Consider the following 55,989-nt stretch of genomic DNA (forward strand, 5'->3'; position numbering starts at 1 on the left):
TTGGCATGAAGTGGTTTTATTCTGAGCAGAGGTAAAGGGGAGCTCCAGCAGACCCGCCCTCTCAGCACCCACAAAGTCCCACCACCCACCCTGTTCCCCTGTGGCTGCACCACATTCCACTCCCTCAGTATTCAGCTCCTTGCCTCAGTTTCCCCACAGCTCCTGAACACAGTGTACCTGGCAGCGACTCCCCATCTTCCCCTTCACAGCTCTAGCTCGGGGCCTCAGCCAGGCCCCTCATCAGGAAGGCCTGACCCTCGGGAGCTATGTGTGTCTTCTTTAGGATCAGCAGCCTGGGGACGCTGCCAGCCCATTTTCTGGGTTGTGACACTGAGGTCTGGTGCAGGCAATGGGCTTGCCCAAGTCCTTTTTTTTTTTTTGAGATGGAGTCTCGCTCTGTCACCCAGGCTGGAGTGCAGTGGCGTGATCTCAGCTCACTGCAACCTCCGCCTCCTGGGTTCAAGCGATTCTCCCGTCTCAGCCTCCTAAGTAGCTGGGATTACAGGCGCCCGCCACCACACCCCGCTAATTTTTGTATTTAGTAGAGATGGGGTTTCACCATGTTGGTCAGGTTGGTCTTGAACTCCTGACCTCAGGTGATCCACATGCCTCAGCCTCCCAAAGTGCTGGGATTACAGGAGTGAGCCACCTCGCTCAGCCTTTCTTTTTCTTTTTTCTTTTCTTTTTTTTTTTTTTTTTTTAAGAGATGGCCTCTCACTGTGTTGCCCAGGCTGGAGTGCAAGGGCATGATCTTGGCTCACTGCTGCCTCCACCTCCTGAGCTCAAGCGATCCTCCCACCTCAGCCTCCTGCGTAGCTGGGACCACAGGCGTGCACCACCACGCCCAACCAATTTGTTTTTTTATTGTAGAGATGGGGTCTCACTATGTTGCCCAGGCTGGTCTCCAACTCCTGGCCTTAAGCAACCCTCCTACCTTAGCCTCCCAAAGTGCAGGGATTACAGGCATGAGCCACCACTCCCGGCCCAAGTTGCAGAACAAGTGACAAACATCCCTTCTGCTTGACAGACGCTGAGGCCAGAAGCCTTGTCCAAGGCAGGGCATCGAGGCAGGGGGCTCTGAGCCGACAGTTGTCCGGCACTGCTCCTTGGGTGGGCCAGCAGATTTGGCTTGGGCTCCTGTTCAGGGTTGCCCCCCAAGTCCTGCCCGGGGGGCCCAGTCTGATGGCCTGACGCCTCTGGGCTCTTGAAGTTTGAATGTAGCATCCCCACCGAACCGCCTTCGGGCTGGGGGCAGATAGCGGAGGCGGTGGGTGGGGGGCAGGGGCAGGGCACCGCCCCAGGGAGGTCGGGAGTCCACTTCCCCCCAGGGGCCTCCTCCAGTGCCCCGCTGCCTCATCAGAGCCTTGGCTGGAGTGTCCTTGGAGCCCCAGGATTTCTTGAGCTGTGGAGGGAAAGAGATGGAGTTGAGAGGAGGGGCGGGGTGGGGCCCTGGGGGCATCCCAGAGCCGGGGAAGGCAGGCGGTGAGGCAAGAGAAGCAGCGAAAGTGATAGAGGGTCAGGCGCGGTGGCTCACGCCTGTAATCCCAGCACTTTGGGAGGCTGATGCGGGTGGATCACCTGAGGTCAGGAGTTCAAGACCAGCCTGGCCAACATGGTGAAACCCCGTCTCTACTAAAAATACAAAAATTAGCCTGAGGTGGTGGTGGGTGCCTGTAATCCTAGCTACTCGGGAGGCTGAGGCAGGAGAATCGCTTGAACCCGGAAGGGAGAGATTGCAGTGAGCTGAGATAGCGCCACCGTACTCCAGCCTGGGCATCAGAACAAGACTCAGTCTCAAAAAAAAAGGAAGTGATAGAGGATTTGAGGGAGGTGGAAGGAGATGATGGAGGAGGGAAGGGAGAGAAGAGAGGAGAGAGGGAGGAGAGAGATGGAGGCCGGGCGCGGTGGCTCACACCTGTAATCCCAGCACTTTGGGAGGTGGGAGGATTGCTTGAGCTCAGGAGTTCGAGACCAACCTAGGCAACACAGTGAGACCTCATCTCTCCAAAAAATACAAAAATTAGCTGGGCATGGTGGCATGGGTCTGTAATCCTAGCTACTTGGAAGGCTGAGGTGGGAGGATCACTTAAGCTCAGGAGGTTGAGGCTGCAGTGAGCCAAGATCACGCCACTGTACTCCAGCCTGGGAGACAGAGCGAGACACTGTCTCAAAAAAAAAAAAAAAAATGGGTGGAGGAGGCAAAAGAAGAGGAAGGGGTAAGGGAGAAAGTGAGGGAGGAAAAAGAAGGAGAGGAGGGAAGAGGGGAGCCAGGAAGCAGAGAGAGGAGACAGAGGGGGTGAAAGGGGAAGGATGAGGTGAGGAAGAAGCAGGAAGGCAGCAGGAGGAGGAGGGACAGAAAGGAGAGGGATGCAGAGGAGGAGGCAGGCAAGGAGGACAGTGTGGGGAACCGGAGAGGGAAGGGGCGAAGTAAGAGGGCAAGCCTGGGACCCCCTAACTTACAGAGGGACAAGGAGCTGGGTCCCCACCTCTGCAGCTGGGGAGGAACCAGAAGCGCTGGCATCTGCCAGCCGGGAGCAAATATTTGCTAAGGGAGGGGATGCTGGGTGAGGGTGCTCAGGACCAGGTGAAGGTGAGGACCTTGCCCCTGCCCATCCCCCGTCTCCTCTCCAGCTAGGAGCGTTCCTTGCCTGGGACGGAGGGAGACGATTCCTGATTCCCAAGACATTGCAGAGCAAGACCCTATCTCAAAAAAAAAAAATATATATATATATGTATATATATATGTATATATATGTATATATATGTATATATGTATATATATGTATATATGTATGTGTATATATATATTTATATATATACGTATACACGTATATATTTATATATATACGTGTATACGTATATATTTATATATATACGTGTATACGTATATATTTATATATATACGTGTATACGTATATATTTATATATATACGTGTATACGTATATATTTATATATATACGTGTATACGTATATATTTATATATATACGTGTATACGTATATATTTATATATATACGTGTATATATGTATATACATGTTATATATATGTGTATATATGTGTATATACGTGTGTGTGTATATATGTGTATGTGTGTGTGTGTATATATATATATGTATATGTGTATATATATATATATAGCCTTCCTGGCCTGGGATGAGGATGTCACAAAATAAATAAATTCCACTTCAGGAATGTATTTATTTATTGTTGATTATTATTATTAGTATTATTATTATTTTGAGACAGTCTCGCTCTGTCACCCAGGCTAGAGTGCAGTGGAACGATCTCAGCTCACCGCAACCGCCGCCTCCCTGGCTCAAACGATTCTCCTGCCTAAGCTTCTGGAGTAGCTGGGACTACAGGTGTGCACCACCACACCCAGCTAATTTTTTTGTATTTTTATTTTTAGTAGAGGTAGGGATTCACCATGCTGGCCAGGCTGGTCTCGATCTCCCTGTTTCAGGAATGTATTGTTGTTATCATTACTACTCTATTTCATTTAGCCACGTGGATTCCTCCCCCAACCAAACTCAGAATGAGTGCCCTTCCTCCGCCGGTTCCTAGATGAGGATACTGAGGTTCAGAGAAGTCAAGTCCTCGGCTTCCCCCCACCTAGTCTGTCATGCCAGGATTTGCACCCAGGGCTCTCCTGTCTCTGCCCCATGCCACCCAGCGCCCACATGCCCAAAATGCAGCAGGCGTGCAGGAAATGAACAAACGATGCCATTATGAATTTAGGGGTGCAGGCCCTCAGGAAACGCCTCTTGCTCTGTGGCTGGGAGAAGGGCTCCTGGAGCCTGGCTTGCACCACCCTGGGCAAACGCCTTCCCCTTCCTGGGCTCCATGCTCTTCTGGCACCAGCCACAAGGTCTCACCTCGTTGTCCCCATCACTGGAGCCAGACAGCTGGGACAGGCGGCTTAGGTCCCACAGGGAGCGGCTGGGCCGGGCCGGGGGGCCGCTGGGGGTCCGGGCGCGCTGCACACTCCTTAGAATGTCACTGAGTGCCGGCCCCGGGGCGGCAGGGGAGACGCGGCAGGCGGCCAGGCGGTGGGCCAGCGGGCCGTCAGGCGGCGGAGGCGACGCGGGGGCCACGGAGCGGCGGCGGGACACGCGGTGCGGGCTGCGGCCCCGCTGCAGGCCACCTATGACCGAGGGTTCCTGGGGGGGCGCAGGTGGGAGCGGACAGGAGGCCGCGTACAGCGTCCGGAACTCAAGGCTGAAGGCGTCGACAATTTCACCAGTCAGCAGGGTCACCAGGCCTCGGTGCAGGCGTGCGTCACTCCACGTGAAGCTGGGGGTCGGGGAGTAGGGGGTCAGAGTCTCCAACCCTGAGGGCCCAGCCCGGCACCCATCCTCAGCCAAGTCCCAGGGGAGACCGTAGGACCTCAGGCGAGTCCTGACCTCTCCAGCCTTAGCTTCCCCGTCTGTAGAATGGGGCACAACTGAAGTCCCTACTTGGGAGAGGTGCAGTGAAGACAGCCCGAGTTAAGACACTTATATAATCAGGGCCAGGTGTGGTGACTCACGCTTTGGGAGGCTGAGGCAGGAGGGTTGCCTGAGCCCAGGAGTTTGAGACAAGCCTGGGCAACATAGCGAGACCCTGTCTCTACAAAAAATCAAAAAAACTAGCCAGGTGTGGTGGCGTACACCTGTACTCCCAGCCACTTGGGAGGCTGAGGTGGGAGGATCCCTTGAGCCTGGGAATTTTTTTTTTTTTTTTTTTTTTTGAGACGGAGTTTCGCTCTTGTTGCCCAGGCTGGAGTGCAGTGGCATGATCTCGGCTCACTGCAACCTCTGCCTCCTGGCTTCAAGCAATTCTCCTGCCTCAGCCTCCTGAGTAGTTGGGATTACAGGCACCTGTCACCATGCCCGGCTAATTTTTTGTATTTTTAGTAGAGATGGGGTTTCACCACATTGGCCAGGCTGGTCTTGAACCCCTGACCTCAGGTGATCCACCCGCCTTGGCCTCCCAAAGTGCTGGGATTATGGGTGTGAGCCACTGCGCCCGGCTGAGCCTGGGAAATTGAGGCTGTAGTGAGCTGTAATAATACCACTGCATTCCAGCCTGGGCAGCAGAGCAAGACCCTGTCCCAAAAAAAAAAAAGCCGGATGCGGTGGCTCTCGCCTGTAATCCCAGCACTTTGGGAGGCTGAGGCGGGCAGATCATGAGGTCAGGAGTTTGAGACCAGCCTGACCAACATGGTGAAACCCCATCTCTACTAAAAATACAGAAATTAGCTGGGTATGGTGGTGCATGCCTGTAATTCCAGCTACTCAGGAGGCTGAGGCAGGAGAATTGCTTGAACCCAGGAGGTGGAGGTTGCAGTGAGCCGAAATCACACCACTGCACTCCAACCTGGGCGACAGAGCGAGACTCTGACTCAAAAAAAAAAAACTTATCTGGAATCAGACTGGAGTTTAAACCCAGGCTCTACCTGGTCCCCACTTAGGAACACCTCAATGCCTCAGTTTTCCCCTTTGGAAAGAGAAGAATTCACTTCCGGACACTAACAGGGATTGTTTTAAGACCCAGCTGCTTCCTAGAATGACTGCCATTTAGTCAGCCCTGGCTGTGCACCAAGCTCTCCACGTTGCTGCTCCCTGCAGTGCTCATCTGCAATATGGAGCCAAAACCTAGGAAGGCCGTGTGTGGCGGCTTATGCCGTAATCCCAGCACTTTGGGAGGCCGAGGCAGGAGGATCACTTGAGGGTAGGAGTTTGAGACCAGCCTGGGCAACGTAGCAAGACCCTATCTCTACAAAAAATATTACAAAATTAGCCAGGCATGGTGGTGCACGCCTATAGTCCCAGCTACTCTGGAGGCTCAGGGAGGAGAATCACTTGAGCCTGGGAAGTTGAGGCTGCAGTGAGCCAAGATTGTGCCACTGCACTCCAGTCTAGGCAACAGAGCAAGATCCTTTTTTTTTTTTTTTTTTTTGAGACGGAGTCTTGCTCTGTTGCCTAGACTCAAGTGCAGTGGCACGATATTGGCTCACCGCAACCTCCACCTCCCAGGTTCAAGCAATTTTTTTTTTTATTATGCTTTAAGTTTTAGGGTACATGTGCACAATGTGCAGGTTAGTTACATATGTATACATGTGCCATGCTGGTGTGCTGCACCCATTAACTTGTCATTTAGCATTAGGTATATCTCCTAATGCTATCCCTCCCCCCGCCCAGGTTCAAGCAATTCTCCCTGCCTCAGCCTCCCAAGTAGCTGGGATTACAGGTGCTCGCCACCACGCTCAGCTAATTTTTGTATTTTTAGTAGAGACAGGGTTTCACCACGTTGGCCATGCTGGTCTTGAACTCCTGAGCTCAGGTGATCCACCCGCCTCAGCCTCCCAAAGTGCTGGGATTACAGGTGTGAGCCACTGCGCCCGGCCAATTTTTTAAAATAAAAAATAAAATTAAGAAATAAATACAACATAAGAAGATTCAAATGACTGAACATGGGTCAAGCCCGCTGCACGTAGCTGCCCCTGAGAGCCTGTGAGCTGTGGGGGCCAGTGCCCTAACAATTCCTGTCATTACAGTAGTTGTTATTGAAAGCACCAAGCACCAGGTGTGGTGTAGTGGCTCATGTCTGTAATCCCAGCACTTTGGGAGGTCGAGGTGGGCAGATCACTTGAGCTCAAGAGTTCGCGACCAGCCTGGCCTATGTGGTGAAACCCTGTCTCTACTAAAAATATAAAAATTAGCCAGATGTGGTTGCATGCGCCTGTAGTCCCAGCCACTCGGGAGGCTGAGTTACAAGAATTGCTTGAAGCTGGGAAGCAGAAGCTGCAGTGAGCTGAGATCACGCCACTGCACTCCAGCCTGGGTGAGAGTGAGACTCCGTCTCAAAAAAATAAAAGCAAGCAAGCACTGAGCGTGAATTCTGGCACACAGCAAGTGCTCAGTTAATACACCCTCTTCTTTCGCAGCCTCTTTGGAATTCAATGAACCTGGCTCTCATCCTGGCTCGGGGACCCTGGATGCATCACTTTCCTTTCCCTGGCCTCGGTTTGCCCATCTGGAATATGGGGTTACCATGGGAGATGTGAGGCTGAAGTCAAGCCCTTGGCGGGTGTACAGCACAGAGAATGTGGACAAGCTTGCGGCCAGTGTCCTCTGGGTTCAGGGCGTCTTCACCTTGGTGGGGGTGGCAGAGCCCTCTTGTGCCCCGGCAGGTTGGCGGGGCAGGCCACCCCTTGGATTGTGACACCCACTCCTCTCACCTATGACCTCATCCCCAGAGCGGCCAGTGGGAACCCTGAGGGATCTGTGAGATCACTCATTCCATTCACAGACTCTTGTCGGGCAGCAGCCACCCGCTTACCTCCATCCCCAGGACTTAGAGGGACACAGGGCATTGGGAACAGAGGACACTCCAGGCGCTGACCCTGGGAGGCCAGGACCAGGGCCAAAGTCCCGTGGGCAAGAGGAGTCCTCGGAGGTCCTTCATTCAGCGGTTCCAGGAGGTCTGGGAAGCCCACGGCCTGGCTGGGGCAGCGTCAACGCCACCAGGCCGCCATGGTCCTGAGCTGGCTGCTGCTTCTGGTGATGGTTCTGCCCCCAGGCACGACGGGCGTCAAGGAATGCGTCTTCTGTGAGCTCACCGACTCCACGCAGTGTCCCGGCACCTACATGCACTGTGGCGATGACGAGGACTGCTTCACAGGCCACGGGGTCGCCCCAGGCACCGGTCCGGTCATCAACAAAGGCTGCCTGCGAGCCACCAGCTGCGGCCGTGAGGAACCCGTCAGCTACAGGGGCGTCACCTACAGCCTCACCACCACCTGCTGCACCGGCCGCCTGTGTAACAGAGCCCCGGGCTCCTCAAGCAGCCAGATGGTGGGGGCTACCACCAGCCTGGCACTGGGGCTGGGTATGCTGCTTCCTCCACGTTTGCTGTGACCAGCTGGGAGGACAAGGCCTGGGACTGTTCTCCCAGATCCGCCACTCCCCATGTCCCCATCTCCTTCCCCCACTAAATGGCCAGAGAGGCCCTGGACAACCTCTTGCAGCCCTGGCTTCATCCCTTCTAAGGCTGTCCACCAGGAGCCCGGTGCTCGGGGAACCACCTCCAGGCCTGACTGAGCGGCAGGGGAGCACGGCCTGTGGGTTTGATTGTACTACTCTATTCCACCGGTTCTAAGACGCAGAGCTTCTCACGTTTCAATCAGGATGCTTCTCTCCATTGGTGGCACTTTAGAGTCCATGAAATATGGTAAAAATATATATATATATCATAATAAATGACAGCTGATGTTCATGGAGCATTATTTGTTTTCTTTTCTTTTCCTTTTTTTTTTCTTTTTGTAGAGATAAGGTCCAGCTATGTTGCCCAGGGTGGTCTCGGATTCCTGGGCTCAAGTGATCCTCCCACCTCAGCCTCCCAAAGTGCTGGGATTACAGGTATGAGCCACGGCACCTGGCCAAGCCTGTCTTATGTTACGTGCCACTGAATCCTCACACCAAGCTGGGAAGGTAAACACTCTTTCAAACATTTCAAACATCCTGGTCCCAACTCTAGTCGTTCTCAAAGCGTGGTCCCTGGACCAGAAACAGCAGGAGCAGCAAGTGGGAACTTCCTGAAAATGCAGATTCTCAGGCCCTGTTCCAGGCACGATGAATGGGAGTGGGGTCCAAAAGCTGTGTATTGTTTTCTCTTTTTCTTTTTGAAACGGTTTTGCTCTGCTGCCCAGGCTGGAGTGCAGTGGTGCAATCTTGGCTCATTGCAGCCTCTACCTCCCGGGCTCAAGTGATCCTCCCACCTCAGCCTCCTGAGTAGCTGGGACTACCAGCATGCTCCATCATGCCTGACTAATTTTTATTTTTTTTAATTTTTGTAGAGATGGGGTCCTGCTATGTTGCCCAGGCTGGTCTTGAAGTCCTGGGCTCAAGCGATCCTCCTGCCTCAGCCTCCCAAAGTGCTGGGACTACAGACATGAACCACCATGCCCGGCCTTTTTCCGTTTTCTTTTTCTTTTCCTTTTTTTTTTTTGAGACAGTCTCTCGCTCGGTCATCCCGGCTGGAGTGCAGTGGCGCGATCTTGGCTCACTGCAATCTCCACCTCCCAGGTTCAAGCGATTCTCCTGCCTCAGCCTCCCGAGTAGCTGGGACTAGAGGTGCATGCCACCATGCCCGGCTGATTTTTTGTATTTTTAGTAGAGATGGGGTTTCACCATGTTAATCAGGCTGGTCTGAAACTCCTGACCTCAGGTGATCCACCTGCCTTGGTTTCCCAAAGTGCTGGGATTACAGGTGTGAGCCACCACACCCGGCCCTTTTTCTTTTACCTTTTCCTGAATTATCTGCTAAAAAAACTGTTTTTGTTTTGTTTTGTTTTGTTTTCTGTGAGACAGAGTCTTGCTCTGTCTCCCAGGCTGGAGTGCTGTGATCTTGGCTCACTGCAACCTCTGCCTCCCAGGTTCAAGCGATTCTCTTGCCTCAGCCTCCTGAGCAGCTGGGATTATAGGCACTCACCATCATTCCGGCTAATTTTTGTATTTTTGTAGAGACAGGGTTTCATCATGTTGGCCAGGCTGGTCTTGAACTCCTGACCTTAGATGATCCACCCGCCTCAGCCTCCCAAAGTGCTGGGATTACAGGTGTGAGCCACCGCGCCCAGCCCAAAAGCTGTGTTTTAACAAGTGCTCCCAGGGATTCTGGTGCACGCACAGGGTTGAAAGCCACTGTTCCTGAGCAGTGTTGTCAGCTGGGCACCTGTGCTCCCCAGTGGGCATCTGCGCTGTCTGGAGAGGTTTTCAGTTCTCTAATTGGCAGGGAAAGTCGGGGGTATGGGGCGTGTGATGCTACTGACCTCTGCTGGGTGGAGGCTGAAGATGCTGAGGAGCCTCCCACAATGCACCCAACAGCTCCTGCAACAAAGACTCAGCCAGCCCAAGCGTGGGTGCCACCCCTGTTGAGAGACCTGGTTCTAGAGGCTCTAACCCTATCAGCCCGTGACATAGGGGGGAAACTGAGGCACAGAGAGGTGAAGTAAGTTGCCTGAAGTCACACAACGAGGAACTGACAGAGCTAGAATTTGAATCCAGGCCGTCTGGTCCCAGAGGCCACACCCCTCTCCTCCCTGGCTGTGCTGTGACCCTGTGAGGTAGGTGCTTTATTATTTGCAGGGTTTTTTGTTTTTGTTTTTTTGGTTTTTTTGCTTTTTTGAAATAGAGTCTTGCTCTGTCTCCCAGGCTGGAGTGCAACAGCGCGATCTCGGCTCACTGCAACGTCTCTCCTGGGTTCAAGCAATTCTCCTGCCTCAACCTCCCAAGTAGCTGGGAAGATGGGGTTTCACCATGTTGGCCAGACTGGTCTTGAACTCCTGACCTCAGCCGATCTGCCCGCCTCAGCCTCTCGAAGTGCTGGGATTACAGGCATGAGCCACCATGCTCGGGCATTTTCTTAGATGCTCAGAGAGGTGGAGTTATTTACCCGAGGCAGAGCTTAGATACCAATCCAGGTGCTCCTGATTTTGAACAAACCCCACCCCCAAACTGTTTGCCCAGTTTTCCAGATGAGAAAACACCAGGTCAAAGAGAAGCAGACTTACACAAGACCACTAAACAGGCCAGCACCAGGTCCGGCGATGGCACCCACCTCCTCCCCAGGGAAGAGTGTTTTGCCCCCATTACACAGATGAGAAAAGAGAGGCCTGGGCAAGGGGATGCCAGCTGTTCTCTGAGCACACTGAGGGAAAGTGGGGTATAGGATGCCGGGAGGTGGGGGGCGGGGCGGGGGCTACACCTGTAGGATCCTGAGATGACCCTCTCGCCGTCCAGCAGCACAAACTTCTCCCGCACGGTGCCGCTCACCTGCCGTCGCCAGCGGCTCTGGAAGCTGCAGCCCCGCACGACGCGGACATCCACGTTCTGTTGGTGTGGGGAGTGGAGGGCACACCCTTGCTGAGGCCCACTGCATGGATTCAGGCTCCCTCCAGACTGGTTCTAACTGGGGGACCCATGACTCCATAGAAGTATCTGTCCAAGGCCAGGCGTGGTGGCTCACACTTGTAATCCCAGCACTTTGGGAGGCTGAGGCGGGTGGATCACCTGAGGTCAGGAGTTCGAGACCAGCCTGGCCAACATGGTAAAACCCCGTCTCTACTAAAAATACAAAAGTTAGCCAGGCATGGTGACACGTGCCTGTAATCCCAGCTACTGGGGAGTCTGAGGCAGGAGAATTGTTTGAACCCAGGAGGCGGAGGTTGCAGTGAGCCGAGATCGCGCCACTGCACTCCAGCCTGGGCGACAGAGCAAGACTCCATCTCAAAAAAAAAAAAAAAGAAGAAGAAGTATCTGTCTCAGCTTCCTCAGAGCCACTGATGTCAACCCGCAGGCATTTCTTGGGGATACCCAGACTCAGTGATTCAAGATTCCTTGGGAATGCCCACCCCCACCTCCCCAGTGCCGTGGGCATCAGATCCCAGGGGACCATCCCTGCTAGCATCCATCTCAATGACCCGGAGCTCCATGGAAGGGTCTGCCCCCACTATCCCCATGCCAGGAGAATGGGGACTCACAGGTCCCCCTGGCCCGGCCCCTACCTCCGTGTTCCAGGGGTTCACCCCCAGCTGTTGGGCCAGCTCCAGGAAGGCAGGCAGCTGCTGGCGGTCCAGGAGCAGGTAGACAGGTACCCAGCGGCGCGTGGCAGCATCCACCAAGTCCAAAAGCAGGTCTGGGTCAGTGAAGACGTCCATGACCACAGCCACCAGCTGGGCGTGCGGAGAGGGGAGAGGGGAGGTGGATGTGTGAACGGAAGCTGGCTCGGGGGACACTCAGAGGGTGTGGGAAAACTGACATCTGGAATCTGGGAGTAAAGTGCTCTGGGGGCTGGGAGTTTAACATTCAGAGGGGCTAAAGGGGAGACCCCCAGACATACACTGCTGCTCAAACAGCACCTATGTGTGAATGAGTAAAACGCTGCCCCTCCGTGAGATCCCCAGCCCCTCCTCGAGATTCCCGGCCCCTAAATGCTGGAAAACAGTCATCACAAATCACATGTTTGCTTGTTTTTTTTTGTTTTTTTTTTGAGACAGAGTCTCGCTCTGTCTCCCAGGCTGCAGTGCAGGGGTGCAATCTCGGCTCACTGCAAACTCCACCTCCCGGGTTCAAGCAATTCTCCTGCCTCAGCCTCCCAAGTAGCTGGGACTACAGTCACCCGCCACCACGCCCGGCTAATTTTTTGTATTTTTAGTAGAGATGGGCTTTCACCGCGTTAGCCAGGATGGTCTCGATCTCCTGACCTCGTGATCCACCTGCTTCAGCCTCCCAAAGTGCTAGGAGTACAAGAGTGAGCCACCACGCCCGGCTTTTTTTTCTTTTTTTAAAGATGAAGTCTTGCTCTGTTGCCCAGGCTGGAGTGCAGGGTGCAATATCAGCTCACTGCAACTTTGGGCTCCGGGGCTCAAGCAATTCTCCTGCCTCAGCCTCCAGAGTAGCTGGGATTACAGGCACCCGCCACCACACCTGGCTAATTTTTGTATTTTTAGTAGAGACAGGGTTTGCCATCTTGGCCAGCCTGGTCTTGAACCCCTGACCTCAGGTGATCCCCCAGCCTCAGCCTCCCAAAGTGCTGGAATTACAGGCCATGAGCCACCGTGGCTGGCCTACAAATCACATGTTTATAACACAGAACAGCGTCCCCTGAGCTGCGACACTGTGGTGCCCAAATGTCCATGGCAGTTTGGCTCTAGGATCAGTGGTGGATGTCCCGTAGGGCACTGTGGGCAACTGCATTTCTGGGTCCTGCGGAATTTTCTGGGTGCTGGGTGCAGGATGGCTGACCTGCTAGGCCACCATGGCGAACTTGGGGGACACGGAGGTGCTGAAGGCCTGGATCTTGAGGCAGCATAAAGTAGTGGAAACCCTGACTCAGCAGCCAGACAGCCTGGGTTCAAATCCCCACTCGGCCACTTACAGGGAAGAGACCTAACTGCCCCCGTGCCTCCGTGGGCACAATAGTCCCTCTGGCGGTACCGGGTTCCGGGACGATGATGCACATTAGCCCCTGGGAAGCCCTTCACATGGGAGCTGGCGGACACTAAGGCTGTGAAGTACACAGCGGGCTTTCCAAGGGCTGCAGTGGGGACATCTGGGCCTTCCTTGGAGGGAGAGTGGAGACCCCTGGCTTGGTGATGAAGGGATGGGGGAATGACTGAGACTGGGGGTGTCATAATTAGGTTCAAGGGGCATCAATGCCTAAGGGCATCCAGGTCTTTGGGGGGGAGGTAGGAGCCCCCATTTCTTTCTTTCTTTTTTTTTTTTTTTTTTGAGATGGAGTCTCGCTCTGTCGCCCAGGCTGGAGTGCAGTGGCTCGATCTTGGCTCACCGCAACCTCCACCTCCCGGGTTCAAGCAATTCTGCTTCCTCAGCCTCCCGAGTAGCTGGGACTACAGGCGCCCACACCATGCTCAGCTAATTTTTGTATTTTTAGTAGAGACGGGGTTTCACTATGTTGGCCAAGCTGGTCTCAAACTCCTAACCTCGTGATCCGTCCACCTCGGCCTCCCAAAGTGCTGGGATTACAGGCGTGAGCCACTGCACCCGGCCGGGCCCCCCTTTCTGAGAGTAAGGATGAGGTCTGGGGTTGTAGGCACCTGAGTCCTGGGGCTGGAAGGTGTGGACTGCTGGGTCTCAGGGGTATAGGTCCTTTAGGGTAGGGGTGTGGGCTTGCAAGTCCCAGGAGCACAAGGGACAGAATGCCTGGGTCCCCGTCCTAGTCTGGGGAATGGACAGAGGGCCCCCACGACACCCACCTTGTGGGCAGCCTGGATCTCCAGACGCACCAGCTCCTTGAGGGGCGGCTGGCCCTCTCCAGGAGGCTGAGTGTACAGCTGCGCCCGGGTGATGCCTTTCCACGCAGAGTCCACGGGCCAGCCCAGCCGCAGGATGGGCGCCGGCTGCTCCGACTGCCCAGGCCAGTAGCTCAGGCTGCCCGCGTCCACATCGGCGGTGTTGGCGGTGGTGGCTCCCTCTGGCATCCCGCCGGGCTCCTGCTTGGCCACTGTCCAGTCTTCAGCTGCCGCTGCCAAGCCCTGGACCTCATCTGCACTGAGGAAGGGCCGCAGCTCCTCGCGCTGCACGCAGGCCTGGAACGCCTCCGCGCCCTTGCTCAATAGAGCCTCCAGCGCCAGCCGCTGGCCCTCAGAATACAGGAAGCCGGGGCTGGCCCCGGGCAGCCTGGGACCGGAGTCCACTCCTTCCAGCGCCGCCAGCTGGGAGGCCGCCATCGGGGTCACTCGGCTGGGAGGGCTGACTGTGAGAGGCTGGGTCCCCGGGGGTCTGGCTGTCTCTGGGGACTGTGACCATCTGGGGGTTCTCCTGATAGGCAGACCCTATGTGGCCATCCGAGGCCTCCAGGGGGGCCCTGCAGATGTCCAAATGGCTCCCTGCAGCAGCCCCTGCCACACTGTTCTGACAATCACGCTGCCCAAATAAGCGACCATCCAATGTGCCAGGCCACTCAGATCCGCCACCTGCCTGCACCCAGTGGCACCATGCCTGGCTGGCCTTCCGTGACCTTCCTGCCAGCTGTCTCTGCTGGTCAGGCTGACCTCCTGACACCATCCCCAACTGTGTGACCCATCAGCTGGCCATCTCTGCTCAGCCACACGACAGCCTCCAACCCACCGGTCACACAGTGCCCAGTCAGACCCTTCAGCTATCCTGAATTTGGTCAGGCTGACCACTTGATCATTTCCAGGCAACAGGCTGTCTGCCTGTCTCCAATCACCCAAAGGTCCTTAAATAAAGGCACGACAGGCTGCCTGCCTGCCCCTGGCCAAGAGCACGACGAACTGACCCTCTCCTTCCACTGTCTGGCAAACGCCAGTGGCTTCCCACTGACAGTCGCAGTATCTGCCTGTTGGAGCATCTGTCTCTGGCCAAATCTGACAGCCCCCACGAGTTTCTCCTGCTCACCAGCTCTCACCAGCAGACCAACCAGGATGCCTCTCCACTGGGCCTGCTCGCCCAGCCTTAGAGAAAGGCCGAAGGTTTGGCAAACCCTTCCCTACCCTGTCAATGGGGGACCCTGCTCCCTGGACCCTCACACTCCTTCCGGCTGCTGCAGTGGAGGGTGACATGCGCTACAGGTGTCTCCATTACTGTAGGACAGGTCTATGACCTTCGCAGCCCATCTAGGTGTGAGCGCCGCCTAACCAGCCACCCTCCTCAGGCTGGCTGCCCCTGCCTGGGGCCTGTTCCAGGCCGTCCTCTGATCTGTGGGGAGCCCTAACCAAGCTGCCCCCAGCCTGGTTTCTGCCTAAATCCTATCTCCTGCCAGCTGCCCGGACACGTCTTCCCGGACAGGGGCCACTCTATATCTCGCCCTGTCTCCCTCCCAAGCCCCAGTTGCCCCCTTGAGGGTCCTGACCCAACCTCAGGGACCCTGGACCCTTGATCCCTGCAAACCAGAAGCCCTTCATTCCAATCCCACCAACCCAGGCAGCTGCTTCCTCCAGACCACAGCAGGGAGCTGCAAAGAGAAGGAAGGAGTCAAGCCAGGCCAGCCTCCCCGCCCCAACCCCACCTATCCCCCCCCAACCGGGGCTCACCCACACCGGCTAGTGCCGGGCTCAATGGCCTCCCTCCCAGTGCCTGCCTTTTCCGAGGACACAGGCTGTGGCTCCCCGGCTTCTACTTCTGCGGTGCTTCCCGGCTTCTGGCCTCACTCATCAGGCCTCGACCTGGAATCCAGGGAGCCCGGCCCCTTGTGTAAACACAGGAGGGCCCCCACAGGCCCTTGGAGGAGGTCCGGGGGTGTGGCTCACACGCTTTCTTTACCTGTGCTCTCCCAGGGGGTGAACGCCCCTCTAGACTCAGGCTTCCCGGTCCCGGGGGGGTTGAGATTGCCTCACCTGTTCCCAGGCAGCCTCTCCCTCCCCACAGCCCTGCCAGCCTGCACCCCGCACTTCCTGGTCCACGCCCCACCCGCCATCCCAGCACCAGGGAGGGGCACAGGATCCTTTAAGAGGGGCGGGCGTGGCTGACCCAAGGAAGCAGGTGTGGAAACACCTGCCACCTGGCTGTTGGGAAGGAGGCAGGGCTCAGACCCTAGAGGGCAGGGAGCTTCCGGGGCAGTGGGGGCAGGAGGAGGGCTGGTCTTCACTGGCATGACGTCCCTGTCCCCAAACCAAATGCATTGTCACCCGCAGGCACCCATTCCCCAACCCGTCCCCCAATAACACGCAGAGGACTGTCAGCATTCAAAATCGTTTTAATAAGAGAGCAGGATCCAGGGTTAGTTTTTGTAGCCTCGGCTGGCCCGTCGGCCTCTGGCACGCTCGAACTTCCGGCCCTTGGAGCGGACGTAGGGTCTGTGGGGAGAGGAAGGAGTGAGGGGGGGCCCTCTTACAGGAGGCCATTGTGGAGTGGCACAGGAACACCACAAGCCTGTCACATTCAGCCCCAGGAGAGTCCATGGCTGCTGGAAAAGCTTGGCAGAGTGGGAAGCCAAGGAGCCAGGAGGGGCTACGGAAGCACCTGCCCCACCACCTGGAGGGTCCCAGCCTGGGCTTGCAGAGGCCGGTGAACCGCATGCTCCCCAGGAGATGCCTGCTCAGGCCCTGGAAAACACAGCTCCAAGCAGTGTTGAAGGGAAAAGCAGGCAAGATGAGGCAGCTGAGAGTTCCAGAAGGCCTGGGGTTGGCTGGTACGAGGGACAGGAGAAGCAGCCCAAGCGTGGCCAGGCCTGGCCCTGCAGGCTGAGTCTGGGGAGAGGGCAGGGCTGGGGGCCTGATACTCACTTGGTGTGGCTGTGCGGGGTTCCTGGGGCCTTGCCGAAATGCCGGTACACCTCTCGGCCCTTGCGAGGACCTAGGGAAGGGGAAGGAGAACCGAGTGAGACAGGGATCTGGCGCCCAGCTTCTGGCCTCCCAGATCCAGAAGGGTGAAGGCTGCCAGTAGCCACACAGCTCACTCCAACCCCATTGACTTCGCATCACTCACCGGAGAGCAGGACAGTGCCGCAGCCCTTAGGGGAGTCCAGGGCCAGCTGGTCGAAAGTGAGGATCTTGCCCCCTGCCCTGAGGATGCGGCTGCGGGCCCGGCTGGTCACGCGCAGTGCACATACCTGGTGGAAAGGACAAGGCTGGCGGGTCAGACCCCTGCGTGGTCACCCAGGGGCTGACAGGACTCACCCTCCACTGCCTTGGCACAGCAGAGCCCTGGTAACCAACACTATCATTTATTACCTGGAGCACCCTGGGCTGACAGCAGCTGTTCTCAACACTTTATCTCTAGGAACTTTTAACACCACATCCCTAGTGTTATGCTACAAACAACAGCAAGTAGGCTGGGCCAAAAAAATGACTTGTTCAGAGGTGACAAAGGAGTCTAGACTTGAGCCCAGGCTGTCTGGCTCTAGGGGCCAGCACTAACAGCTTACAACTTGCCCCAGAAGAAGCTTGCCCAGGGGACCCCACCATCAACAATGCCAGAGACGACCCACACCAATCCTCAAAGCCACTCAGACAGGCAGGATGCTTGCCTCACCAGCGGTGGCAAGACTAAGGATGGACCAGCACAGCACAGCACAGCAAGGATCTGATGGGTCTGCCTAGCCCCCGCCAGCTCACCTTCAGTTTGGGCACCTCCTGAACCCGCACGTCATCCGTTATGGTCCCCACAACCACGGCTGTTTTGTTTTCCCGGCCAGGAAGCTTCATCTTCCGGATCTTAGGGCGGGGAGGATGTACATCGTAAGTCGTTCTGGTGTTTACATTCAGCCCCACTTGAGGCATCCCCAGACCAGGGCAGCTGTGCCCTCTAACGGGACCCCCCCACTCACACCACACCCCTTAAACCCCACAGGCCTCTCCTCAGATCCAGCTGGGGAAAGCTCCAGATAAAAAAAAAAAATGCAGACTGTTCAATAGGGCCTCCCTCGGCAGGGCCTTTAACATAAACCTCAGTTATGACTTGGGGCAATCTCCTGAAGCCACCAGGACACCTCCACCTCACAAAGAGAAGGAGAGGAGGACCAGGAGCCTTGCCCACTGCCCATGGACACTCAGTTCCAACCAACAGTCCAAGCTCTAAGCTCGCGACTGGCTGAGACAAACCCTTGATGCCCCGGTTGCTCCCAGAGCTCCAAGTCCTGCCTCCCTTCCAGACAGACAAGACCCAGTGGCTCCCAGGTCTACTGTGCTCTCTGGACCAGCCACTCACCATCCGGGAAAGGGACAGAGGCGGCCGGTTGGTGCGACTCATAAACAACCTCTTCAACACAACCTGGTTGAATGTGGAGTCGGTTCTTCTGGCCAGAAACCTGTATAACTGGAGGGACGGGAAGAGAGTGAGAAGCTGGAACAGCCCGCTCCCCCGCAGCCTTCCAGTGAAGAGGCAAACACATGATGATCTGGACTAAAAGAATCTTTATCCCTTTCCCCCAACCCACCGACCTAGAGGGAGAAAGCTGGCCCAGGTCCTTCCTGGCCAAGGACCTAGAAAATCCTGCCTCCAATCCCGAGCTGTACACAGCCTAGAGGCTGAAAATACAAATGCAGGAGGCCCTGGAACAGAACCAGAGACCCGAGACTGCCCTGCAGGCCCCTGGGAGGAGCTTGGTGCCAGCACTAGAATGGAGGATCTGCAAGTCAGACCTGGGGTGACCCTTCCCAAAGACCTCAGGGCCCAGCCTCACCTTGACCAACAGCCTCAGGTAGATATCCTGGCTCTTGGGCTCCTTGCGCCGAACCTTTCGGTCCTTGTTGTGGCGGATGTCCACTCCCTGTGGGGGTGAAGAGGCAACCATGGACCCAATTACCCGCAACCATAGCCAATTATTACTTATTTCTGAAACTGAGAGCTGGGACACAAGCCCAGCTCTGAACACACCAGCTCAAATCCCAGGCCCGCCACCAGGAGACCTCTGGGCTGCCACTGATCCCTCTGTAAAAAGGGGCTGTTTACAAGGCCTTCAGCCCATGGCACACAGAACCCCGAAACATCGTAACACAGCAATCATATTAACTTAATACAAAAAGGTCAATTCTTTACAACTTGTATTTTGCAACAATGTTATCAAAACTGGCTCCCATACCCGTAGGATAACCAAAAATATCAAACCAATGGCAGTAATGATGAAAACGAATCCTTATTCAGAACCTAGCAATACTACTAGAACTACCTCTCCTACAGTATCAGTCAATCCAACAACTCTTACCAAACAGTGTCTTTTTAAAACATTGTTTTAAAAGTGGAGACAGGGTCTCACAATATTGGCCAGGCTGGTCTTGATCTCCTGGGCAAGGAATCCTTCCGCCTCAGCCTCCCAAAGTGCTAGGATAACAAGCGTGAGTCGCCTCGCCAGGCTCCTACCGCCCTGCTGCCTATCTGAGTAACTGAAGTTTTTCAGACTGTGTTGACAATTACAAGAACTATTTAATAGCTCCACTTATGCAGCACTTACTGTGTGCAAAACCCCGTGATGAGAATTTCCTGTGAATTATTTCTTCCCAAATTCACAAACTTGTCAGATGAGATTACTGTGTACCCAACGAACAGCCATACACTGGGGCAAAGGCTCAAAAACCATCACAAGGTAGGAAGGGGCCTGAGACTCAGAGACCTGCCTGGTCCCCAAATCCAGTTATTCGACTCTCGATCCTCTCGCCCGCCGCGGCCCCCATCGAACCCGACTTTTCATACTAGAAAGTGACAGATCCGTCTGTCACTTAGTGCCTAGATAGAGGCAGCAAAGCCAAGTAACTAAGAGTGGCTGCGGGGCCAGCCCCCTGGGTCGGAATCCTGGCTCTGCCACTTCCTGGCTTTGTAAACCCAGTCATATCAGCCTCCGAGTGCCTCAACTTGGTCATCTACTCAGTGGGGGCGATAGATTATGACTCTGACCCATCCCTGCTCTCCTGGCCCCCAGAGTAGGCCCCCAGTATCGGGAGTTGCTCCCTCCGGGCAGCCGCAGGCCCCCTGCCGCCCTCCAGCGTGCCCCTAGCCCAAAACCACAGCGGATGGCAGCGGATTATCCAGCCCCGACAGCCGCAAACCGAGCTCACCATGATGGCGCCTCCTGCTCGGCCAGGTCCGGAAAGAAAGAACTGCGCCGGGGTGGGCGGGGAAAGCCTCCAGCGAGTGGCGCCGTCGTGACGTCACATGGGTGCGACGCGGCGCTCTACCACGATCCGGACTTCTCTGTGGTGAGTTGGACGACTGACTAGTCGGGCGATAACGGCAGAGAGCATAGAGCGGAGGAACAAGCGCAACGTCCAAGAGGGAAGGGCCAGCACGTCGGGGCCTCTCTGGCCCTACCCGGGCTGTGTTCTCGATAGCTTTCCGGAAGAAAGGGATCTGGGAGGGAAATGCGTGGAGCTAGCACGACGCGTCGCGCGGTGACGCTCTGGCCCGACGCCGACGGCCTCTCAGTGGCTCCCGGAGGACCCGGCGGTCCCTCTCAGTGGCTCCCGGACAGTGTTGGAGGTGAGGAGGCGGGGCTGGCACGGCTAGTCGGGGCATCTGGAAACCTCTGACCCCACGCTTCGGGCGTTTGCTTATCAGGTTCACCGCTGCCTAATCTCGCGCTGCACTTCGTAGGCGCAGCCGCTGCTTGGGAAGTTCTACTTAAGGTCTAACCCGAGATGATCTTGCTGCACCTCAATCTATAGCATCCTGTATTCCCATCCTTTGAGTTCCGCTTCTCCTTCTCCCCCGGCCCATAGATGGCCCTGCCCTGACCTAGAAAGAGGGAGACAGAGTTTCAGAGGGGAGGAAAAGTGGAGACCCCGTGGCTTGGGGGTGGGGGGAATGGAGGCCCAAAGGGTAGGAAGGAGACCTAGAAAGAGGGGTGAGATGGAGACCCAGGGAGAAGTAGAGGCAAAGAAAGATGGTGAGATGGGGCCTTGCAAGGCTATAACCAAATTCAAATCCTGGCTCTGCTAGTTACTAATGGGGTGATTGGGCAAGTCATTTAACCTCTCTGTGATCTTGGGAAAATCACTTAACTTCTTTGGGCCTTACTCTCCTTATGGACAAAAAGGGGATAACAACAGGCCTGGCACACAGGGTGTTTTTCAGGATTATGAAAGTTAATAAAACTGCTGAGGTCAATATTTTGCACATAATAAGTGCTCAATAAAAATTAGCCTTCACTCCTATTATAGCATACATATTGTGTGCAACCAGATGGACTGGCCGGGGCAGTGATTAAAATGACTTATCTACTCTTTCCCCCCCGCCCCCAGGGAGGCCCCTGCCTCTTGGTTCTCAGGCACATTGAGCCTGGAAGGGCCTCCTGCAGTCGGCTCTCAATGCTGCTCCTCACTCACCTCTCCTCCACAGAGCTGAAGGTCAGGCCAGGACAGTGAGACCTGACTCCTTGCTCCTACCAGCCTACTATGGCTTAAGACCCAGGGCCAGGGTCCCCTTGATGTAACAGAGCAGAGGACCAGCAGATGAATGGACACCTTGAAGCAGAGGAGCAGCAGGACCAGGTAAGGGACCATCTAAAAGCCAAGATCCTCATACTGTGGAAAGACAAAATCCAAAGCTTTTCTTTCTTTTTTTTAAAAAAAAAAAAGATTGGAGGCCAGGCGTGGTAGCTCAAGCTTGTAATCCCAGCACTCTGGGAGGCTGAGGCCTGCGGATCACCTGAGGCCAGGAGTTCGAGATCAGCCTGGCCAACATGGTGAAACCCCATCTCTACTAAAAATACAAAAATTAGCCGGGCATGGTGGTGCGCACCTATAATCCCAGCTACTCGGGAGACTGAGGAAGGAGAATCGTTTGAACCCGGGAGGCAGAGGTTGCAGTGAGCCGAGATCGCGCTGCACTCCAGCCTGGGTGACAGAGTGAGACTCCGTCTCAAAAAAAAAAAAGAAAAAACAGGGTCTCACTCTTGCCCAGGCTGGAATGCAGTGGCGCAATCACAGCCTACTGCAGCTGCAACCTCCTGGGCTAAAGTGATCTTCCCACCTCAGCTTCCCAAGTAGCCTCCACCATGCCTGGCTAATTTTTTTATTTTTATTTATTTATTTATTTATTTATTTTGAGGTGGAGTTTCGCTCTTGTTGCCCAGGCTGGAGTGCAATGGCACGATCTTGGCTCACTGCAATCTCCGCCTCCCGGGTTCAAGCAATTCTCCTGCCTCAACCTCCCAAGTAGCTGGGATTACAGGCATGCGCCACCACACCCAGCTACTTTTGTATTTTTTGTAGAGACGAGGTTTCTCCATGTCGGTCAGGCTGGTCTCAAACTCCCGACCTCAGGTGATATGCCCGCCTCGGCCTGTAATCCCAATTACAGGCATGAGCCACTGCACCCGGCCAATTTTTTTATTTTTTCTAGAGACTGGGTCTCCCTCTGTTGCCCAGGCTGGTCTTGAACTCCTGAGCTCAAGGGATTCTCCCACCTCAGTCTCTCAAAGTGTTGAGCTTACAGACATGAGCCACCGCACCCAGCCTGGAAGCCCTTCTATAAGTGATTTCAGACCTTCTCTCCAGGCAGGTGTTCCAGCGGGATAATTTAGGAATCAGAGAAACTGAGGGGTTGAGGAGGATACTTATTATTTATTATTTAGGTGCACCGGCCCAGTCAGACTAACATCGAAAAAGACTGAGCACCGAACAAAGAGTCAAGTTACCTTTTAAGTATTTCGTGGGGCAGGGGGAGATCTGTGCAGGGGGAAGCATATTATAGAAGCGAGAAACAAAGACAGTTATTCAATTGAGACATGCATTACATTATTTCTTACTTTTCAAGGAAAAACATGTTTTACGACTTGAGTTTATCCTGTCTAGTGACCTTGCAGCTGCACAGCTAGAGAAACAGGGTCTTCACAAGTCCTGGGAAAGGGAGTTAGATAAGGCTCACTAGCCACAAACAGAAAAACAGGCAGTTAATTTTTAAAGGACTCAATCTCTTTCTCTTCCTCAGGGGGAACTGGGTTTTTGCTTACACATTCTTTAATTTCTTTTAATTCCTGTTTCACTGTGAATAGCTTTCTCCCTACTTCCCAGACAGGACAGCTGAGGCCAAGAATTCAGGGGCTTCCCAGCAGTCACACAGCAAGTGTGTGTGAGCTGCAGGGTCCTTTCTCCTTTTCCTCCTCCCTGTCCTCTCGTCTGTGTGACTTAGGCTCTGTGTTTGAATCTCAGCTTCTTTGCTCAGTGTCTCTGCCTTTCCTTCTCCCAGGGCCCCAAGCTCAGTTGCTGTGCCCCCATCTCAGTCTTACTAGGTTTCTGTCCCCCTTTCTCTCCATGTCGTTCCTTGGCACATACTATCTGGTGCTGTTGCTACTGTGGGTTGGATGCTAGGTACATGATTTGGCAATAAGCAAACTTCTTCCTACATTTGTCTTTTTTTTTTGAGACAGAGTCTTGGTTGCCCAGGCTGGAGTGCAGTGGCATGATCTCGGCTCACTGTAACCTCCGCCTCTTGGGTTCAAGCGATTCTCCTACCTCTGCCTCCTGAGTAGCTGGGATTACAGGTGCATGCTACCACACCTGGCTAACTTTTGTATTTTTAGTAGAGACGGGGGTTTTGGCCCAGTGAGGTGGCTCATGCCTGTAATCCCAGCACTTTGGGAGGCCGAGGCGGGCGGATCTCCAGGTCAGGAGATCGAGACCATCCTGGCTAACACGGTGAAACCCTGTCTCTACTAAAAATGTAAAAAATTAGCCGGACGTGGTGGCACGTGCCTCTAGTCCCAGCTACTCAGGAGGCTGAGGCAGGAGAATCACTTGAACCAGGCAGGCAGTTCAGTGAGCCGAGATGGTGCCGCTGGACTCCAGCCTGAGTGACAGAGCCAGACTCCATCTCAAAAAAAAAAAAAAAAAAAAAAGAGAGACGGGGGTTTCACCATGTTGGTCAGGCTGGTCTCGGACTCCTGACCTCGCGATCCACCTGCCTCAGCCTCCCAGAGTGCTGGGATTACAGGCTTAAGCCACCGCGCCCGGCCTACAGCCTACATTTGGCACTTTCTAGTGAGCTCTGTCCTTGTCTCCTAATGCATATCTCTTTCTCTCTATGCAATTCTGTTTCTAGGTCTCCTAATATATACTTGCCTTTCTTTCAGTTTCACCATGTCTTTGCCTCGGTGCGTCTGTCAACATCTTCACTTTCTGTCCCAGTTCCTCCCAGCCCCTGGGCTTCCAATATTCTCTCCCTCCCTCACCTTTGACCTAGAGATACTGTCCCCATCTCTCTCTGTCTCTGTCTTGCCATGTGACTGGTTCATTCACGGGGCAGATGTTTATCTCATGCCGCTTCCATTCTGGTTTGAGCCTGAGGTAAATAAGTCTGAATTAATGAGCCTCTCCTTCCCGGCTTCCATTCCAGAAATGTCTGTCTCCATCTGTCTCCGTGTGTGTCATTTTCAGGGTTTTCTTGTATCCTTACCTTGCACATTCTCAATCCCATTGTTTTGGTCTCTTGTTTAAATCTCTGCTTTTCTCTGGGTCTCTCTGACTCTGTAACTGTCCGAAAAAAAAGTATCCTTCATTTTTCCCACTCTTCCTCTCCTCCCAGCTCTCTTATTGCCCCATCCAGCCTCTCTGGGTATCTGCCTTGCTCTGTGTCTGGATCTCTGGGCCTTTGTTACGCGTGTTAGAGTCTCTGTCTTTGCAGCTAAAGACCTCCTCCCTCACGCCCCTTTTCTTTTGTGAATTCAATGGATGAGTCAGGCCCACTCTCCCTTAACAAAGATGGCGACAACGGCGGTGTCTATGGGGCCGCGACGTCGTCTCCGCTGCGCGTCGGCCCTCACCTACGATAGCGGCCAGTCTCCCGAAGCGCGAGGCCCCGCCCAGTTCTCGGCCTCTCCCGCGGCCGGTCCCTGCACCAAGCTCGCGAGCTGACTGGCTCCACCCCCCGCGCCCTCGTATTGGTGCGGCCCAGGCCGGCTGCACGACCATTGGCTGAGCAGATGCACACCCTCCCCCCACCCCTAGGTCTGATGGGGGCTGTTGGTGCTGACTTGCGGGACCGCCTGGAGGAGGACCCGGCGTGTGAGGAGGGTGCGGGGGTCGGGGCAGGGACCGGAGTTTAGGGGACTGAGGGACCAAGAGAAACAGAGACGCAGGCCCGGGACTGGGGCACCGGGGTGGGAGATGGAAATGGAAAACCTGGGCCAGGACTGAACCCAGGCCTGGGACTGAGTTCTGGAAATAGAGTGCGGATGGCGGCTTGGGGGCCCAGGGCCAGACACGCAGGCTTATGGATTGGGGACCAATGGATGGAGACCCAGGTCCAGGTCTCGGGGACCCAGGGACAGAGACCCAGGCCCAAGACAGGAGGACATCTAGGCCTCTGTGCTTAAACCTGATTTGAGGTTCCCATAATGGGGCCAGGGCAGGTTTGGGGGTGAGGCAGACGTCCTGGACCCGAGAGAGCCGCTGGGGATAGGGGGGCAGATGTAGTTCCTAAGGGTGAGTCTACAGGCGGTGGGGGGTGGGGGGGTGTCTTGGCGCTCTGGGCCTGGGGAATGTGAGGGGCAGGACTGGCAGGTGGCTGGGCGGGGCAGTGGGGAACAAAGGTGAGCGAAAGGAGAAGGCAGAATCCGGGCAGAGGGCAGGGAGAGGGCCTGTGGGGAAGGGACCTCAGTCCTGCTCCCACCCGCTCCCTGGAGAGCAGGCGGCCAGACACCCAGGTCAGTGCTCAGGGACCAGCTCTTGGCCCCTGCCTCTTGCAGGCGCTCGCATGTGGCTCCTCTCGGACCCCGTAGTCCCTCTGTCATATCCCTTCTCTCCAGCTGTCCCCATGCCTGCCTCCTACCCCTCCTATTTGCTCTCCCTTCCACTCTGTCTTGCCTTTCTCGCTGGGGTGAAAAAGTCTTATTCTCTTAAGCATCTTTCATCACTCTGGGTTTCACCTCATTGACCCTGTTTGTCTCCTCTCAGTGTTTCTCTGGCTCTCAGACCGTATCTCTATTGCGTTTGTGATTGTTTTGCTGTTGTTACCCACTGCACCGTATGGTGGTGGGGGGCGGGGGGGTGTGTCTTTCAGTCTTTGCATGTCTGTTTCTGCATATCCAATCCCACTATCCATTCCCCTTCCTGTGCCTTCTTTTCCCCCAAAGCCCGTTATCATCACCCAACCCCCTGTGTATTTCAATCCTTTCTCTTGTTTACCTATTCCTGTGAAGGCAAGGATTTGGGGCTATTTTGTCTCCTGCTGTGTTTGTTAGGCCTAGCACCGTGATTGGCACATAGAGGGTACTGAATACTTACTGGGGAATAAATGATTGGATGTTTGCATGCCCGGGTTTCCAGCCCCCTCCGGGATGCTGGCCTCTGTCCCGCATCCTCAAGGTCTGCCCACACCTGTCTGAGCCTGTCTGTCTCTGGTGCTCCTGTCTCACCTGCCACTGCCCCTCATTGTCTCCTCCTGTCCACAGCCCCTGCCCCTCCCTGCCCCTGCCATGGGGTCCTGAACTCTCACCCCTTCTCTCCTCCCTTCCCACAGAGGTTGGACCAGGAGCTGACCGGGAGCTGGGGCCACAGGCCTAGGAGCACCCTGGTCAGGGCTAAGGCCATGGCCCCGCCCCCACCGCCACTGGCTGCCAGCACCCCGCTCCTCCATGGCGAGTTTGGCTCCTACCCAGCCCGAGGCCCACGCTTTGCCCTCACCCTCACATCGCAGGCCCTGCACATACAGCGGCTGCGCCCCAAACCCGAAGCCAGGCCCCGGGGTGGCCTGGTCCCGTTGGCCGAGGTCTCAGGCTGCTGCACCCTGCGAAGCCGCAGCCCCTCAGACTCAGCGGCCTACTTCTGCATCTACACCTACCCTCGGGGCCGGCGCGGGGCCCGGCGCAGAGCCACTCGCACCTTCCGGGCAGATGGGGCCGCCACCTACGAAGAAAACCGTGCCGAGGCCCAGCGCTGGGCCACCGCCCTCACCTGTCTGCTCCGAGGACTGCCACTGCCCGGGGATGGGGGTGAGGCGCTGGGCAGCTGCTCTGTCCTGGGGCCACCTTGGTGTCTCTGCAGAATTTCCTCCATAGGCAGCTGTGTCTTTATTTTTCTGTGTCTGGGTGATGTATCTGTCTGGATCCGTTAGGAGTGATACACAGGGATGGGCTACAGAAGAAACACAAAGACAAGAGGGCCGGATGTGGTGGCTCATGTCTGTAATCCTAGCACTTTGGAGGCTGAGGTGGGCGGATCACCTGAGGTCAGGAGTTCGAGACCAGCCTGGCTAACCCCATGTCTACTAAAAATACAAAAAATTAGCCAGGTGTGGTGCCACGCACCTGTAATCCCAGCTACAGGAGGGTGAGGCAGGAGAATCGCTTGAACCCAGGAGGCAGAGGTTGCAGAGAGCCGAGATCGCGCCATTGCACTCCAGCTTGGGCAACAAGAGCAAAACTCTGTCTCAAAAAAAAAAAAAAAAAAAAAAGCACAGGCAGAGGTCGTGTGCAGTGGCTCATGCCTATAATCCCAGCACTTTGGGAAGCCAAGGCAGGCAGATCACCTGAGGTCGGGAGTTCGAGACCAGCCTGGCCAACACGGTGAAACCCCGTCTCTATTAAAAATACAAAAATTAGCCAGGCATGGTGACGGATGCCTGTAATTCCAGCTACTCGGGAGGCTGAGGCAGGAGAATCACTTGAACCCAGGAGGCAGAGATTGCAGTGAGCCGAGATCACACCACTGCACTCCAGCCTGGGCGACAAGACTGCTAGTCCATCACAAAAAGCAAAACAAAACAAAAACGCAGGCAGAGAAAAGTGATTTACATCTGCTGTTCTCTTGCTAGATTTATGTTTTTGTCTCCTATCCTCTTCCCCTTTGCATGGGTCTTGACCACAGGTGAGTCACCCAGGCTGGTGAGAGCAGCAGCCTGAGACAGGACCAGGTACCACCCAGAGTGATGGGTGCCAACAGAGGTCTAGGGCTTCCCTGGAGTTCAGAGGTGGCATCTAATCCTGCCTGGGGCCCCTAAGGGCTGGAAGTAACCTGATCCTGGGTAATAGGTGTTTGGGGTGAGGAAAGTGGGAACCACAGCTCCGAACTACAGGTCCTCCCACACATGGGGACAAAGGGCATTTGGTTTCACACCTAAGCCCTGCCTTTGTCTCAGCACCTAGGAGTTGGGGCAGGGCTGCATACCTAGGCCTGGCCACATGAGAGCCAGCAGGTTCCAGGGGCCAGCCCTCCACCAATTCTGTTGGGGGCTGTTTGAAGGGACTGTTTCCAAGGTGGGGGGGCCTGGGTCACTGGCCTCTGCAGACCCTAACCTCTCTCCACAGAGATCACCCCTGACCTGCTACCTCGGCCTCCCCGGTTGCTCCTATTGGTCAATCCCTTTGGGGGGCGGGGCCTGGCCTGGCAGTGGTGTAAGAACCACGTGCTTCCCATGATCTCTGAAGCTGGGCTGTCCTTCAACCTCATCCAGACAGGTAAGGGCCAGTGAGAATGGGAGCTGGGGGCTGGGACAGCTGAGTCCTAAGGGAGCAAAGTGGCGGGTGGGACTCCTGGGTCTATGGGGCTGGGGTGGGACAGCCTGCCTAACAGCCCGGTATCCCACTTCAGAACGACAGAACCACGCCCGGGAGCTGGTCCAGGGGCTGAGCCTGAGTGAGTGGGATGGCATCGTCACGGTCTCGGGAGACGGGCTGCTCCATGAGGTAGAGCAGGAGCACCCCGCCCCTAGCCCTGGGCCCTGGGGGACTGCAGAGGCTGCCACCAGGACCCAGGCTTCTGGTCTCCCACCCTCCAGGTGCTGAACGGGCTCCTAGATCGCCCTGACTGGGAGGAAGCTGTGAAGATGCCTGTGGGCATCCTCCCCTGCGGCTCGGGCAACGCGCTGGCCGGAGCAGTGAACCAGCACGGGGGGTAGGTTGAGCATACCACGAAGGGAGGGATGAGCCCCTCCTGGGGTGATAGGGACCCCTATATCTCCCACTCAGCCAAACCCACAGTCAGTCAAGTAAATCATCCTGCCTGTGGGATGCCTTACCCCCAGCTCCTGGACATTTTTGCCTGCCTGGTTCCCAGCTGTATCCCTAGTGCCCAGAACTCTGCCTGGCATGGGAGGCACTCAGTGAATTGTAGGGAGCAAATGAAAGAGATGACCGGGAACCTGGCCCCGTAAGGAGTCGCCTGGAGGTGGCCCCACAGCTGTGGTGGGCCTGGGCCATGGCCTTCCTGGTCTCATTGCCACCTGCTTCCCTACCTGTCTCTTTCCCCCACCCCTGTTTGCTCCTTCCTTCTGTGTGTCTGTCCATCTCTGGCTGTGAAGATTTGAGCCAGCCCTGGGCCTCGACCTGTTGCTCAACTGCTCACTGTTGCTGTGCCGGGGTGGTGGCCACCCACTGGACCTGCTCTCCGTGACGCTGGCCTCGGGCTCCCGCTGTTTCTCCTTCCTATCTGTGGCCTGGGGCTTTGTGTCAGATGTGGATATCCAGAGTGAGCGCTTCAGGGCCTTGGGCAGTGCCCGCTTCACACTGGGCACGGTGCTGGGCCTCGCCACACTGCACACCTACCGCGGACGCCTCTCCTACCTCCCCGCCACTGTGGAACCCGCCTCGCCCACCCCTGCCCATAGCCTGCCCCGTGCCAAGTCGGAGCTGACCCTAACCCCAGACCCAGCCCCGCCCACGGCCCACTCACCCCTGCATCGTTCTGTGTCTGACCTGCCCCTTCCCCTGCCCCAGCCTGCCCTGGCCTCCCCTGGCTCGCCAGAACCCCTGCCCATCCTGTCCCTCAACGGTGGGGGCCCAGAGCTGGCTGGGGACTGGGGTGGGGCTGGGGATGCTCCGCTGTCCCCGGACCCACTGCTGTCTTCACCTCCTGGCTCTCCCAAGGCAGCTGTACACTCACCCGTCTCCGAGGGCGCCCCCGTAATTCCCCCATCCTCTGGGCTCCCACTTCCCACCCCTGATGCCCGGGTAGCGGCCTCCACCTGCGGCCCGCCCGACCACCTGCTGCCTCCGCTGGGCACCCCACTGCCCCCAGACTGGGTGACGCTGGAGGGGGACTTTGTGCTCATGTTGGCCATCTCGCCTAGCCACCTAGGCGCTGACCTGGTGGCAGCTCCGCACGCGCGCTTCGACGACGGCCTGGTGCACCTGTGCTGGGTGCGTAGCGGCATCTCGCGGGCTGCGCTGCTGCGCCTTTTCTTGGCCATGGAGCGTGGTAGCCACTTCAGCCTGGGCTGTCCGCAGCTGGGCTACGCCGCGGCCCGTGCCTTCCGTCTAGAGCCGCTCACGCCGCGCGGCGTGCTCACAGTGGACGGGGAGCAGGTAGAGTATGGGCCGCTACAGGCACAGATACACCCTGGCCTCGGTACACTGCTCACTGGGCCTCCTGGCTGCCCGGGGCGGGAGCCCTGAAACTAAACAAGCTTGGAACCCGCCGGGGGCGGGGCCTACATTCCACTGGGGCGGAGCCTGAGTTAGGGGGTGTGGCCTGGCTGCTAGAGTGGTGGTGGCAAGGGCCCTGGCCCCGTCTCAGGATTGCGCTCGCTTTCATGGGACCAGACGTGATGCTGGAGGGTGGGCGTCGTCACGTTTAAAGAGAAATGGGCTCGTCCCGAGGGTAGTGCCTGATCAATGAGGGCGGGGCCTGGCGTCTGATCTGGGGCCGCCCTTACGGGGTAGGGCTCAGTCCTGACGCTCGCCACCTGCTCCTACCCGGCCAGGATGGCTGAGGGCGGAGCCTGTTTTACGCGTCGCCCAATGACAGGACCTGGAATATACTGGCTGGGGTAGGCCTCAGTGAGTCGGCCGGTCATGGCCCGCAGCCTCGCCCCATCCACTCCGGTGCCTCCATTTAGCTGGCCAATCAGCCCAGGAGGGGCAGGTTCCCCGGGGCCGGCGCTAGGATTTGCACTAATGTTCCTCTCCCCGCGGGTGGGGGCGGGGAAATTCATATCCCCTGTTCGTCTCGTGCGCGTCCTCCGTCCCCAATCTAAAAAGCAATTGAAAAGGTCTATGCAATAAAGGCAGTCGCTTCATTCCTCTCAGACCTTCTGCCCTTCCTCCATCCGACAGCCCGCGGGAGGACTCAGATTCCAGCACTTCCAGCAGCGCCTGCCCTCTATGGACGGCAGCACGGAGCTGCCCACGGGCTGTAGCCAGTATGCCAGGGAGCTGCCCTCTTCTTCCACAACAGCTGGCTCTGGGGTTCTCAAGATTTATTCAGGATCGTGTTAACGGAGGCGGTGGGAGGATAGGGTCCCTGACGTGCCGGGGACACACACAGAGGACCCTCCCCGCCCCCGCAAGGGAGGGGGGAGGCTCGCTTTTTCTTAAAAATATAAATGTATTTATCTGCATTATCACGTCCCTGGGGCACCCAGCTGGCCGGCCCGTGGGCCACAGGGCAGGAAGGGAACAGGGCGTAAGTCTCAGCAAGGCGGAGGAGAGCTCCGCCAGGTGGGGATGTGGGGCAGCCTCACAGGGCCCCGTGCTGGGCTTGGTATCGGGACAGCACGGCGCGGTAGTGGGACAGCTCCTGGCGCACGGCCACCACTTCCTGCCGCAGCAGGGCGTTCTCCTTCTCCAGGAAGGCCGCCCGCACCGATATCTGATTCTCCTTGAGCCGCCGGGCGTCCCGGGACCGCTTGGCTGCCTCGTTGTTCTTGTACCGCCGGCTCCAATATTTCTCATCCTGCAGGAGAAGACGGGGAGGGCACTGAGGTCCAGAGGGACCCAGGTCCCAGCTAAAGAGGAAGGGAGCCCCAGCAGCAGGGCCTAAACCACACCAGGTCTCTGCTGGGATAGGTACCCAAGGGTCTGCCTTTCTAGGGCCCTGGTTGCTAAGGAGATTGGGCCCCTAGCAACAGTAAAGGCATGAGATAGACCCCCACACCCTCAAGCAACTCGCTTCAAGTCTCCACTCTGCAAAGCGGACTCCAGCCCTCCCCACATGATAAAGGCCTGCAGTTAGCTCCTGCTTGCTGAGGATGCTTGTTCCCTAGCAACAAGACCTTCATGGTCTGAGGGCTTCTCCCAATGAAGAGCACTGCCCTGCATATTGCCTTTCCAGATCCTGGTTGCTAAGGAAAGCTTGGTGCCCTGGGGATGGGGTGTGGTGTCCCATAAAATCCTCGCAGAGCTGGGGCCTTCTGACCTGGTTGCCAAGGCAACCTCATCCATCCTTGGCAAACAAAAGTGAGATCTAAGTGGTTTCAATGACTGTGGCCAGCCTCTGACCTGCTGGCCTTGAACTGAGGCCAGAGAATAGCCTCCTCCCCAGCAGGACCTGACTGAGAGAAGAGCTGTCTCTTAGGAAAGGGGACTATCCTGAGACCTCCCCAGAGGATTATACCTAAAGTCCTCCCATCCTGGAAGTTGGTTCCTAAGGAGGACTCCTCCTTAGTAACCAAGGACCACTGGGCTCAGAAAGATGCTCTCTGCTCCACCATTTAATTAAAGCCCAGTTCCTGCTTGTGAGGGTAAATCCAGTCCCTAGCAACAGGGCCCTCTAGAAGGAGAAACCACTGGTGTAGATCTGACTTACAGGCCAGTCCTAGGTGCTTCAAGTAGCTGTGTCTTACACAAGGGTATGGCAAAGTCTTGTTTGTTTTTGAGATGGAGTCTCGCTCTGTCACTCAGGCTGGAATGCAGTGGCATGATCTCGGCTCATTGCAACCTCCACCTCCCAGGTGCAAGCAATTCTCCTGCCTCAGCCTCCCAAGTAGCTGGGATTATAGGTGCCCGCTACCGTGTCCAGCTAATTTTTGTTGGGTTTTTTTTTTGAGATAGAGTTCTCATTCTGTCGCCCAGGCTGGAGTGCAGTGGTGCGATCTCGGTTCATTGCAAGCTCCGCCTCCCGGGTTCACGCCATTCTCCTGCCTCAGCCTCCCAAATAGCTGGGACTACAGGCGCCCGCCACCATGCCCAGCTAACTTTTTGTATTTTTAGTACAGACAGGGTTTCACTGTGTTAGCCAGGATGGTCTCAATCTCCTGACCTGGTGATCCGCCCGCCTCGGCCTCCCAAAGTGCTGGGCAGGCGTGAGCCACCACAACTGGCCTGTTCTTTGTTTTTGTTTTTGAGATGGAGTCTTGCTTTGTCACCAGGCTGGAGTGCAGTGGCACAATCTCGGCTCACTGCAACCTCCGTCTCCTGGGTTCAAGCGATTTTCCTACATTAGCCTCCCAAGTATCTGGGACTACAGACGCATGCCACCACGCCCAGCTAATTTTTGTATTTTTTGTAGAGACGGTGTTTCACCATGTTGGCCAGGATGGTCTCCTGATCTCGTGATCCGTCCGCCTCGGCCTCCCAAAGTGCTGTGATTACAGGTGTGAGACACCGCACCCGGAACATTTTTGTACTTTTAGTAGAGGCGAGGTTTCACCATGTTGGCCAGGCTGGCCTCAAACTCCTGACCTCAAGTGATCCGCCCACCTCAGCCTCCCAAAGGGCTGGGATTACAGGCGTGAGCCAACGCGCCTAGCCCGGAATGACAAAGTCTTGTAACAGAAGCCCAAGCAATTCTTGCTAGGGAAGACTCCAGTAATGGCAAAAAACAAAGTGATGCAAAGATGCAATGACTGCTCAAATCACACCAAATCAGAAAGTGGCACTGGCTGCTAATAGAAGCTTGAAGTCTCCCACCAGTGAGAAGTCCAGGCCCAGGAAACAAGGCCTAAAGGGGCTGGCAGAGTCTGCATCCTAGCCAAATGCAATCACTCCAAAGGAAGTCCCACATCAGAGATCAAAGGCCTGCTGAGTAAGGAGAGACAGGCCACAGGCTGATATCCCATTGCCAAGGAAGACTGTCCTTCGCAATTGTGCCTGGTGGAGCTCTGGACCCAATAGGAGAAGCTCCAAGTCTCTACAAGTAGACCTAGCAGAGCTGGCTGAGTCAGCACCCCACAGTGACACTGTCTTTTGTTTTAAGACAAGGTCTCCCTCTGTTGCCCAGGCTGGAGTGCAGTGGTGTAATTTTGGCTCACTGCAGCCTCAACCTTCCAGGCACAAGCAGTCCTCTCACCTCAGCCTCCCATGTAGCTTGCAGAAATGGGGTTTTGCCATGTTGCCCAGGCTGGTCTTGAACTCCTGAGCTCAAGAGATCCTCCTGCCTCAGCCCCCTAAAGTGCTGGGATTACACGAGTGAGGCCCCTCGCCCAGTTGACACTGTCTTCATAAACCTTAGGCCCCTGCCTCCTTGTGCCCTGTGGCCAAGGAGGACTAATCCGTGGCTGCAGGCCAGGAGAGGCTGAGCACTAATCCCAATGAGAAGCCCAGGCCTGACTGTGAGAAAAGGCCCCTCCCTGGCTGTGGGGCATGTCTCCAGCCAAGTCTATGTCCCACATCCAGCTCTGCTCACCTTCTGCTCCTCTGGCACCTGGATTTTCCTTGCCTTCTTCATGATTGGCTGGGGCTTAAGTTCCTCTTCTGAGAAGCGATGTCTTCGAGGGTCAAAGGTCTCGTGGCCAGGAATGCTTGATAGGGCAAGATCAGCTGGGTCGGGTTCAAAGGTCATCAGCACCTCCACGGTGTCTGGGTCCACAGGGCTGGGTGTGTCCCGAGAGGTCAGGCCTTGGGGAAACAGCACGTGTCAGCTGAGTGTGTATTTTAGGGAGGTGGTTTCCTGAAGGTACCTCTTGCTCTGGTATCATAGCCACATGGAAAGTCCTTCTGGGATCTAGCATAAATTCGGCCAGGGATTAATCTCCCTAATATAAAATATGAAGGTTCCCTTGGCCAGGCGCAGTGGCTCACGCCTGTAACCCCAGCACTTTGGGAAGCCGAGGCGGCGAATCACCTGAAGTCAGGAGTTCGAGACCAGCATGGCCAACATTGCAAAACCTCATCTTTACTAAAAGTACGAAAATTGGCCGGGTGTAGTGGCGGGCGCCTGTAAGCCCAGCTACTAGGGAGGCTGGGCCTGGAGAATTGCTTGAACCCGGACCCTGGAGGTGGAGGTTGCAGTGAGCTGAGATCATACCACTGCACTCCAGCCTGGACAACAGAGCGAGACTCCGTCTCCAAAATAACGAGAAAAATGAAGGTTCCCCTAAGCCATAAAGATGCTTAGAGATCATGGAACCATATCCACCTTTACAAACAAGGAAACTGAGTCCCAGTCATAACTAACTTGCCCTAGGTAACACATGAATCAGGGCTATTGCTTCTACACTTGATCTTAGCCAAAAGGCCGAGAAGCGATGGGGCTATTGCTTCTAAAACCTCAGGACTTCAGATGCACAGTCTAGCCTGAATCCTACTTACCGAATCCACGACCTAAGCTTAGACCCCAGACTGTCCAGAGAAAAAGAATCTACTGCACTGAAAAGCCCTCAAGTTAGAATCTACGAGCTACTCGCTGGGAAGAGGAAGGGAAGAGGAGGAGAAGCTGCTCTAAGGTTCCAGAAGATTGGTTCGAAAGGAGGCGCCTGTACCTTTAAGCACCAGCCAGCCGGGGCCAGCTAAGGACACAGGTTCAGGGCCGAGTCACGTGCTGACGCCTGCTTCCCTCCTCCTCCCTTCCTCCCAGGCCCCCCTGCCATTGGCGCCCTCACGTTCCCCCGGCCCCGCCCCCTCGCGCGTGAAGGCGCCTGCGCGAAGCGCGGAGGAAGGATGGGAGGACTCACGTGGCGCAGGAATGTGCGGCTGGGAAGGGTAGGGCCCTGGTTCGGCCCGGAGGTCGGACCTGGGGCAGGTGTACCCAGGAATCCTCGACCTGCAGTCCGTCCCTGGACACCTCAATGTGCCCAAAGGGAAACATCTTTCCTCTTGCTCTTCCACTCACTTAGCTCCAACTTCTCAACCTCCAAAGGTTCCCAACCCCCTGCTCTCCGGGGAGCATCGGCCTCCTGGACCTTCCCAGAACCCCCGCCACTGGGGTACCCACGATTCTGGGATCCCAGGCCTCTCCTAGGAATATAAGAAGCTTGGCCCTAGCCCCAATTGGAGGATCCAGAAACAAGATCCCTAACGTTTTCCCTTCTGAAGAACTCTGGGACCCGGAGCTGCAGCAGGCCCCACTGGGGGACCCAGGGACCTGGGCTGCCAGTCTCTTATGTCCTGGGTAAACAGAATTCTGTGCCTCTCCTTTGCCTTTGCCCCTGTAAAGGACCTAGGGGCTCTAGTCCTATCCCAGTTCCACCGATTATGGGCCCAGATTCTGGGTCAGTCCACTCCCCAGTAAATAACTCTGGTGTTCCGGACTTCCAGTTCTGGCTTCACGAGTATCCACATCCTTTGTCCCCACGTCCCACAGAAAAACCCACAAAATCTCATTGGGCAGGCTTCCTGGAATTTAGGGTTCCAAGTCTCTCTTCCCCTACGGATCCAGAAGACCAAGTCCCTGACCCATTAAGAGACACCGAATCTGGCCCCTCCCACGACACCTCTCGACAACTGTACACGGAATTCGAGGCCGCAGCCGGGTCCCACGGTCCCAGCCCCCAGCGTCACACAGCCCCGCCCCCTGACTCGAAGCCCCGCCCCGTCAGGACCCGCCCCGCCCCCTTCGCCGCACCTGCGCGGTGGCCGCTGGCGGACCCCAGGGCAGCCCGGGCGGGGGCGTGCCCAGGAGAGGAGCGGGGGGAAGCGGAGCCGCACGAACCCGGCCCTGGGGAGGGTGCGGGCGTCCGCGCGGGCGACGGCTCCGGCGACGGGCCACCGGGGGGCGGCGGGCTGGGCGGGAGCCCGTGCTCCAGCAGGAAGGCGTCCAGGTCCACGTACTCCACATCGCCGAACGGCAGCGTGCGCTCCCACAGCAGTGGCGCCAACAGACCCGGGGCGGGCACCGGCCCCGGGCGCCCCCGCGGGGACCCGCCGCCCACCACTGCCCCAGCCGGGGCATCCGCCGGGCCCGCAGTCTCCAGGCCTGGCCCAGGGGTTGTGGCTGCAGGCAGGGCCGCCTTGCGCTCCTTTTCCTTCAGGAGACCTGCGGGCCGGGAAAGACGGGTTGGGATGAGGGTGAGGTGGGGGAGATAGAGATGGAGAAGAGACCCCGAGTCCGAGAGACACAGGGCAGAGATCCAGAGAAAGAGGGGACGGGGTGTCGGAGAGGAGAGACGGGAGATGAAGGGACAGAGACGCAGAGTGGGAGAGACCCAGAAAGAATGGAGACGGGGGTGGCAGAGACAGGTGGACAGATTCACAGAGATGGGGACAGAATGCCGGGAAGGGATAGAGACACAGAAAGACAGCGAACCAGAAAAAGAGGGACGGAAGTTCAGGAATAGGGGGGCAGGGACAGGGTAGGTGGAGGGTTGGGCAGGTAAGAGAAAAAATGACAGCTCTGTAATTTCACTGTAATTACCCAACCCCCATCCCCTGCGCGCTGTACCCCCTTCCCCTCCCCCACCATCTGTAAGGGGCAGGAAGGGGCTCTATTCCTGGGGCACATTCCTCATCCCTAGACTCCATGTGACCCCACGACGCCCCGCCCAAGCCCGTGTCACCACCGTGTGAGCACCCGACACACCCCCTCCCTGGGACCCCAGGGGTCCAGCCTCCCGGACCAAAAGGAAGAGGAGGCTAGGGCCTACACTCCTGTGAACTAAGCGGGGAGGACGTTGGGGACGTTGGTGCCTGGGTCCTTAGGGTGGACGGGCTTCAGAGCCGGCGCTTTTGGGTCCTGGGCGCTGAGGGATCTAGGGGCTTAAACACCTGAGTAATTGAGTAGATTACGGTTGGGAAGATGGACTCTCCGCACACAGGAGGTTTCTATGGGCCCCCACCCCACGGCACCTGAGTCCCTAGGGGGGTAGGGTGTCCGAAGTGGGTGAGATGGGGGTTAGAACTCACAGCTGGCCGGCTCTTTGGGCTTGCTGGTCCCCTGCAGAAGGCTCCGCAGCCCAAGCAGCGCTCCCCCGCCAGGGGGTGTCCCGGCCGGGCCACCCAGCAGCAGAGGGGCCGGGGTCCTGTCGCTCACAGGCCGCGCCATCGCCTGGCACCTGCCCCCAGGCTCACGGGTTCATGGAGAGGCGAAGGGCTAGCCTGCCAGTCACCAGCACACTCCAGTGGTTTGGACGGGTGTCTGCCCAGGGGCGGGCGAGTGTAGCCTGCAACCCTCCAGTATCCAGAACGCTGCAAATCCTAGGAGCGACGGGGATTTGAGGTCCTTGGTGCAGAAACGTGCAACTCAAGAAGGTCCCGGGAGATCATGCAGTCTGGGTGAGGGGGTGTCCAGATCAAGCGGCCGGCTCTTTGCAACCGAGGGTGAGAGGGGACTCAAGGCGCTCCTTCTACAAGGTGGGCGAGCCTGGCTCTTGCAAAATCTGCAGCTCTCGCAACGGAAGGCGCTTTGCAATCTGCACCGAGAGGTGTGCGCGGAGGGGCGGAGGAGGGGGCAGGAGGAGGCGGCCGCCTTGAGGCGTGGCCAAAGCAAACTTCTTTCGCGGAAAAAAAAATCCAAACCAAAACACCCGACGCCACAGCGCGCGCCCCTCCTCCGGGTCCCCGCCCGGCGCGTCCAGCCCCGCCCGCCTCTATGGGCATGCACCCCAGCCGCGTGCCTCCCTCCGGCTGCAAACACGGGCCAATCGTCTCCGACCCCTTGAGACGCACAGCCAATGCGGCCTCTGGATCCGCCAGGGCCCAGGAGGGCGCGTGAGGGGCTCAGCTCGTGAAGTTGCCTTGCCTTTCGGTGGGAGGCGGGACACTGACCTACATTTGCCCAATGGGAGGAGGTACTGGGGGCGGAACCGTGACCCAGTTTGGGCCAATGAGGCAGGCGGCAGGGGGAAGCACATGGCTCTGCTCGTGCTGCCTGATGGTGAGGGGGGTGATGGGGGAAAAGGGGTGCCGCTTAAAGGGGCCGCGGTCCTAAAGATGGTTTTGAGAAGCAGGAAGCCAAAAAACCGAGAGCGGAGGTTTAGAAAGAGGAAGATTGGTTTCCGGAAGAAGTCTGTTCTTTAATACCCAAATGTTTCCCCACTGCGCCTAGAATCAGACCACTGAGAAACAGGAAGTATTCTGTCCCTTTAATAGCTTTGTTTTAGGGGTAACTCCCCTCGCCTTGTGGGGAGACTTAGGACGGGCGGGTGCAATCCTCGAAGGGGAGTCTCAGCGACCATGGGGGGCACCATCCACTGTAAGACAGAGGACAACGGCGGGGGGCGTCAGTTTAGGATGGAAGGGGCGGGGGGTGTGCAGGGGGCGTGGGCGGCGCCGCGCTGGGCTCTACCGTCGGAAGTCTGCGAGCGGGGAACCGGAATGTACCAGGTCGAGAAGCACTGGGATGAACCACAAGAAGCCAATAGGAGGGGGGAATCGGGACGTCCAGATTCAGCATTAGGCTGAACTACTTGAAGGTCTTCATGGGGGGGTGTGGACTGTACCATGTTGCGAAGCCGGGGGGGTGTGAGATTCCTGGGCTGAACCACAGGGAGGCAGAGGTGGAGGGAAGGGGTTGTACCTTGTAGATTCTCAGTAAGGGGGAAGGGAGCATCAGATTGTGGAACAGCGTAAGGTAGTACGACTTGGAAAGGGAGAGAGGATCCAAATTGTACCATTTTGGAAATTCACAGTAATAGGAAGCACAGAACAGTAGGTAATTGGACCATAGGCAGGCAGGGGTCGAGGGTTATAGACCAAGTTACAAAGCAGTGAAGAGGAAAGACAAATCGTGGGCTAGCAATGGCCTAGGGCTGGCAGGTGGACTGTACCACGTAGACATGTAGGGAAAGAGAGAAAAAGAGACAGCTCACGAGGCTAGACCATATAGACCCAGGAAGGAGGATGGGACTGAATCACACTGAGACACCAAGGGGAGACACATATAAGCGGGTTAGCCCAAGACTTAGAGGGGGTGCAGACTGGACCATACCATGCAGGCGGTAGTTGGGGCCTCGGCAGCGCCTCTCGGGGTGCCGGGGGTCCCTGTTGCCCCTCAGTGCCCTGTGGGCCAAGGGCTGCAGGGGCCGGCTGTTACCGCTGAGGCTCTGGAAGATCTGGGATGGAGGATTCTGGCTCAGGAGTCTCAGGGAGTGCATCTGCCGTGGAAGGAGGGTGGGAAACTCGGAGTGAACAGTGAATGGTCTTGGTGACGTCACGCAGGAAATCCCGCCCCTGGGAGCAGGTGGGCGGGGTCTGTTCTCAGCCCCACCCACCCCCAAGGTGCTCTGACCCTCTTAACTCCTTGAGTTCAGTCTATGAGGAGAGGGAGGGCAGGTGAGCAAGGGGATACCCAGGCCAGTGAGTGGAGTACCCAGGCCTAGGAAGGGCGGTGCAGACAGAGGGTCACCTGAAGGGAGGTGATATTGAGGGCCCGGTCAATGAGGATCCAGGTGACAGTCTCGGAGCAGGGCGGGGTGCTGAGAGAGCCCTGATAGGTGATGAAGCCGAAGGATTCAGGGAACAGGAGCTCCAGGCTCAGGTCTTGAAGAAAGTAGGCATCATCTGCGGGAATATCAGGCCAGAGTAAAGAGGGGTGGCACTTTTGAACCCCCCTCGTGTGTGACCACTGTCCCCAGCACGCCAGGGACTTACTCTTGTAGGAGATGCGAGTGATGGTGTCGCGGTTAAGGAGGCGACTGAGGAATGGGTTAGAGGTACTGGCCACCTGTGTGGGGGTACGAGGTGAGGATACAGGAGGCCAGAATTCCAAGCCCTCAACCTTCTCCTCCCCCAGGACCCAGGAGTCTGGGCCTCCCAGCACCCCGCTTCCCTCAGACCCCGGGTTCCAGGCACCCAACTGCTCCCTCCCTCCGAATCTCGCCTCCGCTCACGTTGACAAAGAGGCTGAGAATGGCCAGGCCATTGGGGCCGCGGGAGGCGGCGCTGAAATTCCCGTAGAGTTCCTGGTTGAAGTGAATGAGCTGCACCTGGGGATAGCACAGAGCATGGGGTCCCCCAGCAGAAGGGGAGGAGAGCATGACCCCAGCTTTGGGGGCCCGAATCAGGCTGAGGATTAGTGCTTAGGGTAGGAGGCCAGTTCTGTGGAAGAGGATGGGGTGAGACACTAAGAGGGTGAGGTGGGAGGAACTGGGGTGACTCAGGGCGGAGGGTCGCAGGTAAACAGTCAGTGGCCACTACCTCAGCAGAGAAGCCCTGGTGGTTGATCTGATGTTCCGAGCCGGCTCCGTCGCGAGCTCCAAACAGCAGCCGCAGTTCACTGAGTCGGTGGCTGTAAAGGAGGGGACCCCCAGACACATTGACCACAGGTCGGGGTGCAGGCAGGAAGGAGACATGTCGGCCGGTGTTGTACAAGGTTCCCCGGAGCTGTGGGAGAGGCGGGAGCTGTCAGGGGGCAGGGAGAGATCTTTTATCTCCCGTTTCCCATGCCTATATTTTCTGATTCCAACAGTCTTTTTTTTTTTTTGAAACGGAGTCTCGCTCTTGTTGCCCAGGCTGGAGTGTAATGGTGTGATCTCGGCTCACGGCAACCTCCGCCTCCTGGGTTCAAGCGATTCTCCTGACTCAGCCTCCCGAGTAGCTGGGATTACAGGCATGCGCCACCATGCCCGGCTAATTTTGTGTTTTTAGTAGGGACAGGGTTTCTCCACGTTGGTCAGGCTGGTCTCAAACTCCTGACCTCTGATGATCCACCCGCCTCAGCCTCCCAAAGTGCTGGGATTACAGGCGTGAGCCACCGCGCCCGGTCTTTTTTTTTCCTGGGGGGAGACGGAGTCTCGCTCTGTCGCCCGGGGTTGGAGTGCAGTGGCGCGATCTCCGCTCACAGCAAGCTCCGCCTCCTGGGTTCACACCATTCTCCTGCCTCAGCCTCCAGAGTAGCTGGGACTACAGGCGCCGCCCACCACGCCCGGCTAATTTTTTGTATTTTTAATAGAGACAGGGTTTCACCGTGTTAGCCAGGATGGTCTCGATCTCCTGACCTCGTGATCCGCCCGCCTCAGCCTCCCAAAGTGCTGGGATTACAGGCGTGAGCCACCGCGCCCGGCTTTTTTTTTTTTTTTTTTTTTTTAATAGAATCTCACTCTGCTGCTGAGGCTGGAGTGCAGTGGTGAGATCTTGCCTCACTGCAACCTCTGACTCCTGGGTTCAAGCGATTCTCCTCCCTCAGGCTCCCGAGTAGCTGGGACTACAGGCGTGTGCCACCACACCCAGCTAATTTTTGTATTTTTAGTAGAGACGGGGTTTCACCGTGTTGGCCAGGCTGGTCTTGAACTCCTGACCTCAGGTGTTCTGCCCCCCTTGGCCTCCCAAAGTGCTGGGGTTACAGGCGTGAGCCACTGTGCCTGGCCTCCAACAGTAATTTAATCATTCAACATAATTTGAACACTGACCACTTTCCAGGCTGTGTGCCAGTCTGTAAGTTGGTGCCCAATATTGGTGAATTTGTTTGATTAACAAATATTGACTGAGCTGGTGCTATGTGCCGTGGATGCAAGAATAGAGCAATAAACAAGTAGACAAAAGTCCTGAGCCTTATGGAGTTTATGTTCTAATGAAGGCAAGACAGACAATTGTGAATCACATAAGTTAACTGCTTAATTAATTACATCCTGAGCTCATGTTTTGGGGAACTGGGAGCTCTGAGGTGTCATGGGGAGCTCAGCTTAGATGGGGGGTGTCAGGAATAGCTTCCCTGCAAAGGTGACATTTTATTTTTATTTATTTATTATTTTGAGACAAAGTCTCACTCTGTCACCCAGGCTGGATTGCAGTGGTGCCATCACAGCTCACTGCAGCCTCAAACTCCTGGGCTCAAATGATCCTCCTGCCTCAGCCTCTCAAGTAACTGGGACCACAGTCACAGACCACCATGCCCAACTAATTTTCAATTTTCTTTTTTTTCTTTTTTTTTTTTGGTAGAGAGGGTTCTCCCTATGTTGCCCAGGCTGGTCTTAAATTCCTGGGCTCAAGTCATCATCCTGCCTTAGCCTCTGAAAAATACTGGAATTACAGGCATGAAGCACTGCACCTGGCCAAAGGTGACATTTTAATGGGGACCTGAAGGATAAGCAGGGGTGACTTGCAAAAGAACAGAGAGAAGGGCATTCCAAGAAGAGAGAACAGCAAGTGCAAAGGCCCTGAGGTGGCCTGTTTGAGTAACAGCAAAGAGACTTCATCAAAGTCCAGTAAACAGAGGAGAGAGAGGTTATGGGGGCTGAATGGTGCAGGACCTTGTGGAAAACAGTAGAGAGTTTTGTATTTTTATTTAAATAAACTGCATATATAGGCTGGATGTGGTGGCTGACGCCTGTAATCCCAGCACTTTGGGAGGCTGAGGTGGGCAGATCACCAGAGGTCAGGAGTTTGAGACAAGCCTGGCCAACATGGTGAAACCCCATCTCAACTAAAAATACAAAAATCAGCCGGGTGTGGTGGTGGGCACCTGTAATCCCAGCTACTTGGGAGGCTGAGGCAGGAGAATCGCTTGAACCCAGGAGGCAGAGGTTTCGGTGAGCTGAGATCGTTCCATTACACTCCAGCCTGGGCGACAGAGCGAGACTTTGACTCAAAAAATAAAATAAAAATAAACAAATAAATAAACTGCATATATATAACACATTTGCCAGAGTGCCAAACATATAGTAAGTGCTATGTAAATGTTTGCTGTTATTACATATCCTAATAGGAGGATTTTGAGCAGGAGTGATATGATCTTATTTGTGTTTTAAACATCTCTCAGCTGTGGGGTGAATAGATTGCAGGAGGTTGAGAGGCAGGCCAGTGAGGAGGGTACACCACCAGTCCAGGTGGGAGATGATGGTGCCTACATGAGACTGGGGGCAGCAGAGGGCGTGACAGGTGAAAGGATTTGAATAATATTTAGCAGCAAGGCTAGAAAGAACATGGATTGGAAATGGACGTGAGGGAGATAGGATAGGATGGGGAATGGCTTTGAGGCTTTTGGCTGGGGCAGCTAAATGAAAGGTAGTGCCGGCTCTTATAAGAAATGGTATTGGCTGGCCGCGGTGGATCACAGCTGTAATTCCAGCACCTTGGGAAGCCAAGGCAAGGAGGATCACTTGAACCCAGGAGTTCGAGATCAGCCTGGACAACATAGTGAGACCCCACCTCTACAAAAAACTTCAAAAGTTAGCCAAGCATACTGGCATGTGCCTGCAATCCTGGTTTCTTCCTTCCTTTCCTTCTTTCCCTTCCCTTTCCTTCCTTCCTTCCTTTTTTCTTCCTCTCTTTCTTTCTTTCTCTCTCTTTCTTTTCTCTCCCTCTCTCTCTGTATTTATTTCTTTCTGAGATGGAGTCTTGTTCTGTCACCCAGGCTGGAGTCCAGTGGCGTGATGTCAGCTCACTGCAACCTCCGCCTCCTGGGTTCAAGCGATTCTCCCCTCCCTCAGCCTCTCGAGTAGCTGGGATTACAGGCACATGCCACCACACCCGGCTAATTTTTGTATTTTTAGTAGAGATGGGGTTTCACCATGTTGGCCAGGCTGATCTCGAACTCCTAACCTCGTGATCCACCCACCTCGGCCTCCCGAAGTGCTGGGGTTACAGGTGTGAGCCACCACACCCAGGCATGTCCTAGCTATTTTTGAGGCTGAGGTAGGAAGATCACTTGGGCCCAGGAATTTGAGGTTACAGTGAGCTATGACTGGGCCACTGCACTCCAGCCTGGGTCACAGAGTGAGATCCCAATTCCAAAAAAAAAAAAAAAAGTATGGTTCCCAGCATGGTATTGTAAAGCAGGTCCCAGCATTCATGCTACGCTGCTTGGTTTGAATGCCAGTGCTGGCTCTCTGTGTGATCCTAGGCAAGTAACTTAACCTCTGTGTGTCAGTTTCTGCATGTATATAATAAGGTTAATAATTGTACCCATTTTGGCTGGACACGGTGGCTCATGCCTGTAATCCTAGCACTTTGGGAGGCCAAGGCAGGTGGATCACCTGAGGTCAGGAGTTCAAGACCAGCCTGACCAAAATGGAGAAACCCCATCTCTACTAAAAATACAAAAAATTAGCTGGGCGTGGTGGTGCATGCCTGTAATCCCAGCTACTCGGGAGGCTGGGGCAGGAGAATCACTTGAACCCGGGAGGTGGAGGTTGCAGTGAGCTGAGATCACACCATTGCACTCCAGCCTGGGCAACAAGAGCAAAACTCCATCTCAAAATAATAATAATAATAATAATAATAATAATAATAGTACCCATTTCGTGGGGTGGTTATGAGATGAGAGGCTTATCAAGTTTTTAAATCTGCCTGGCACAGGAAATGTTCTGCTTTTCATTGCTTCTGCAGAGATGGGGAGACTAGGAGACCATGCTTGGGAAGGGAAGAATGGGTGATCCATTTTACAGTGTAAGCAGCCTTCTCTCCACCCACGGGGTGTCCCCTCCTCCCCCAAGGCTGCTCTCCTACCTTAGCACCCCATTCCCCAGCCTCTACTCATGCCCATCCCCAGTGGGTTCAATAGATCCTCCCTCCAAGCCCCTTACCTTCTCTCCTCCAGTGCTGAGCCTTAATGGGGGCAGAAAGGGGTCATAAAGAACCCTCTTCAGCTCCACATCCACGGGGCTCTGCCGCTTCCCCACAGCACACAGACTCCACGCTGCATTCACCAGGCCCCAGAAAGGAGGCCCTGGGGGTGGGGTCGGAGTAGGAAGACAAGGAGTCAGAAATAGAGACTGGATCCCAGGGCTGGTATGTGCTGAGTGGGCTGTGGTCTGGACTCCCAGATCCCAGGGGAGGAGGGGCTAGGGACCTAGACTCCTGGGTCTGAGGGAGGACTGGGCTCAGATCCAGAATTCTGGGTCCTAGAAGAATCTTGGAATAGTTTCCAAGTTTAGCAGAGACGGGTTTCACCAAGTTGGCCAGGCTGGTCTTGAACTCCTGACCACAGGTAATCCACCCACCTCGGCCTCCTAAAGTGCTGGGATTTCAGGCGTGAGCCACCGCGCCCAGCCGATCAAACCCATCTTAAGCCATTGTAGATGGAACTACAACTCCCAGCAGGCCCCAGTGCTACCAGCCTACCCCTCTGCTGCCTACCTGCCCCAGAGCCCCGTGGGAGTTGTAGTTCTTTTTTTTTTAATCTCTCTTATCCCACAGCTGTATTATTATTAATGTGTTGGGGAGAGGAGCTGCAAGACAGGGCTGGACAAGGTGGGAGATGGGGCCACCCAGCCTCTGGTTCCTAGCAGGAGCCAGGACCTTCCTCTCCCGGCAAACACGCACATAATCTCCACCCCCACACTTCCTTCCACTCACTCCCACTCACTACTTGAAATGCGCATGTATAATGTCCCATGGTGAGCCCCTGGGGTTCAGAGGCTGGCCCGACTCCTGAGGGACAGAGGAGGGGGCTGGGACTCCTGGTCCTGGGGGGAGGAGGGAGCTGGGAACCCAGGTTCCTGAGTCTGAAGAAGAAGAAGCCGGGAAGGCCGGACTCCTGGGTCCCCGCCTTGGCGGCACCTGGCACGAAGTTTCCCTGGAGATTATCCTTGTAGCTCCACCAGTCCTCGGGGTCAGGTGCTGGTCCGATGTGAGCTGGGAAGAGAGCAGCCTGAATCCCTCTCCTTGGCATCCCCACCTCCACCCTCCCTCGGCGGCTCCTGCCGGGAACCCCAGGTCTTACCTGCTGCCCCCAGTGCAGCCCAGAGTACCAGCGCTCGAGGGGCGCTCAGACGAGCTGCAGCCCCCATCCCCAGGAGGCCTCCGAGGGACCCCTGCCCAACGCCCTGCCCCCCTCTCTCAGCTCCTCCGTCCCCTCCTTCTGGGACCCTGTCCCTCCAGGACTTCCAGCTTTTCTCTCCTCCCCACAGGGAGTCCCAGTTCCCCAAATGCCAAAGCAGCCAGGGACTGAGATCCCCCCTTCAAACCCACTCTTCTCTCCCGTCTCTCTGTGTCTTTCCTCTTTCCTCTCCTCTTTTTCCGGAACCCTCCAGTCTCCCTCTAGCTCCTGATCTTCCTACTCCTCTCAGACTTCTGCTGCCCCCAGGGCTACCTCTTGGTTCCTAACCCACACCCCCTCTCCGTTCTCTTTTCATTAAGCTCTCCCAAGCCACCTAACTCCAGGTCTCCATCCCGCATCTCCTCCTCCTCCTCCCTCTCTCCTTTCCAGCTCCTGCCTCTTCTACCCTCTCTCCTTCTTCACCTCCTCCCGCCCTCCCTCTGTGTCGGCCTCCAGCTTCGTGCTCTCCCCACCTCCTCCTCTCCTGCCTCTTCTCCCTGTTTCAGTCTCTCTTCTCTCTCGTCCCTTCCTCCCTCCTCCCCCTCCCTCTCTCCTCTCCCGTGGTGTTATTTAATTTTGTTGTTGGGCTGGGGGAGCAGGTGATCTCATAACAGCAAACACTCCTCGGGTTGGCTGGGGGTGGGGGGTGCGAAAGGGGCAGGATTCGGGAGGAGGTAGGGGGCTGGTCCTGGGCTCCCAGCAGCGTTGGGGCCACGCGGGCGGGGGTGGCCGGGACACCTGGGGCCGGGAGCAGGCTGTTCCCATCCTCCGCAGGAAGGGGAAGGGGGGCGCTTAAGGTGGAGCTGGGAGTGGCTTCGGAAGTCTCCATGCTGGGGGCCGCCGGCCTTGGCGGATGCAGGGTCCCCCTGCTCGCTGGGACCCAGGTTGGAGCTGCCCCAGCGCCCGCAGCCCCCCTTCCCCGCCCCAGGGCTCCACTGGGTGCTCTGCCTGGGGCTGCCTTAACGGGGCCGGGGTATCCCCTGGGAGCCTAGAGTGCAGTGAGGGCTGCTCGCCGGGAGGAGGAGGCAGAGACCTGGCGAGGGAGAGAGAGGTGGGGAGGAGGAGCCGGGAGGGCAGAGGCGGAGAGCGGGAGGTGAGGACCCACATCTGCAGAGGCTGGGGAGGGGAGGGGAGCCTGAGATGGATACGGAGAGGAAGGGCGGAGGGGCAGAGGGTTAGAGAGGCAAGAACAAACCGCCAGGCAGGAGTGAGGAGGAGGGGAAGGAGGAGGAGGAGGAGGTGAGGGAGGAGGGGGAGGGGGGGGGAGAGAGAGGAAGGAATGAATGAGAGAGCTACAGATAGAGGCAGAAAAGGAGATACAGAGACGCAGCGAGACAGACATAGAGACACACACTTAGAGATAGACAGACTCAGAAACTCAGAGACCAGGCAGCAGATGGGGTGGGGAGAGACAAAAACAGAGAGAAAGAGCGATCCAAAGACAGAGAGAGACACCAAATTTTTGTATTTGGGGAGAAGAGATGGGGTCATGCTGTGTTGCTCAGGCTAGTCTCAAACTCCTATTCTCAAGGGATCCTCCCACCTCGGCCTCCCAAAGCATTGAGATTACAGGCATGAACAACCATACCCAGCTTCAGAGAGACCACATATTGTTGTTGTTATTATTTATTATTTTTCACCCAGTCTAATGGTAGTGAAACTGCTTATTGTCTTCTTTTATTTTCTTTTTTGAGACAGGTCTTGCTGGAGAGCAGTGGTGCGATCATGGCTTGATCCAGCCTCGACCTCCTGGGCTTAAACACTCCTTCCACCTCAGCCTCCCAAATAGCTGGGACTACAGGCACATGCCACCATGCCAGGCTAATTTTTAAAAATTATTTTTTGTAGAGACGTAGTCTTGCTCTGATGCCCAGGCTGGTCCGGAACCCCTGGGCTCAAGGGATCCTCCTGCCTTGGCCTCCCAAAGTGCTGGGATTACAGGTGTGAGCCACCTTGTCCAGCCTGACACCAAACATTAACGAGACAGAGAGACATAGAAAGAGACACACATACATCAGTACAGGTGGAGAGAGACACAAAGAGAGGGAGAGACATAGAAACACACACACAGACTGAGCATGGTAGCTCACACCTGTAATCCCAGAACTCTGGGAGGTCAAGGTGGGTGGATCACTTGAGGCTAGGAGACTGAAACCAGCCTGGCCAACATGGCCAAATGCCATCTCTACTAAATACATAAAAAATTAGCCAGGCACGGTGGCTCACGCCTGTAATCCCAGCACTTAGGGTGGTCAAGGCGGGTGGATCACCTGAGGTCAGGAGTTTGAGACCAGCCTGACCAAAATGGTGCAACCCCGTTTCTACTAAAAAATGCAAAAATTAGCTGAGCGTGGTGGCACACACCTATAATCCTGGCTACTCAGGAGGCTGAGACAGGAGAATCGCTTGAACCGGGTAGGTGGAGGCTATAGTGAGCCAAGATCCCAACAGTGCACTCCAGCCTGGGCAACAGAGTGAGACTCCATCTCAAAAAAAAAGAAAGAAAGAAAGAAACACACACACAGAGCTAGAGACAGAGACCTGGGAACAGGCACACACACATCTATAAATAGAGACACTCGTGCAGAGAAAGAGACATCAACAGAGAGGAACAGATGGACAGAGATAGAGAGACCCAGATAGAGGGAGAGAGGACCAGAAACAGACCAACTGACATGATGGGAGAGACTACAAAGGAATCAGAAAGACAGAGGTATTCAGAGATAGCAAATTGGGATGGACATTCAAAGACCTAGAGATGGAGAGAGACACCCAGAAAGAAATCCAGAGAGAGTCAGGGGTGGAGAGAAACACAAAGAAAGAACACAAGAAGGAAAGGTACATACTAATAATTTGTTGCTGGTGGGGCTTAGTGGTTCATGCCTGTAATCCCAGCACTTTGGGAGGCTGAGGAGGGAGGATCACTTGAGATCAGGAGTTTGAGACCAGCCTGGGCAACACAGTAAGACCTTGTCTCTATTTTTTATGAAAAAGAAAAAAACAGGCCGGGCACAGTGGCTCACACCTGTAATCCTAGCACTTTGGGAAGCCGAAGCGGGCGGATCACGAGGTCAGGAGATTGAGACCACAGTGAAACCCCATCTCTACTAAAAATACAAAAAATTAGCTGGGCGCGGTGGTGGGCACCTGTAGTCCCAGCTACTCGGGAGGCTGAGGCAGGAGAATGGCGTGAACCCAGGAGGCGGAGCTTGCAGTGAGCTGAGATCACACCACTGCACTCCAGCCTGGGCGACAGAGCGAGACTCCATCTCAAAAAAAAAAAAAAAAAAAGAAAGAAAAGAAAAAGAAAAAAATAGTTGGGGAACGGCAGCTCACGCCTGTAATTCCAGCACTTTGGGAGGCCGAGGAAGGCAGATCACTTGAGGTCAGGAGTTCGAGACCAGCCTGGCCAACATGGTGAAACCCCGTCTTTACCAAAAATACAAAAATTAGGCTGGGCGCAGTGGCTCACGGTAATCCCAGCACTTTGGGAGGCCGAGGCGGGCGGATCACAAGGTCAGGATTTCAAGACTGGCCTCACCAGCATGGTGAAACCGCGTCTCTACTAAAAATACAAAAATTAGCTGGGCATGGTAGCACACGCCGCGATTGCGCCACTGCACTCCAGCCTGGGCGACAGAGCGAGACTCTGTCTCAAAAAAAAAAAAAAAAAAATACAAAAATTAGCCGGGTGTGGTGACTCATGCCTTTAGTCCCAGCTGCTCGGGAGGATGAGGCATGAGAATCACTTGAACTCAGGAAGTGGAGGTTGCAGTGAGCCGAGATCACACCACTGCCCTCCAGCCTGGGCGAAAGAGTGAGACTGTCTCAAAAACAACAACAAAACAAAACAAAACAACAACAAAAAATCTGTTGTTGTGTGACAAATTACCCTAAAACTCAGTGGCTTAAAACAACAAACATTTATTGTGTTCACAGTTCCTGAGGGCCAGGAATGTGGGAATGGCTTCATTGGGTGTCTCTGGATCCCTCTTGAGGGTGCAGTGAAGCTGTTGGACAGGGCAGCAGTCATCTCAAGTCTTTTATGACCTAGTCTCCCAAAGTCACACACCTTTTATTCCATGCATCCGAAATGAGTCACTAGATCTAGCCTACACTCAAAAGGAAAGACGTTAGGATCCTCTGCTCTTGGGCCGGGAGCGGTGGCTCACGCGTGTAATCCCAGCACTTTGGGAGGCCGAGGCAGGCAGATCACTTGAGGTCAGGAGTTCAAGAGCAGCCTGGCCAACACGGTGAAACCTCGTCTCTATTAAAAATACAAAAATTGGCTGGGCGCGTTGGCTCATGCCTGTAATCCCAGCACTTTGGGAGGCTGAGGCGGGCGGATCATGAGGTCAGGAGATCGAGACCATGGTGAAACCCCGTCTCTACTAAAAATACAAAAAATTAGCCGGGTGTGGTGGCGGGCGCCTGTAGTCCTAGCTACGCGGGAGGCTGAGGCAGAAGAATGGCGTGAACCTGGGAGGCGGAGCTTGCAGTGAGCTGAGATCGTGCCACTGCACTCCAGCCTGGGTGACAGAGCAAGACTCTGTCTCAAAAAAACAAAACAAAAATTAGCCGGGTATGGTGGCGCGTGCCTGTAATCCCAGCTACTCAGGAGGCTGAGGCAGGAGAATCGCTTGAAGCTGGGAGGTGGAGGTTGCAGTGAGCAGATATCGAGCCATTGCACTCCAGCCTGGGCAGCAGAACAAGACCCTGTCTCAAAAAAAAAAAAAAAAAAAAAAAAAAAAAAAATCCTTTGCTCTTGAAAGGAAAAGTATCAGAGAATTTGGGGACTAATTTTCAAACCACCACAGGTAGGGAGAGGAAGAGAGACGCAGAGTTGTGGAGAGAGATGGACCCTTAAAGACTTGGGAGGGGCCGGGTGCAGTGGCGTGTATCTGTAATTCCAGTGCTTTGGGAAGCCGAGGCAGGAGGATCACTTGAGCCCAGGAGTTTGAGACCAGCTTGGACAACACAATGAGACCCCATCTCTGCAAAAAAAAAAAAAAATTTTTTTTTGAGACAGTCTCGCACCATTACCCAGACTGGAGTGCAGTGGTGTGATCTCAGCTCACTGCAACCTCTGCCTCCCGGGTTCAAGCAATTCTCCTGCCCCAGCCTCCCAAGTAGCTAGGATTATAGGAGCCCGCCACCAAGCCTGGCTAGTATTTTGTATTTTTAGTAGAGACAGGGTTTTACTATGTTGGCCAGGCTGGTCTTGAACTCCTGACCTCATGATCATTCCGCCTCGGTCTCCCAAAATGCTGGCATTACAGGTGTGAGCCACCGTGCCTGGCCTCTTTGAAAAATTTTAAAAACCTAGTCAGGCATGGCAATGCACACTTGTAGTCCCAGCTACTTGGGAGGCTGAGATGAAAGGACGGCTTGAGTGCAGGAGGTCGAGGCTGCAGTGAGCCAAGATCACAGCATTGTACTCCAGCCTGGGCAACAGAGCAAGACACTATCTCCAAAAAAAAAAAAAAAAAATTAAGGATCTTGAGACGCAATCATCCTGCATTATCTGGTAGACTCTAAATCCAATGACAAGTGTCCTTATAAGAGAAAAAAAGCCATAGGGAGATTGGGAGAAGGCTGTGTGAAGATCGAGCCAGAGGTTGGAATGAGGCAGCCACAAGCCAAGGAATGCCAAGAGCCACCAGGAGCTGGAAGAGGCATGAACCATTCGCCGCCTGGAGTCTGCGGAGGGAGTGTGGCCTTGCCAGCACCTTCATTCTGGACTTCTGACCTCTAGAGCTGTGAGACAATACATTTCTGTTGTGATACATGTTTGTGGTCATTTTTTGTGACAGCCAGCCTGGGGCTGGGGAGAAATTAAGACATGGAAGCTGGCTGGGTGCGGTGGCTCACACCTGCAATCCCAGCACTTTGGGAGGCTGAGGCAGGCGGACTGCTTGGGCTCGAGACCAGCCTGGGCAATATGGCGAAACTCCATCTCTATTTGTATTTAGTAAAATTTAAAAAGAAAGAAAGATATGGAATCCGACAGAGGCAGTGGCGATGAAGGAACTAGAGCTATACAGAAAGTGAAAGGCTGACTGATACTGCAGGAAGAGCAGACTCTACCTAAAATGTAGGGCTTTCCTCCTCCAGGAAGCCTTCCCTGATCAACGCCCCCCCCCCCCCCCGCCCCCGCAGGCTGGGTCAGTGCTTCCTGTGAACATTCACAATGCCTTGTGCTACCTCCATGAGAGCACACATCTCATTAGAAAGAGACTGTGTCCCCATTTGTTCCACCAGAGGGCCCAAGCCTAACCCGTCTCTGAGTCCGCAGCCTCACTGCACCCAGAGCCTGGAGTACAGGGGTCCTCAAGAGAGAACTCAGGCATTATTGAATGAAACCATGCTCATGATATCTTTCCCTGGAGAGTCTGCCATTTCCCATGTGCCTGGGTGACACTTGGATTTTCTGCAGTGCCCATGGAGGGCCTTGCCTCCTCCAGGACGTCTTCCCTGAACTCCAAGCCATGGCCAGGTGCCTCTTCTAGGCTCCCACAGTGCCCTGCGCTGCCTCCATTGTTGAATATCATACCAAATCTCATTATACCAAGGTCGCTCTCCTACCCCACCCTCCCAGACTAGGCAAGTCCCTAGTCCGACTCAGGTCAGGGTGTCAGAATTTTCCAAGGAGACCACAGGAGAATATGTTGAATGAATAAATAAGTGAGTGAATGAAATAAAAACATAGGGACTGTGGCACTGAGAGACAGGCGAGAAAATAATGTTTTTGTATAGGGTTTAAGAGGAAGGCTTCGGCCGGGTGCGGTGGCTCATGCCTGTAATCCCAGCACTTTGGGAGGCTGAGGCGGGCAGATCACGAGGTCAGGAGATCGAGACCATCCTGGCTAACACGGTGAAACCCCGTCTCTACTAAAACTATAAAAAATTAGCCGGGCATTGTGGTGGGCGCCTGCTGTGGTTCCAGCTACTCAGGAGGCTGAGGCAGGAGAATGACCTGTGAACCTGTGAGGCAGAGCTTGCAGTGAGCCGAGATAGCACCACTGCACTCCAGCCTGGGTGAGCCGAGATAGCGCCACTGCACTCCAGCCTGGGTGACAGAGCGAGATTTCGTCTAAAAAGAAAAAGAAAAGAAAAAGAGGAAGGCTTCCTGGTGTGATATAACATTTAACTTTGATTTATTTATTTATTTATTTATTTTTTTTTTTTTTATTTTTTGTGAGACAGAGTCATTCTATCGCCCAGGCTGGAGCACAGTGGTGGCAGAGTCTCATGATCTCGGCTCACTGTAACCCCCACCTACGGGTTCAAGCGATTCTCCTGCCTCAGTCTCCCAAGTAGCTGGGATTACAGGCGCCCACCACCACGCCCAGCTAATCTTTGTATTTTTAGTAGAGACGGGGTTTCACCATGTTGGCCAGGCTGATCGCTGGTCTTGAACTCCTGACCTCAGGTTATCTGCCCACCTTGGCCTCCCAAAGTGCTGGGATTACAGGTGTGAGTCACTGCCTGGCCAACATTTAACTTTCTGACTGTCTCCATAATCCTAACCAGTGCTCAGGATGCATCTTTTCCCCTCGAGTCCTCCCCGCAGCCTCCTTCTCAGCTTCTCCCCCTCCAGTTTCCCTCCCCTTGCAATCCATGCCCCACGGATCCCAGAGGGTTTTATTTTTATTTTTTTTTGAGACAGGGTTTTGCTTTGTCACCCAGGCTGGAATGCAATGGCATGATCACAGCTCACAGCAACCTCAACTTCCTGGGTTCAACTGATCCTCTCATCTCAACCTCCCAAGTAGCTGGGACTACAGTTGTGTGCCACCACACCCAGCTATTTTTTAATTTTTCTTTTTAAACTGTATTTACTTATTTATTTATTTATTTAAAACAGGGTCTTGCTCTGTCACCCAGGCTGGAGTGCAGTGGTGTGATCATAGCTCACTCCCAGGCTCCAGGGATCCTCTTGCCTCAGCCTCCCAAGTAGCTGGGGCCACAGGTGCATGTCATACACCCAGCTAATTTCTGTATTTTTTTTTTTTTTTTTTTGTAGAGACAAGGTTTCACCATATTGCCCACACTAGTACTTTTTTTTTTTTTTTTTTTGAGACGGAGTTTCGATCTTGTTGCCCAGGCTGGAGTGCAATGGCGCGATATCGGCTTGCTGCAACCTCCGCCTTCAGGGTTCAAGCAATTCTCCGGCCTCAGCCTCCCAAGTAGCTGGGATTACAGACCATGCGCCACCACGCCCGGCTGATTTCGTATTTTTAGTAGAGACAGGATTTCTCCATGTTGGTCAGGCTGGTCTCGAACTCCCAACCTCAGGATCCGCCTGCCTTGGCCTCCCAAAGTGCTAGGATTATAGGCGTGAGCCACCGTGCCAGGCCAACACACTAGTCATTTTTTATTTTTTTGTAGTGATAGAGGTCTCACTATGCTGGCTGGGCTGGTCTTGAACTCCTGGCCTCAAGCAATCCTTCCACCTTGGCCTCCCAAAGTGCTGGGATTACAGGCGAGAGCCACCATGCCCGGCCCCTGAGTGGTTGTGTTACATTCATAGTGGACCCTGCCTCTCCCACAGCTCCCCTGCACCTCTGGACAAAGTCCCCCTCCTCAGCCTTTCTTGTCGTGACCAGATTCTTCTAATGTCCTTGAAGATCCACCTCTGAGAGAAGTTTTCTGACCTGCAGGCTGGGTTTGGGGTACTCTCTGGGCTCCCCCAGTGAGCTGAGCCACCTCAATGATGACGACGATTGCCCATATCACTCTGTTTTAACATGGTTTGTCTCTCACGCAAAGCTGATTCTGCCCCTCCCCTGCTCACAGACCTCCCACGGCTCCCCAGTGCCCTGGGGGGAAAAAAGCCCAGGTCCTCAGCCTGGCCTGAGAGACCCCACAGGCCCTGGCCACCCCCAGTCCCCAGCCTCATCTCTTCTCTCACCACACAGACCTCCTGCCCTGGGATCTTTGCCAAACTGTTTCCTCTAACCGGGCTCCCTTTCTCCCTTCTCTGCTGGGCAAATTCCTACTCAGACTTCTGCACACTTCAGGAGTCCCCTCCTCCAAGAAGCCATCTGGCAATGCCACGAGGTGAGCAGGGGCCTCCTCAGAGCTCTGGAAGCCACCTGTGCTGCCTCCATTATAGCGCAAAGACAGACTGGGCTCGGTGCCCAGACGGGGAGGGAACGACCAGGCCGGAGGTGGGTCCCAGATGTGGATTTCATGCCTGTTCGTCTCGGGCGCTGGGAACAAAGTTTGGGTCATGAGGAACATATGGGGCCTGCTCTGCACCATGCTTTCATCTCCTATCTCCCTAGGCCCTGAGTGGGAGGCGGCAGCGCCAGGCCTCTACGGGCCTGGGTGGTTCCCACAGCCCCTCTTGGCCTCCTCAACACGCTCTCCCTGCCTTTAACTCCCACTGCCCTTGGGAGCCTAGAAAAGTCCTCCCTGATCTATATTCTCGCCTTCTGAGTTCCAGTCTCCTGGAGGAGGTGTGGACTGTGGACTCTGGGTGTTTAAATTTTATATATATATATATATATATATTTTTTTTTTT

General features: G+C 55.4%; 6 protein-coding genes across 10 annotated transcripts; 2 read left to right on the plus strand and 4 right to left on the minus strand.

Moving 5' to 3' along the window:
- Positions 1–664: 664 nt before the first annotated feature.
- On the minus strand, positions 665–15,502 carry FAM83E (family with sequence similarity 83 member E). The gene is made up of 5 exons (XM_024236768.3): positions 13,758–15,502; positions 11,547–11,714; positions 10,748–10,872; positions 3,877–4,294; positions 665–1,402 (listed from the first exon to the last, which is right to left on the minus strand). Exons 1-5 carry the CDS (start codon positions 14,229–14,231, stop codon positions 1,142–1,144), a joined length of 1,446 nt encoding a protein of 481 aa, XP_024092536.3. The 5' UTR covers positions 14,232–15,502; the 3' UTR covers positions 665–1,141.
- On the plus strand, positions 7,254–8,264 carry SPACA4 (sperm acrosome associated 4). Its single transcript, XM_002829511.5, has one exon. The coding sequence runs from the start codon at positions 7,519–7,521 to the stop codon at positions 7,900–7,902; it is 384 nt and encodes a 127-aa protein (XP_002829557.1). The 5' UTR covers positions 7,254–7,518; the 3' UTR covers positions 7,903–8,264.
- Positions 15,503–16,199: 697 nt separating the features above from the next.
- On the minus strand, positions 16,200–20,251 carry RPL18 (ribosomal protein L18). The gene is made up of 7 exons (XM_024236770.3): positions 20,016–20,251; positions 18,647–18,733; positions 18,172–18,279; positions 17,580–17,678; positions 16,951–17,074; positions 16,749–16,818; positions 16,200–16,319 (listed from the first exon to the last, which is right to left on the minus strand). Exons 1-7 carry the CDS (start codon positions 20,016–20,018, stop codon positions 16,244–16,246), a joined length of 567 nt encoding a protein of 188 aa, XP_024092538.2. The 5' UTR covers positions 20,019–20,251; the 3' UTR covers positions 16,200–16,243.
- Positions 20,194–30,918, plus strand: SPHK2 (sphingosine kinase 2). Of its 5 annotated transcripts, NM_001132125.2 has the most exons (7): positions 20,194–20,436; positions 21,295–21,446; positions 26,416–26,887; positions 28,202–28,351; positions 28,485–28,579; positions 28,672–28,787; positions 29,194–30,918. In NM_001132125.2, exons 2-7 carry the CDS (start codon positions 21,408–21,410, stop codon positions 30,284–30,286), a joined length of 1,965 nt encoding a protein of 654 aa, NP_001125597.2. In that variant the 5' UTR covers positions 20,194–20,436; positions 21,295–21,407; the 3' UTR covers positions 30,287–30,918. The 5 variants fall into 5 exon arrangements, with proteins under 5 accessions (NP_001125597.2, XP_063575188.1, XP_054394361.1 ...); XM_054538386.2 differs by lacking the exons at positions 20,194–20,436; positions 21,295–21,446 and adding an exon at positions 24,819–24,968; XM_024236300.3 differs by lacking the exons at positions 20,194–20,436; positions 21,295–21,446 and adding an exon at positions 24,977–25,600.
- Positions 30,919–31,072: 154 nt separating this feature from the next.
- DBP (D-box binding PAR bZIP transcription factor) lies at positions 31,073–38,729 on the minus strand. The gene is made up of 4 exons (XM_009232848.3): positions 37,670–38,729; positions 36,393–36,803; positions 34,236–34,447; positions 31,073–31,565 (listed from the first exon to the last, which is right to left on the minus strand). The coding sequence occupies exons 1-4, from the start codon at positions 37,806–37,808 to the stop codon at positions 31,350–31,352; spliced, it is 978 nt and encodes a 325-aa protein (XP_009231123.1). The 5' UTR covers positions 37,809–38,729; the 3' UTR covers positions 31,073–31,349.
- A 103-nt stretch (positions 38,730–38,832) lies between these two features.
- CA11 (carbonic anhydrase 11) lies at positions 38,833–46,880 on the minus strand. The gene is given in 9 exon segments (NM_001135496.1): positions 38,833–38,955; positions 39,693–39,858; positions 40,110–40,264; positions 40,355–40,427; positions 40,594–40,689; positions 40,901–41,086; positions 45,226–45,368; positions 46,202–46,276; positions 46,365–46,880. Coding segments are annotated over 9 exon segments (987 nt in total). The 5' UTR covers positions 46,432–46,880; the 3' UTR covers positions 38,833–38,929.
- Between the last annotated feature and the right edge of the window lie 9,109 nt (positions 46,881–55,989).

The sequence above is a fragment of the Pongo abelii genome, chromosome 20 (genome assembly GCF_028885655.2).
Source record: "Pongo abelii isolate AG06213 chromosome 20, NHGRI_mPonAbe1-v2.0_pri, whole genome shotgun sequence".
Classification (NCBI taxonomy): Eukaryota; Metazoa; Chordata; class Mammalia; order Primates; family Hominidae; genus Pongo; species Pongo abelii.

What these genes read in the sequence shown, in the direction of transcription:
- SPACA4 (XM_002829511.5), top strand. Translation starts at nt 7,519, where the DNA reads ATGGTCCTGAGCTGGCTGCTGCTTCTGGTGATGGTTCTGCCCCCAGGC.
- FAM83E (XM_024236768.3), bottom strand. Translation starts at nt 14,231, where the DNA reads ATGGCGGCCTCCCAGCTGGCGGCGCTGGAAGGAGTGGACTCCGGTCCC. An exon ending in TGAACCCCTGGAACACGGAG is followed by an intron (nt 10,873 to 11,546) that starts GTAGGGGCCGGG and finishes CCACACCAACAG; the next exon opens with AACGTGGATGTCCGCGTCGT. An exon ending in CCAGTGATGGGGACAACGAG is followed by an intron (nt 1,403 to 3,876) that starts GTGAGACCTTGT and finishes TTCCCTCCACAG; the next exon opens with CTCAAGAAATCCTGGGGCTC.
- DBP (XM_009232848.3), bottom strand. Translation starts at nt 37,808, where the DNA reads ATGGCGCGGCCTGTGAGCGACAGGACCCCGGCCCCTCTGCTGCTGGGT. An exon ending in GCCCAAAGAGCCGGCCAGCT is followed by an intron (nt 36,804 to 37,669) that starts GTGAGTTCTAAC and finishes CCCGGCCCGCAG; the next exon opens with GTCTCCTGAAGGAAAAGGAG. An exon ending in CGCCAGCGGCCACCGCGCAG is followed by an intron (nt 34,448 to 36,392) that starts GTGCGGCGAAGG and finishes TGTTTCCCCAAG; the next exon opens with GCCTGACCTCTCGGGACACA.
- RPL18 (XM_024236770.3), bottom strand. An exon ending in AGGAGGTGCCCAAACTGAAG is followed by an intron (nt 17,075 to 17,579) that starts GTGAGCTGGCGG and finishes CCTTTCCACCAG; the next exon opens with GTATGTGCACTGCGCGTGAC. An exon ending in CGGCACTGTCCTGCTCTCCG is followed by an intron (nt 16,819 to 16,950) that starts GTGAGTGATGCG and finishes CCCCTTCCCTAG; the next exon opens with GTCCTCGCAAGGGCCGAGAG.
- SPHK2 (XM_054538385.2), top strand. Translation starts at nt 26,191, where the DNA reads ATGATTGGATGTTTGCATGCCCGGGTTTCCAGCCCCCTCCGGGATGCT. An exon ending in CTTCAACCTCATCCAGACAG is followed by an intron (nt 28,352 to 28,484) that starts GTAAGGGCCAGT and finishes ATCCCACTTCAG; the next exon opens with AACGACAGAACCACGCCCGG. An exon ending in GCAGTGAACCAGCACGGGGG is followed by an intron (nt 28,788 to 29,193) that starts GTAGGTTGAGCA and finishes CTGGCTGTGAAG; the next exon opens with ATTTGAGCCAGCCCTGGGCC.